The sequence below is a fragment of the Perca flavescens genome, chromosome 23 (assembly GCF_004354835.1).
Source record: "Perca flavescens isolate YP-PL-M2 chromosome 23, PFLA_1.0, whole genome shotgun sequence".
Taxonomy (NCBI): Eukaryota; Metazoa; Chordata; class Actinopteri; order Perciformes; family Percidae; genus Perca; species Perca flavescens.
In genome coordinates, this window is record NC_041353.1 from 22937343 (window position 1) to 23009431 (window position 72089).

The window sequence follows — 72089 nt, forward strand, 5'->3', positions numbered from 1 at the left end:
TTGACCCCAAGTGGCTCTGACATTTCCTTCTTAAATTGTCCCTTGGTCCTGACTTGGACCCCACTAAGCTGGTCTGGGAAACATAGTCTTGCCTGGAAAATCTGACATAATGAAGCTGAGAAAGGGGGGGGACCCATTCAGACAGCGTGTAAGGATTAGTTCTGCCTGCTGTGGGGTCCTCAGAGACATTATGTCCCCAGGTTTAATGGAGGATCTGTGGTCATCAGGGAGGAGAGCACATGGCTTCCCTGAATGGACATTAGCTCGCTTTGATGTAGGAGAGTGGAGCCGCCGTCTGGAAACTTATCATAGACTTAATCAGAAAGGGAGGTAGAGTAGAGAGGAAGGAGTGGAAGGATGAAGGCCGGTGGTGACGATGAAGACCACAGGTTTGAATCCCATAGAAATACCTCTCTGATCTTTATCCAGCTGATTCACTGTCTAATTCAGAACATTCTTTTCTGCTTTTTTTTTCCTGTGCTTTAAATAAGATACCTTTTAAAAACAATCTTCCAATAAACTTTAAATTGACAGTAATATGCCGGCAGCAGCTTGGCCAGTAAACTTCTGTTTATTTACAGTATGGATACTGTTTTTAAATTTTACGGTATTTTAATGGAAATAGACAGAATTGCAGTATTGCAGAAATATACTGGCTGCAGTGTTATTCCTGCCTTTTCCTTTATTTTCCCAAGATTTAACATTCGCAGATAGTGCTGTAATATTATTATTATTTTCTCCCAGAATGCATTGCTATTTACAGTGCGATCCTGTCTAACATTAAAACAGTGAGATACTGTGAGTTTCACATCAAAGGTTTACAGTATACTTTCTCTTCATTATTTTACAATTCCTCTTTTTTATACTTCATATTGTGAATATGTTTAACGCAATCTCATGAATGGGTTTCATACGATAATACATATATATATATATATATATATATATATATATATATATATATATATCTAATATATGTGCGTACATGGGAGTGGCACACGGTGAAAGCAGACAAAACGGTGGGTGGAGAGCAGAGCCACGTGGGATTACAGCACAACAATGTTCCCCTGGTTCACTGTTTTGTCTAAAAAGAATACTGTTATGCACTGAGGAGTGGGACGATGGGGAGGAGGAGAGACGGGGCCTCCAAAACATTTTCCATGTTGTTTTTCCCAGGCCTTTATCTGCTAATGGGATCTGTGAATGCTGACATGTTCTGTGTTGGTATAATGGATGAGAATGCCACTCTACCAGATTACTTTTTGGTCACAATTGGTGGTCTGAGCCCAATCATTTTTGAGAAGAAATCAGAATATATAGATAGCATAGATTCTCGTTGTTTGTTTTGACTGCACCGTGTGTCTACGGTTTCGTCGTTTTGGTGGGCGTGTCTCTCGTTTATTGGCTGTGTCCCAGGTGATATCCAATCAGCAGGGAGGTGTCTGTAAACCCGTGGTAATCAAAAAGGCACAGCGCTTGCGCACACAACAGGGTGGTCAGTGCACCCCCATTTTCAGTTTAAAAAAACATGTTGCCGCGTTTTGTCGGGGCTGAACGTGGCCCACACGTGTAAATAAGGACGTAGATTAGTTCTGCTAGTGGAGCTAAAACTCTTGTGTGGACAGAGATGGTTTTTGTGTCAAAATTTGTGCCGCTTGGAAATGACGTAGTAGTGTCGATGAGGCTTTGGAGACATTTTAGTACCTGCAAATGACATTTCCTGCCCTTTGACCTCCCAGCTCTGCTTGATTCCCCCTTGCAGTTATGAGGAAGAAAAGGATAAGAAACGGGAGGCGTCAAAGTCAAAAGAACAACATAAAAAGCTCCAGGGCAGGATTTCAGTTGACACGGATCTCTCCGGCTCAAGTCTATGCTCCCTGAACTTCTAACACCAGTTTGGACAACTGGCAAACACGGGGGGATATATCAGGCAGAGGGCTCAGTGTTGGACTTAGCTCGCAATTATGATAATCAGCCCCTGTTTAGGTTATAGATCTCAGTATTTTGTGGGGGACCACACAGCTTGGGAGGAAATGCCTCTGTGGGGGTACAATGTTACAGATTTCCACCTGGGTCCAAGCGCTCAGATACGGATCTGTGTGGTCCCGACTCCCGAGGCTTGATATTCCCGTAAATTCAGCTCCAGGATTTCCACTTATATCTCTCAATGTTTTGTCTATGGGGTTATATTTTTAAAAGCATAACAGATGGTACACTTTAAACACCGGGTTCCCTTCCCTCCTTACCTCCTTAAGGTGGAATCAATTTCATGTCTTAATTTCTTCCTATTCCTACCCTTTTTACTTATATGTCTTTAACGTCTTTACTGGATTGCTGTGGATCCCTTGTTTTATGGCAATATGACTCTGAACTTTGCCCTATTTCATGTATTTTAGTGATGTAACAATTGAAACGCATTATATAGCTGCGTACAGAGTATGTTACGTCAGCTAAAAGCCTACAATCTAAATGTAAATCTTCCAAAGGCATGTTATGTTTGGACTCTGCACAAAGGAAGGAATATGAAGAAAGAAATTGGTACCATGAAAAGATTTACAAAGTGAAAGTCAATTTATTACAGTCATACAGTACTGTAAACTTTAGGAAAAATGAGAGTGAGAGTTTTATCAGATAAGCGCTTCTTGCCAAAACAATGTTTTAGCACTGAGATGCTGTGTACACAGATGGAACTGTCACTCACAACACAGATAAATCACTTTCCAAATCCCTCTTTTATGAGGTTCCTCACAGCCCTCATCTTTTACACACAACAGCTTGCTCAGATATGAACACACACGCACAAACGCACACACACATGCACATGCACAGTGTTCTCCGAGGCCTGGTCTATATCGACGAAAACAAAATTTGTGAGGACTATGGTTTACTGCTCCTCAGATCTCTGCAGGGTAAATCCAGACAGCTAGCTAGACTATCTGTCCAATCGGAGTTTTCTCTCGCACGACTAAAACTACTTTTGAACGTACACATGTTCCACCAAAACAAGTTCCTCCCCGAGGCTATTTTGCACACAGACAGTATATAAAGTGGACCAACAGATCCCGTGTCTCTGGACGGAGACCAGTGAAGGATATTAGAGGCACTTTTCCGGTGATGGCTGAGCGTTACTGAGCAGCCTCCAACTGGTCTGAAAGTTGGAAGTCTTCTGGTAGCTGTGCCAAGAGAAATCTCAATCATTCCCAATCTTACAGAGACGGAGAGCGTAGGTGTATGTAAGGAGATAACATAGGCACAGGCTAATTATTGCTAACTAAAATGCTAGTTAACATTAGTAATTGAACTTAAACAGTGAATGTAAGTCGAAACTGCCTGCGAGCTTCTCCTGTACTATACGGTAATTCCTCTACTATGCGACATTAATGCTGCGTTCCAGACACAGTTTTTAACCCGTAAGTTACGACTTCAAGTCACAACTCACGACTTGGTAGCGTTCCAGGCAAAGTCACCACAAACTCTTCTAGATAGCGTTAGAAAGTGGCTACCTAACGTTGACGTTAGCTATCTAGGTTACTTTATGTTGCCTTTATATGTCTATTTATTTCTACTTATCACTGTTAATAAACGGCGTCTTTACAGCATCAAATTGTTGTTTATGTGTGTGTGACGTCAAAAATTGTAACTGGGAGTACAATGATTTGGTACGAGTTCACGAGTAGTAAGTTACGGGTTTGACTGCCGTTCCAGGGTTCTATCACGAGTAGAAGGTGGTGAAAACACAAGTTACGGGTTGCCTGGAACGCAGCATAAGTCGCGTGGTTATGACACAATCGTTAGCCTATTTTTACAAAAACGTCTGCTACGGAGCCATAACGGGAGGTTCAAGGTAATGGAGCCTTTTATAAATTTTCGTGTTTCTTTAGAAATAAACAATGGAAAAATCTTTAAATGCTTCAGATATAAAGTTATTCGCTGTTAAAGTGGCGCCAAAATGAATGGCAGTCAATGGATTGTTAACGGGAGGTGATGGGTTGGTAGCATCAAAATGGCTCCATAGGAGCTACGCGTTCCGGGGAGAGGCTTACCCCACTTGCTTTTGCAGAGGCCCCGTGGCTCTGTCCGGAGCTTAGCACCGCCCAAGACAATTGTGACTGGTTTAAAGAAATGCCAATGAACCAGAGCACGTTTTTCTCCCATCTCGGAATGCTGTGTGGGCTAGCCAGACCCTCCTCGGCAGCGTTGTGGAGGAAGGTCTGGTAATGCGAGACTATCCGAAGCCTTACACAGTATCTTGATGCTGCGGTAAAAGGCGTTTTCTTACTTTGAGATGCAGCTCTTGCCAAGATGCTGTAAACTGCAACCTGCGGTTAGATTTAAAAGCAAGTGTGATTAGGCCATCTGATTATTCAATGCATTTATATAATGTCTGAAGGATAGGTCATGTAAGATGTGGATAGATGCTCAAATACATTTTTCCATAGAACAGTGGCTGTACAGTATGACATTTATCAGGCCGTATTGTAGTTTGCGTGCCGGTGTAAACACAAGATTTCCCCGGGGATCATGTGTCCGTGAGTGTTTTTAATCCAAGCCACAATCTATTCTCTAATCTTAACTAGTCATTTTGGGGCCTAAACTTAACTGTCAGCTCCGCATGACGCTCACTTTTTATCGGCTAAACTCTGAAACGACGGACTGCTCACGGTGCTCTGAAGACCCTCTCCCAGTAACCTTTTGTCGGCTAAATTTATCCTCGAGTTATAATAATCTAGACATGCAGGGGACATTTTTTCTGCATTGAGTTCTTTTACTTTTAATACTTCACGTAGATTTTCCTGATTACATTAAGTACCATGGGCTGAATGGCTCATTTGCTCTAAGCTATCAAACGGAAGACTTTCATAATCAGAACTATTACCTGGGGAATGTTGCTGCTTTAATTCCCACCAGAGTCATTAAGGAGAATATTTATGGAAATCATTCTGTAGCAGGTCCTGAGCCAGGATGTTGGAAAATGAACCGTGGCTCCTGATGCAGACATCGAAAAATTGCAGGACCATTTATGGGTTGCGGTGCAGAGAGAAAGGGGCTACAGGGTTACAAGCTCTCAATACAATCTGAGATAATCTAAAAAAATCTTCGGTTTCCTCTGGAACAGAGAGCACGGTTTTCTCAGCTAATCTCTTTTCGAACAGTTGGAGGCTAAACAATCTGGTGACAGATTTTAAAACAAAGCGCTCACCCTCGGAGCATTCATACCTGATAGAGTGAGTCAGTCTGGCGAGGCAAAGCAAGGACGATATGCCAGGCCGCTATTTTAGACTTTGTGTAATCTGTTAGTGAATGCGTGAGATGTGGAGCAGATTCTTGTTCGATAGCTCTCGTGACTGAGAGAAAAGCTAAATCAAAGTGAAGGCATTCCTCCCGAACGTAACCTGTGTGAGCTTCTCACTCGAAGCCATATGGGAAAAATGCATATTAAGATGCTGGATAACCATCACGTTTGTAAGTCATTAGAGCACTCTTGGCAGGTGGCCTCAACGCACTGCTGCTTTGCACAGCACTTTACCTCAGCCAATGTCAGCATATAAAGAGTGATTACTCACTGCCACACACTCACACACAACATTAAAAAACACACACAATGGGAAAGTTTGGCATAACTGACGTCCAAGCAAAAGTCCAGTTAGCTCGAGTCAGCAGTCACTGTTTCATTTCTCCAAAGCCCTGGGCCTCTTCGAGAGGAAATGAAAGAAAGCCCGAATCTCCCTCTAACACAGAAAGCAATATCTTGGGAGGATAAATGCATTTTCACTGAACATCGCACGCACTTGTAAAACATTTGTTTCACATTTTCGTTTCAACTGTGTGGAACACTGGCTCATTCTGCTGCGCACAAAGGCTAGCTTGTTAGCCTAAAGCCTTGGGGCTAGGTTAGCTAGCCAATGTTTGTTTTTGAACTTAAGTCATCGTGGCGAACATGAAGCCTTCTTTGGTCTGTTGTAAAGCTGTTTCCACTTATTGGTCTCAGGAGAAAACATCCCATTAGCGCAGTAGTAGAGAGTAGAGAGGAGTCATTGTAATGCAGTAATGTCAGTTACACGGCAATACTTGAGCTAGCTAACGTTAGCCAAAATAATCTACTGGTTATGTCAGACCAAGTAAGGCTGCCTGTCACAGCAAAAAATGTGCGTTTTATTGCATATGATTTTAACTTTTCAATTCTAAGAGGAAGAATGTGATATATAATCTTTCAAAAGTTATATTGTCACGCTTTAAACTAACACATTCTAAATAGTTTTGATTGAACTTTCTATAACACATGGTAGTTTAGTCCTGAAAGTATTCTAAGTATTGGAGCTGTGTGTTTCCAAACCCCTCTAAAGGATGGATTCTGTCCAAAAATAGTTCACATTTGTCTACAACAGGTAGGCTACATCTGTTGATATCTCAACCTTGAATTCTTAAGCTGTAGCTATCTATTTCTGAAAACTGCTTCTGAAGTTCAGTAAGAACCAGATAGGCTTAAATGGTAAGATATTTTTCATGCATGACATACTGACATTTTGAAAGCATGTCATAAACTGGGGTTAGCTCTTCAGATAACTTCCACCTGCTGTTTCAACGCAATTGAAAACAATTATCCTCCATGCCCATGTATGCCATAAATCTTGGTGTCATCTTCGATCCAGCTTTAAAATTTGACAAGCAAATTACCACTGTTGTGAAAGGATGCTTTTTCCAGTAAAGAAACATTGCCAAATTTAAACCATTTCCTCTCGACTAGATTATACCGCAATGCATTTTATCTGGGAATTAGTCATTCTTGTTTCGCTTGCATTTGGTGCAGAATGCTGCTGTTAGACTACTAGCTGGTAGAGGAAGAAAGACAGCACTGCATCTGTATTGGTGTCCCTCTCCAACCCCAGATCACTCAGATCCTTAGACCACGTGCTCCTGACTATCCCTTGATCAAGGCTAAAGGTTAGCCTAAGGGCGATCGTGCTTTCATAGTAGCCGCCTCTAAGCTTTGGAACCATGGATGTATAATAAGAACTGGATACAGCATTTGAGACAGAGCCCTCTTCATTCCTAACAAATTGATAAATTATGATGGTGAAGTTATTTTGCTGAGGTTGTGACACTCTAACAGATTTCAGTGATCCACTGATTTACCGATGTCTTTCACCATGTAGGTCTATGGGAATAAGTCTTTTTGGGCCAGAGGGCATCTGGCATGTTTTTGTTTGTTTTATTGTACCGAACTTTGGTTAACTGGTTGTTTTTAAATGCGCTTTATAAATTTACTTGATTTGATTTGGTGATCTCCAATTCTTCAGATATTATTTAACAACATTATAAACCAACTTTTGGCTTTTAAATGACTAGAAGTCTTATGAAAGGCTACATATGAAAACAGTTGAAAATTAAACATACACTGTACTAGGGCTGGGTACCGAATTCAAGACTTTTAAGTCACAGACCGAATTGCCTCAAGTATCGATTATCGAAAAATGCCTCGTCATTCAATACCCAATTTCAATACCTAAGGAGCAAATCTCATCAGCGTCAGTGAGCCAATAGGCATGCAGCATGCTACTACCAATATCTAATAATGCTGCTGATTGGCTGTCTAACGTTGCACGACACACAGACACGCAGGAAAAACTCCACGTTACGCGAGTGTGTGCTGTAAAGTGTAATGTTGTAATATCTTTTGTTTTATAAAATTGGAATTGAAAAAAGTATGGTTTAGGAATCGGTATCGAACTCACGGTATCGGTACCAGTACCGGTATTGCAAATTTCTTTAAACGATACCCAGGCCTACACTGTACCCGTGTTTTGTTCTCACCAGAGCTAGCGAAACATCTGTTAGCGATCTGTTACTAGGGATGCATAATGTAGCTACCTTCTTGATTGCCCGGCTTACGATTTTTATTAAAATTGTACAGTCCCGTTTCTTTTAATCCACTGACCCATTTCTTTAATGATGATTTACTGCTAACCAAGAAAGTTCCACGCCCATCCAAATACAGCCAATGATGTGAAAATGAATAGAACTTTCTCCTCTGGAACCCGAGAGCCTGAGAGCATAATAGCAAACATGATACTGTACATCACAAGACTGCAGTTGATGAGATAAAGACTTTTGGGTTATCTATGTGAAAGAAGCTCCTGTTGTAACGGACACAACTAACCACCCTTGCTTTCGTGTTGTGTTAAACCTCCCTGAGGGGAATTATTTCTACCATCTTTTTTAAGAATGCATGAATGTTTTAGCGAGCCATTAATTTGTTGTTCAAGGTTTTTTTGTCTTTCCCAACCCCTCACATGTCATCTCCTAAGGCGAAAGGAAATCCCCGAGACAAAGTGATATTTGTCTGAGAGAAAAGAACAAGGAGCTGACAGCTCCTTTCGGCAGCGCGTGAGTGATGACTGAACAAGTTCCCGGTCTGTCAGGACGAGCGCCACTGAGTGTATTTTGACATAAACATGGAGTCCAGGTTTTGATGCAGGGTTGCTGTGAACCTGTCTGATCCCCAGTGTTCTGAGGCTGCCCCCCCAAGCGCTACTTAGCTCCTCCGATTATGTCTTGAGTTCATTGTTTTATTGTCTGTGGGTGTGGATTTGGTAAACTGATCTTAAAGTTTCATATCCAGGGAGTTTCCAGTGCCTTCTAGCCAGTGGTGGGATGTAACTATAAGTACATTTACTCAAGTACTGTGCTTAAGTACAAATTTGGGGTGCTTGTAGTTAATTTGATTCTTTTCTTTTCATGCTACTTTCTACTTCTACTTTGCTACATTTCAGAGAGAAATATTGGACTTTTTACTCCACTACATTCATCTGACAGCTTAAAGGGGCGCTATGCAGTTTTGTTCATTTGTTCGCTGTTTTCTGGCTTTTTGCTGGCAGGTTTCTCTATAGAGCCCCCCCTACAACTTCAAAATAGATATTTATATAACTCTTGTTTTGCCTTCCCGTCCACCATGAACTTGTTATCTTTCCGGGTCATAACCGAAAAAGCAAGTTTTTGTTGTGCTTTTTCAGACGTTTTTGATGTTTTTTTTTGAATCTTTTTACATTTTTAAAACAATTTTGACGTATTTTTCAGCGCTATTTTCTTTAAATTTATGGTCAATAAACCTAATTTAAATGACCTTATACCTAATTTTTGAGTTTAAAAAAGGCAGAACTTATGAATTATTTTGACCAATAGTTACGGTCAGAGGATGTTGAGTGGATCACAAGTTCAGTCGGGAGATGGATTTCAAATTTTTTTTTTTCAAATGCTATAAAATGTAAGAAAACACCCAAAATTCAATGGAAGTAATCACTCATTTTACGTGTGAATAATGTTGTACGCATCCATTCAACATAAATCAATGTATCCAAGTTATTTTTGGGCAATTTGGTTTAAAGAAACCCATATGCCTGATATAACAAATTAAGATTTTTGCACACAAAACACAAGTAGTGTATAAAATCTGATCTTTTAAGTCCAGCTGAAATGATCAGACCATTGAACACACAACAGTTTGGATCGTTTACACTTTCTATAATGTGAGGATTTTTATGCATTGAGTACATTTTCCTGATGATACTTACATACTTTTATCTAAGTATCATTTTCAATGCAGGACTTTTACTTTTAACAGAGTGTTTTTTACAGTGGGGTATCAGTATTTTTTACCTAATACTTCCACCGCTGATTCTAGCCTCTAACCCAGCGCTGATAATAGAGATGCAGTTTGCATTTAAGTGAAACAGACACAGAGAAGCTACACAGCTTGTAAGCCTTGGCATGTGTGCATGCTAATCTCATAGACAATCCCTCTGTTATGTTGTCTGCACTCTGTGTGGGGCTGTGTGGCCTTTTCACCATGCATGAGCCCCAACTAAATGAATGTGTCGCCCACGTGGTCCACCAGCATCGACGCAGGCCCTTCAACGAGTCCTGTTGTTGTGCTCCATCAAATATGCTGCAGAGGGAGTTTTCCTCCAGCGGTTATACCCAACATTTTCGTCAAAACAGTCCTCGCACGTCGTCTGCTTTGTCTGTAATTTACTTCTTTGGGCAAAGGCGGCGATGTTGTGGCAGTTTAGCCTGCTCTTTGTCCCAGCTAAATGAGCCCTTATATACCTCTCCAAATAACAAGATTTCCATGACAACGCAGCAATCTCATGCTCCTTCCTAATCCTTGGTACTGGACAGAGCCAGGTAAATATTCATATGATTTTAGTGTCGCAGTTGACATTTTGGGAAGTGCGCTTATTCACTGAGAATTCGATGAGAAAATCGATCCACTCTCACGTCTGTAAGCTAAAGCGTGATTTATGCTTCTGCGTTTAATCTACGCCGTGGCTACGTACGTAGGTACGTGGAGACACAGACCCTATTCTTATTGTTATTCTTTATTTTATAAAAGGACAACACACGTTAATTAACATTTCTGTAAATGTGCCAGTGTTAGCCAGCCGACTAATTCTCAACTGTAGTCCTTTAGCCAGATGATTTTAGACCAGAGCAACAGGAAACAGCAAGACATTAGTACAGGTTAAACTATAGAGACAGAAGTCAATAAAACACCATACACACAGCTAGAGCAACAAATAAGCTTTCTCAGTAAGCCATGCAGAGCTACAGGAAGCAGCAAGACATTAGCACAGTTACACATCAACAGTATCCCCATTCAGTATAAGAAGCCATGCAAGCATCAAAACACAGCCAAGCAACACAGACAAGCCGTAATAAAAAGATGAAATAGGAGGCGTTAATACGGCACTCTCACTCGCTCTACCACACACTCCCCATGATCCCCAGATCGACGCGCACACACCAACGCACAGGTATAAACATCAGGCCACTTACGTAGGCTACGGCGAAAGCTCTGCGTGGAGCCTTCGCACATCCATGAATCACGTTTAAGGCGCCGTCCCCACTACTACGTTTTGGTTTAAAAACCAATATCTTTTGCTTCGTTTTTAACCTCACGTCTGCACTACTCCGGCGTTTCCAAGCCCCTAAAACTGAGACATTTGGAAACACTGCTGCCCCCCGTTTTGGTTTGAAAACTCAGAGGTTACTGTTGTCTGTACGGGCACAAACGGAGACCTTTGGTCTTATCTGTCAGGTAGCTTACTGTAGTGGAACGGCTTGGAATGACGAACAAAAACGCTTGTCTTTTACTGTTGACATTTACTGCTCAATATGCTGCAGTTTTTACACACGAGAAAGTGACCAACTTCGGCGTGGCGGACATTTTGCATCTAGCGTCTCATTTTCTTCTCAGTACTTGCTAGCGTGAGTACCCAACCGACAACTTCCGTCTAGCCTACTTCAAAATAAAAGCACTTCCTGTGATGGTTTGCAGTAAAACTAAATTACTGTTAAACAAATAAGGTTGTGTACCTTTTCACATATTAGCTGTAAATCAAGTACTGTAAATAATGTAAATAGAGAGTTTTAACCACACTCTAATTTACCATTTCCTTTAGACTGTTTTAAACTAAACAACATGAATTTCTTATTAAAATGCTTTAAACAAACATTTCACACTTACAGACCTTTCAGTAACAGTTCCACCTCGTCGTCAGTCCAAGCAAATTAATCTCTGGTTTTACTTTTCACCATTGTTGTTCTTTCTCCTATATACTATATAGTATTTCCTGTATTTTCAACTTACACATCCATGATGCCCAACCGCAGAGTAACGTCAGACAATCTGCTTCCTGTTTACATGCACATGCCCAGTGTATGCCAATGGTCATGTGATATGTAAATATGGACGAAGATTAGTTCTGGAGCTAAAAACTCTTGTGGAAGCAGATCGATTTTGTCTCAAAACGAAAATGAAAACGTAGTAGTGTAGATGTAGCCTAAATATGAAGCTGACCAGCAGCCAATTAGCTTAGCTTAGCATAATGTCAAAACGACCCATTTCACATGTACCCATGTAGTCATTTGACCCATTGCAGATGAAAAGAAACATGTATTAGTGCATCAGTAAACACTAAAATGGTTGAAAATACACAGAATTAGCCAGCCTGGAGCCAACACTGCTAGATAGTGATGATGACATTACAAGAGACCAAGCTCAAATATTCTGAAAAAAATGGTAAATTCCTTTGTAAATCCGCAAAGGATATATATAGATATTGTTCCCAATTTAGGTGAGTCAAGCAATGCATCACACTTTTGTGATGAAGTGAAATGCTGACTTCATTTCAGTGTCGATGTGTCATCTAAACGAATGAGCACAGTTCCTCTTATTCTGAACAGCAACTAAAGTCTAAAACCAAAACGGATGTGGCTTTCTATTCCTGAAAAGTGAACTGTTCAGCTCCCTTCCCCCTTTTCATTTGCACTTTGCAACATTTAAAATGAGCTACTTTTTACTTTTACTGCTAAAGTCTGTTAAAGTCTATAAAAATAAGTCAAACCTGACCTAGCCCAATGAGGACGTGCAAGCTGTTGTGTATATTTTAAAGTCTATAAAAAGAATAGTTAGACATTTTGGGAAACACTTATTTGCTTTCTGGCTGATAGTTAGATAAGAAGATCCACTTGTCACCTTACTCTTTCTACTCCAATGTTTGTCCATTGACTACGAAGTTAGAGTCAGTAAGTTTAGTTTAGCACAAAAACTGGCAGTCGGTTAGCTTAGTTTAGCACAAAAACTGAGTCTTTCCAAAGGTCAAAAAAGGAAACAAAAACGTTGTCAGATGGTTGCTCCCACACCCTTTATAAGTAAAAGTTCATCAAAGTAATACTACTTTTACTTAAGTAGAATATTTTTGCAGTCTTTCCACCTCTGCGTTGGCTAACGTCCAGAATGAGGTGTCACCTACACATTGTAGTTCTGGTAAAACAGAAGCAGGAGACTGAGTCAGACCAGTCAGGGAAGTTTGGGCCTCCCCCAGTTCATCTGAGCCCTGGAGGTGAGTCTCTTCAGCTCAGATCCTGAAGCGACTGACTGAAGGGTGTGTTTGCTGGAGGGAGATAAGTGTCAAAGGATGTGGCGGTGACGGATCACTGACACGAGGCTCAGCTGCCCGTGTCCGTCAATAATCCGTCCCACAGATCTGTCGTTAGCACCCATGAGCTGCTGATAGGGGGACTTTCTGCTACACTGGAGAGGGCGTCCTGCTGTGTTTGTGTCTGCACTGATTCTCAGCTGGGTCATTTTGCTTAAATCAGGGGTCTTCAACGTTTTTTAAACCAATGACCCCTTAACTGAGAGAGAGAGAGAGAGAGACGGATCAGGGACCCCCTACTACATATATTGTATAAAATTAAGTTGTATATTAAACTGGGCCTACAATAACATGTAGGGCGCCCTAAAGCCTTTATAAATACCTTTTTAGTCCATACTAAGCTATTCAAATAATAATTGTTGGCATGATTTTATAAATCATGTTTTAGTGTTAAACATAAATGAGGCACAGGGAATCCTCAGGGTGAACAGGATCGGTGGACCTTACCTATAGGCCAGAAAGCCTATTATTAATGTGTTTTTCACACAAATAGGCGGATTTATATTGCTAATAATATGTAGGATTCATGTTAAGACGTTTACATTTTTGAAAACACTTTCAAAAGTTGCAGAGAAACTCCCTTCATTCACGTTGCCTGATGACGGCCTAGTACCGAAACGTTGCACATTATTACATTTACTTTTTTGCAAGTTAGACAGCGTGCGGGAGTTCCTCTGCAACTTTTGACTTCCATATCCCCCTCCGACGCACCTGTCTCACGTTATATTTTTCTGTAATGAAAAACTTTCAAAAAATTAACTAATAATTTGAAGGCCCCCCTGCAGTAACTCTGAGGACCCATCAAGATCTGACAGCAGCTGACATTTCTAGAGTGTGGCATCCTAAAATCAGCCTCAGCCACTTCATTGGCTTGTTCATCAGGGATATTTAAACCCATCAACATTTTGGTTCGGCCTCCAACAATGAAATAAACAACCTCTTTGTGTTTCTGCATGGATGAAGGGCAAACAAAATTACATCTAGGTTTAATTCGGGGGTATCAACTATAATACTTGTTGTCTTTTACCTTTAAACCACAATCTAATAAGCAAACTGATTTGAATTTCCAGTTTTCAGGAAAGTTCTTCTAGAGTTACGGCACGTCTGAAAGCTGAGAATTGTCCATACGAGGTTTTCACAGTACAAGCAAGAACTTCTTTAAAGGGAGGTACAACGTCAAAGATTCAACCACCAAAACATTTTTTCTCATACTTTGCCTTTCATACCTCTATTGGTGACTGCTTCCTATGTCTTCCTGCGTCAATATTTCTTCATCTATTAGAATATCTCTCCTTCTCAAATTCTTCCATCATCATATCTGGCCGATCATCTTTCTACCTGCGTACCTTGAACCAATCAAGGGTTAGATGCTCCTTTTTAAATATCTTTTTTTGGTCCTGCCATTCTGTCTTTCGGACCTAGTATATAGCAACAAGCTTATATTTTTTTTATGTAGCATTTTAGTCCTTACTGACAGCAGACGGTCAAGACAGACAGGAAACATCCATCCTTCTGCAGTTTACTTCCTGATTAAGCTTTGAGCTGTTAGTTACCGTAGTCGTGTGGTTGTTACTTCGATGAATGCAACATTACCATAATTGATCACAAATGATGGCAAAACCTAAGAAAAGAAAGCCCAAGTCGAAATATAAACTGAAGTGATCATCTAATAGTCAGACTTCAAAGAGAGATGAGACTAAACGTTCCATGAAGGATGTTAAAAGAGGTAATGTCTAAATGGTAACCCAAGTCTCGCGGGATGGTTGACGTTAGCCATTTCGCTCCAGTGGTTAAGGTTAGGATAGATCGTTGGGCCGCCAGTCTTGCAAGAGTTTTCGCAAATCTAGGTTTACCATGTAGACAGGTCCGTAAAAAAAAAGCTCTGGTACTGTATAAGGTCAAAGGTATTAATATATGGTTTTAGTATTATCAAATCTGATATCCATAAATACCGGTAAATGGACAGTACAAAAAATAGGACAGGAGAGTGTTTCATTTTCCCAGCTTGCTGTTTGACTTTCATCACAGGCCGAGTTAGGGTTCTAACCCAGGAACTCAGCAGCACCCATTTCACCAACTATAATGCTGGTACATGTCCAACTTCCATTAAAGTAAATAGACGACTGTGTGGAGAGCATGAGCGAATGTTTGGAGAATGCTCTCAGTTACTCCGAGGCAGACACGAGGCCTTCAGCCAAGCAGACATATTAAAAGGGAAGAAAATCTGCCTTGCTCCAGCGCAGACCTGGTTCACAGTCACAAAGCTCGCTGATGGCTGAAATGAAGCCGTCTCTCCTCATTTTCTTTCAAGTGATCACCCAACTGGACAACAGTATATGGACTGAGCTTCCAGTTTGAAATCCTTTAAACCCGATCTGTTTATTAAAACATTTCAGAGGCTCTTGTGGCCCATTTGACAAGTCTTCCAAATGGAAAGCACAGACCTGACAAAGGGAGGCTTTTCTTTCAATAAAAACTCACTAACTACTAATACGTTTGTTCAAACAGGGACCAGGCAGAGATGTCGCAGTTTGAAAAGAAAAAAAACACCCTGACTGATTCCTACGCTGCAAATGTTTCTCTTGGCACCTACATGGAACTGACTGTTTGGTTAAGAGTTAAGCACGGTCATAAATTAATGGGTATCTCCTTGTTCTGCCTTTATTTAAAGACACTCTACAAGTGTTACTGTATGTGAGTCAAACCTGACCTAGCCCAATGAGGACGTGCAAGCTGTTGTGTATATTTTAAAGTCTATAAAAAGAATAGTTAGACATTTTGGGAAACAACTGCAATGTCTGTCCATTCACTACGAAGCTAGAGTCAGTAAGCTTAGTTTAGCACAAAAACTGGCAGTCGGTTAGCTTAGTTCAGCACAAAAACTGGCAGTCGGTTAGCTTAGTTTAGCACAAAAACTGGCAGTCGGTTAGCTTAGTTTAGCACAAAAACTGGCAGTCGGTTAGCTTAGTTTAGCACAAAAACTGGCAGCCGGTTAGCTTAGTTTAGCACAAAAACTGGCAGCCGATTAACAAAGTTTAGCATGAAAACTGGCAGCCGATTAGCTTAAGTTTAGCACGAAAACTGCCAGCTGGTAAGCCTAGTTTAACATGAAAACTGGCAGCCAGTTAGCTTAAGTTTAGCACAAAAACTGCCAGCTGTTAGCTTACGTTTAGCACAAAAGCTGGCAAACGGTTAGCTAAGTTTAGCACGAAAACTGGAAACCTGTTAGCTTACGTTTAGCACAAAATCTGGCAAACTGTTACCTAAGTTTAGCACAAAACATGGCAGCCAGTTAGCTTAAGTTTAACACGAAAACTGGCAGGTGGTAAGCCAAGTGTAGAGTGCTGAAGAATGGTCTGACTACACTGCCTAGATATTCTGGGATAGGGGGAAAACATTCTGGCTTGTTTATTTCTTTGAACCAATCAAAACTGCCCTAGGCAGCGCTAAGCCCCGGATGCTGCAAAAGCGCCTTGGTAAAATAGACCGTGGAAGGGGAAGAAAATCAAGCACGTGTTGTCAGGCTTTATCCCAGCAATGTACATCCGTTGAGCCAGACTAATGTTGATGTGAATAATTGCAATTCTTCAGAGAGAGAAAAAAAAAAACACCATAAAGACATGAAACCAAAAGTTCAGTTGCAAATCTTACACAGATCTTTATTGTTCTTTAATTACATACAGTTCGTAGCAAGCAAGTTGCCCTTTTCTCTTTCTTCTCTTGTTCTCATCTTGTGCACATACAAAAACCTTCTTTTTGTCTCCCTTCCCCTACATACTTTTTTCCATCGATTTCACTCACTTGATGTTTACCATCTATCATCCATCTACGAGCAAGATATCACATCAACTTACACAGGAAGTTAATGGAGTTAAACATCTTGCATTGACGATCTATTTCAGTTCCAAAACACAGCTTTATCCATCTTTTCTCTTTTCCCTTCTGCCTTCAACAACATTCTCTTATTTCCATCTTGTACATGTTTTACTGTCTGTGTAAATACATCCTGCTGCCTCTACTGTTACACGCAGTGTCCACAACTAAAGCTCCATGCAAGATGCAACACTGAAAAGTGATCCGTTTCATCCTGAAAAGTCCGCTTTTTCAAAAACCAACATGGCTCAGTTCAAAATTTTGTTTCAAAACAAAATTCCTCATCTCTCGTCATGATTCGACATGGGATGATTTACGACCACTATACTTAATAGTGATGTTTGCTCAAAACAGAGCGACTGAAGTCTCATATGTCACTGGATTTAAATTAATGCCTCTGACTGCAGTAAATGCAGAAAAAAAAAAAAGTGTCCAGGTCCTAACATCTGTCTTTAAAGGAATGTATAAAAATAAGACGTGAAATTTGTAGCTTTGTGTAGTATATCATCATCTTTTATAGGGGCGGGGGATTCTCCTCCTTTCTTGCCTGCTAAACATGCTCACAATTTCAAATAACTTCACCTAAAAGCTAAAACAGTGCTGCTTTATGATACCTACAAAATACTACAATACATTTTAGAATATAAAAGTGTAAAACTTTCATTAGGCCCCCCCCAAAAAGGTCTAAAATAATGCTTAAATATCAAATTAATAGTAAACAGGACTGAATGCACCACCTCTATGCTTGTCAACACGACACACACACATATGTATGTGTGAATTGTGCGTTTGCTTCTCATTGGGCTTCCCTTTTCGGAGCTGGTGGAAGCCGTGCACGTCTCTCCAGAATACTGTGTCTCTGTGGGATGCACGTGGATGGAGGGGTCAGGTAAATAGCTGCCGAAGAGGACAGTAACACAGAACACTGTTTTAATAATACGCACGCACGCAGACACGCATAAATACAAGTCCCACGCTTCTCCACGTTGCCTTTCCTTTTTACAAAAATGTCCACCCAGGAGTCCATTTATCTCCTTTTCACCTCACTTCACACCATTGTCTCTTTTCTCTTCCCTAAAGAGCACAGAGACTTCTTGTCCTTTTTGGTTTTGTGCGATGTGAGCGAGGAGAGCGGCGACGTCGAAGAGGACGACGAAGCTGACGAGGAGGAGCGGGACAGGGAGGACTTGGTGGTGGGGCTCGGCGCCGCGCTGTTGCACGGTGTGCTGGGGGCGGACTGAGAGGTCGGCCGCAGGCAGTTCTCGTCCGCCTCCTCCATGTGGACGATGGCGGAGAAGGAGGATGGGCGGCGCTTGGAGCGGGCGTCGCTCGCCGGCGGGGGGGGCGGCGCCGCCACCGAGGGCTCGCCGAGCGGCTGGTGGACGGAAATGGCGCTGCGGAGGCAGTTCAGCCACTGCTGCTTGTGGAAGACGTCGTTGACCTGCAGGGTGTGGGACTGCGCCTGGCTCGGGTCTTGGGAACGCACGCGGAAAATGTTCTTGGCTGTGGAGAGAGTGGAGAAAAAGTAGCATTAGCAATCTGCTATGTTTAACGGAAAACTATTTATAGTCCTACATTAACTGCTATAAACTTAAATCTTTTGTATTTATTCGACTCAGGCTGTACCTTTGTCTGCGTTGCTGAAAGCGCCTCTGAAGGATCCGCCCATTCGGACGTCTCCGTCCTGCAGGTCGTCCAACAGGAGATCGTGCACTGGGATTGGCTGCCGGTACACCTGGAAACACTGGCGCTCGTTCCTGGTGACGGGGCGGGTCAGAACCAGCAGCTCGGTGAACAGGAACACATGCAGCTTCTGCAAGGAAACGACAAAAAAAAAACAAGCACAAACATTAAAAAACAGATATTGTTTTCTAAACCGATGTTTTGGTTATCAAAGTTCATACTAGCATGGGTAAATCGCGGCTATTTCGGCGGGTCAGTTGTAGCCTGATGGCCTTCTACGTGTCGGTGTGCGGTTTTGCTCACCGTGCCGCTCTTGTTCCGCAGCTCGCCGTGACACAGCAGGCTCTTGCACTGCTCGATCAGGGGGTCTCTCTGCTTGTCGTCCAGGTACTCCAGCTTGTCGATGTAGTACTGGCACTCGGACTCTCCCTTCTTCATGTTGATGTCAGACAGCACACCCTGCATGATGGTGATCTGCGCACACACACACACACGAGGAATCAAAGCGTGAACTTCTGCGGCGTTATGATAACGGATCTGAAAGAGGACGTGAACCGTCCTGTGGTAAAACCCGAATCCGGTTCCCTCGACTTACCGCTTCCTCCAGGCTGGCGGCGTCCGGGTGCTCTGCCGCCGTGTGTCTCAGGATCTCTTTGAGCAGGAGCGGGTACTTGACCAGGCGCGAGCGCGGGATGTCCAGGAAGCTCCACAGGTCCAGCTTCCTGCTGAAGGGCGACTCGAGGCAGCGCTGCAGGAAGTCCTGCACGCGCGGGTCCTGCTTCTTCTGGTCCAGCAGCGCCTTGGCTGCCAGCTGGTTGCTGCAGTAGTTCTTGTAGGCGTTGAGCCTTGGCAGCTGGAGGGGGAGAGACGAGACCCTTACTAACGCTGCCCGTCTGAACTTTGACAGAATTAAAGACAGGACTGGGACGCAAATTCACTACTTTTTTAGGCACCGACCAAATTGCCTCCTTAGTATCAATAAAATACCCAAGACCCAATTTCAATCCCTAAAGATTAAATCTCATCTGCGTCTAGGAGCCTATAAACTCATTCAGCATGCTTTTACCAAAATCTAATAATGCTGGTGATTGGCTGTCATAACTGTACACGTCGTAGAGACACGCTGGGGCTCACGTAGTAGGAGCTCAAAAATAAATAAAAAGATGCATGCCGTAATGTGTAATGTAATTTCTTTTTAAAATGGACTTCATTAAATTGGTATAAAAAAAAAAAAAAAAAAAAAAAAAAAAAAAAAGAGGATGATTTAGGGATCGGCATCTAAGTCACAGTATTGGTATACATTTTCTTTTAAGGATATCCAGCCCTAGCGAAGAGGACACTTACCCAGTCTACGACAATCTGTCCGATCCGGCCCACGGTCCCGTCTGGCGCCGTGGCTTTGGTGAGCTGCGCCAGGAGGTCCTCGTGCAGAGGGATGTAGGCGTCCAGGTTGCCGAAGATGTGCGTGAGCTCCTCCTCTGACATAATGGAGAGCTTCAGCATCGGGTCGTGGTACGCCTGTGAACAGGAAAGGAGCCAAAAAAAAAAAAAAATAGTCAAATAACAACATCCCATCAGGCCAAAAAAGGGGGATGAATTGCTATGAATAGCTTGTAAAGAGCAGTAAGGGTACGAGAGAAAAAGGATGAGGAATAATTCCTGTCTTTTTATAGTTCCTGGCTTGGCTGTGTGGGAGGCCTGCCATACTTTGATTTAATCGGTTTGCTTAATATATACTCCCTCTGCCTCGGAGATTTAAAAAGCACAAACCTTGCGTGCGAGCTGGAGGTCCTCAATCAGGTCCTGTTCTCCACGATACAGCTCAAATATGGCCTGAGGAAGGGGAGGAGGAGGCACAGAAAGATGCTTTTTTAGCCAACCACATGAATCAGGATGTCATTACATTATTGCAATATTGCGATAGCCATTAGACTAAATGTAAAACTGCACTGGTGCCAAACGACTGACGAGCGCCAACTTTGAATTCTCTCTGGCTGCGCTCTCCCTCTTCCTTGCTCTCCGTGTGTAAAAGTGTACACAGTTTATGACTGTTCTGACAGTTGGCTAAGATGGCTGACATATGCAGGACAAGTGGGTATGACGGGCAGGAGAGCGCTAGTTTGTTGGCATGTCAGGTATATGTGAGCTTACACAGACTGGGAAATGAGCCCGGGGAGGCTTTTAGCCCCATTTAGAGCGTTTGACACAAATACTACAGGGATATGTGGAACTAGTCTGGTAGACGGGAAGAATTCACCGCTGTCTGGCTCCTTGGCGTCCTAACCGTGACCTACAATTTGCTTGCCGTTTCTCCTGTACGTTCACGTCTCAGTGCCCATTCTCACCTCCTGCCGCTTGATTTCTTTGGTAGAGAAAGTTCCCTTCTGGTGGACGTCTAGCATCTCTGACCACAGCATGCTGTTCCTCCTTTTGGGCGGTGTGGGGGCCGCTGCCTTGCTGCAAGGCTTATGGGGCACACCCGGCGACTTGCCATCGCCCCGGAAAGAGGCCTGCACATGGGAAAAGAGGAAGCCCCAGATGTCAGACATGTTGCAATTGGAAGCCAAGTTGTTTGGTGCAACATGCAGAATAGCAACAAAAAAAAGGTGCCCTTTGCCCTGAGGAGTTCCCTTTTTTTTGGGGGGTGGGGAGTTTAACGTCATGGGAGCTTACCTGGATGGTTTGGCCGAAGCGCCGGACGGCCCCATTCTTCACCGGAGAGATGAGGTTGGCTAGCGACGTCACCCTGCCGAGAGGACGGACCCGCTTTGTGCTGGGTTCCTGAGGAAGCAAAATGGAAGCAGTTTAGTCACGTTAGTTTTATCACAGCTCGTGTCAAAGAAATGTCAGAACATTCATTCTGCGTAAAGCGACACGGAACGAATCGCTGAGCAATGCCAGCTATGACATGGTCAGACCTCAGCAGTAAGTCCAGTCTACGCTTCCTTTGGGACTTCCTTGATTAAAACACATCAAGTCATAAATCCTCGTTATTGACTTGACTCCCTGCTTTGGGGGCGAGGAAATAGGAGTAGCTGGAGCCGGGGGTCGAGCTGCAGACAGAGATACTGAGGAGGAGGAAGCAGCCCCAGCAGCTGTTGGCTCTATCATGTGAAGAGTCTTGCAGCCAGGCCTGTCCACTGAGCTCAAAGACCCTTTCTGACTGCTGATCTGGAAGGGGAAGGGGGTCTGGAGGAATGCCAGGAATGCACAAGAACCTGCTCTCAGCTGTTCAACACCCCTCCCTGCACACACTCTGCTACTATCTGGCCCGACAACAGCTATAACTCCACTTGAGAGAGTGGAGCTGTTCCATCACTAAAAACAGCGGGAGATAAATGCATCCTGATTGCTCCGGCACTTTAACTGCCTTTCCCAGGGAAACCGAGCAGTACGGGCAGCGTGTCAGGACTGTTCAGTAAAAGCAGACCACCGCTGCGAGTCGGTCGTAAACAGACAGCGAATCGGTCCCCCTCTCGAGGGGGGTGCACGGCGGTGTTTGCGGCTGCGAGTCGAGACAGGCTCTCGAACAGGCCTCGCGTGAGAACAGCACTACACCTGGGCCAGGTGACCCCTCCCCTCACCCAGCCCTCGAGGCTGAGAGAAAGGAGAGAGAGCTGCTTGGACTCGTGCCAACAACAGCAGGCTGCGGGACTCAAAGAGCTGCAGACCTGAAGTAATGATTTCAGCCCACAGAGCCTCTTCGAAAAAACATGACAGGATGAGACCAGCCCCGGCCATAATTAGCGTTCCCAAACGTTTGCGCTGCCCACAAAACTTTTTGCATTTTTAAGAACTTCACACTAATGAGGGCCTTGCTCTCTGAAAAAAGCCGTATGAGTTTTCTCCTGACTCAGGCCAAATGGGATTTTGCCTTGGCTCAGCGAATCTGGGAAACAGAGCAGCCATTGAGGCTCCGGGCTCTGCGGACACAGCTGTGGAACAGATCCGCTCGGTCTGGCGGGGCCTAAGGGCTGCGGTCGGGTCGCGCTCTCCTCTGGGTCTCCACATCAGACAGACAGCCTTGAGAACTTAGCAAGCCCTCTAGTGGCAGGGCCCAGCAAACGGATGCCACATGCTTTGACTGTGGTCTACATGCAGAGACAGACTTCCTTTGACTGGTCTGTGGGGACTAGGATTGCCTAAATCTAATTTGTGACATTTTAATGCCAGTCTTTCAGTTGGGTGGGGTGTGGTGGTGGTGGTGGTGGTGGTGGTGGGGGGTTCCAAAGTAAATACTGGAAACGCGTGCTGGCCATTTAGCCCTTCCTGTCCTTTGGGAACTGGCCCCAGAATAACAAAAGACCACTGGTCCCACTCTTTGTTTATCAGCAGTGCAGACAGACAGAGAAAGTAGCTATTCCCGGAACTCTGGAGTTACACCGAGTCAGGCTCACTTCAGGAAACCAGACGGATCTGGGGTTGGGGTGGGCTGCTGCTTCAGATAACTATTATCAGGGGAACATAGTGCGGTGCGCTGCTTAAACTCCTGACCTAAGGTTACAAACTTTATACACATGTTTCAGGGAGTTCTTTCAGGGATAGCAAAAGTGCTTCCTGTGCTTTCCCTTTGATGTAACCTTGTGTGTGCTGGGAGCCAATACCCCAGATGTGTCCCTGGGATTACAGCACAGCTTGAGCTGATAGCAGCGCGGAGCAGAACGCCAATGAAAAGAGTCGAGGCCGTCAATAAGTCAGCGCAGAGTGTCTCATGTGTGCAGTTGTGCGAGAACGGGACTCGCTTCATGAATTGTTCTTAGACTTCTGCTTTATCGAGTGGTTTACGGTCAATGAAACCACATCTTCCCTGAAATCGCTTTCCAAAAGAGAACCATGCAAGCCTCGAAAAGGGGAAGGAAGAAGCTAAAGTAGTGATTTTTTTTTTTTTTTAAGTACAGAGAGTACAGCTGTGTTTCTACTTCTGTGTTCCCTTTAATTGTGTCTGCAGCTATAGGAATGCTCTCAGGCTGCTGTGCTGAATTGGCGTCAAAGATAACCTGCACTCTCTTTTGAAATGTCAGCGGTCAAACGCAAAGTTATTCTAGACAGAATAGTTGTTGACTGAGATTGGACCCCCTGCCGCTTCGCTGTTTGTGGTACCTTTGAGGCTACAGACTCTCCACATCCCACCAAGGATGAGCTGTCTGCTGGGATGCATTATTTAAAAAGAGCCGGGGAATACACAACACTGAGGGGGGTCAGCGCACTGTTACCAACTTCATAGGTGCAGTGTATTCCAATGATTAACTTTTTCCAGGTTAGGCGCTATCTCAGGCTCAAAGTCTCATATTACAGGAACAAGGCATTTGAGAGCACACACGCACCAACACTGTGTGCCCAATTGAGATAAAAAAATCAACAGGGTAAGGTGATGATTCACTCACAATCTGACCCAAAGATATGACCTCATCTAGAGGAGTTCCTGACAAACATTGACTGAAAGAAAGGCACAGGTAACAGCTAGCGGTAGTAGAAACTTCCCCACGACATTGTGTTATTTCTGCATCTCACCTCTGACTCCTTGTTGGCTTGGTTCTGGTAGTCTATGACTTGCAGAGTCCGTTTGATAGGCACCAAGCTACCCAGTTCATCGTAAGCCACCATAGCTTTCAATAAAAACGCAATATCCTTCTTTTTTTTTCTTTAATCCTGGCGTGTCGGCTTCAAGTAATCCACATCAGAGAAAAATAAGTCGATGAAAAATCAAAAAGGTTGCGTTAGCAATAAAAACTTAAATAAATAAATCCTCCTTCCCCTCATGGGCCAGAGCTCTCTGAAAAGCTCCTCTCACACACACTTTCTAAACTTTGTTCTGAGGTCGGCTGAGGGAGGGAGGTCTTTATACCGGGAGGACAGACAGGGAGGAGCAAAGCCTGTGCTCAGCCCTCATGGCTGCAAATCAGGTTTACTTACTTGGAAGTGGGCAGAAGCTGCCTACAAGCTCGGTGGAACCCTCCACGGAGAGTGAAAACATTAGTGAGAAATCCTAAGATCGTGGGTACAGCTTACAGTTAAACAAAGTTGACAAAAAACAACTCTGATGAGGGCAAATGAATGTTGGGAAAGAGACGGAACCTTAGCGAGGTCCTCTCACAGGACTGGGGGAAAGTTTGCAGTAAAGCCTGAGGAATGATCACGTTTGGACTTCTGCACACATTTTTGATGATTGAGAGTCAAAAAGCTGAAAGTGTAAGAACTTTTCAGCAGATGTTTGGGCTTGACGTAAACACACAGCAGAAACATTAACGGCAATGGTTCCTCCCATTTGTTGGCTTATAAAAGAGCTGGAAAAAGATAAGCTGCTGATGCTGCAGTTTAAAAGCGTTACTATCAAAGACGATGGTACGTGCAAATATAAAAGTGATTTTTTTTAAACAGTACACTTAGCTGAAAATCATTGTGGACGGTAACGATTAGAGCTGAAACTGTTAAATGATAATTAAAAAATGTTGCCTGCTATTTTTTGTAAGTCTTTTATTACACTTAAAAGGAAATTATCTTTTGGTTCCAGCTTCTCTGATGTGAGGGTCCACTGCTTTTCTTTGTTCCACTGTTTTCTGTCATTTTATAGACTAAAAGGTTCATTGATAAATCAATGATGAATTCAGTTTCTACCTACTGTATATGTTTACACCAATACAGATTATCTGGATCAATCAGCCTCTTGATCTACCTTATCTTTGACAACAGCTGATTTATCTTTCAGAAATAGGAGACGGTGTTTGTCACAAGAAAACTGTACTTGTGAGTTGATTCCGCTTCCATTCAAGCTATCTTTTACCACATTACTGTGATCGTTAACGACAGTTACGGTCATGATGAGATAAAAGTCTTATCAAAGTCACGGGTGATTTGACAAACATGAAAGAGGGAGTATTCTGTCTCAACTTCAACCAAGGCTTTTTATCAGGTACTAAAAAAATGTTTGAAACTTGATGGCTAATTCTGTTCAATATACTAATTAACTCACTACAAAAGTTATTATTACTGGGCCATTTCTAGCTAGCTAATTATCCAAGCAGTTTGTGCTCTTGACGGCCAGTGCTTTAAAGGGAGCCCTTATCAGACTCATCAGCTGAACTGGGGGAGGTGATCAATTAGAATATCAATAGCAGGGGGCACTGTGACACACTCAGGCCAGATGTTTAAACTGAAACCTATTTATTGAATACTACTTGGTAAGGGAGGGTGGGGGGCTGCAACTGCCACCCATATGTTGATTGGACTAATACTGGGGGAAAAGGTAACATGTCGGCCAGTTTCAGCAAAGACAAAGAAAAGAAGCCTAAATCTAACTTGTGGCTCTGTTTTATGCATGTGTGTGCATCCATGGGGGGCGTGGGGGGGATGCACATGGCTGAAGGACAACCACACCTGAAGCCACAGACTCTACACACCCATGCAGCTGGTGCACAAATGCACAGCAAAAATGTAGAGCTGTTAGGTCTGAAGGAGCAAAGAGGAGTAGGGTGTCACAATGTGAGTGTGTGTGTGTGTGTGTGTGTGTGTGTGTTGTGCAAAACGACAAGCCAGTTGACGGCTCTGCTCCATCCTCCTGGGTCAACACAGAGGTGTGAAACAGGACAGGGGCTTCATGCTGTTGCAGGGTGTATGTATATGTGTGTGTGTGTGTGTGTGTGTGTGTGTGCTGGGTGACAAAACACAGATGCCGATCTGGAGGTGTGTAGATGTTGACGCCTTTGTTCTTTGGGTTTGTTGACTGAGTGGTCAGGAAGGGCTCATCTGCTGCAGACCAACAGGACGCTGGTTTACATCACCCATAAAACCACCAAAACAAAAGTGTGGTTGATGGATGAAGGGATGAGAACAAATTCATATTTGGGGTTCAAGTGAGAAAAAAAAAAAAAAAAAAAAAAAAAAAAAGACAGCAGAGCGAAAAAGTATGCAGACAGAGGAGTCAGAGAGGATCTAGTACAAAAAAAATGGATGTGTCTGTCTGTGTGTAGTCTATGCGTGCCTTCAGAAAGACAAGTGTGTGCAGCCCTGCTGTTACTCACTGGGGACGGTCGGGGAGACCTGGGGGCTGAATCAGCTGTACGTCTGGCCCAGGCGCTATAAAACAAATAAATACTAAACACAACATGGCTCGGCCTGCCTGGCCTCATAGCCTCTAGTCACACCGAGCTGCAGCTGGAGCACAGACACACATGGCAGTCTGCGCTCAGAGTGGTGGAGTGGGATGAGTAATGCAGCTTCACCGCTGCCTAACCTATGCCGTGCCAGGGATGGACTGAGCCCCGCGGCCCCACGGGGGCTGAGCTCAACTTCACCTCGCCGCGAGCAGCAGAGTGCAGGACTCGCAGGGCTTAATTACAGCTTTTGGGGGAAGACATTAAGCAGACAGCTCTGGGCAAAGCAACACGGCTGAGTGCTGACTGACTTAAAACAACAAGAGGGCGGTGGAGGTGCTGCTGCCCTCTGCTGATGGAGGTCAGCAACAGGAAGGTGGGACCCAGTGCTTTTCCTGGCTCAGAACGGGCCTTTGGTGTGTGTGTGTGTGTGTGTGTGGTGTGGGGGGAACAACTATGCTCAGCAGTAAGCATGATCGGTTGGCGTACAGTAAAGACAATTCATTTTTTGTTCCCTTTGGGGTTTCCCCAGTGTATTGCAAGCCCGGTGGCCCACCAGGACTAAGCCATTTGGGGGTGGGGGTGGGGGAGGTTTTTTAAACTACAGTTGCAGTGGGGAGGCTAGGTTGGAAACTTAGACGTAGTCATATTTTCAAATCTCCAGTTAGCTTTAAGCACTGACTTAATGTACGGCCCTATGGAATCTGTCTTATAGCTTTTTTAAATTCTCAATTTCACGATTCCATTATCATCACAGAAACTTATTGGGCTCTACATGAATGCTGCCATCAGTCTGGGACCTCGTCCCCCACCCCCCCAAAAAAAAAAAAACACTTGCCACTGGGCTAAACAACTGTTCTGGGGGAAACCCTGTATATGGTGGTGCAACCTTTTATCTGCACCGCAATGCTTTTAATTTTACTTTATATTTTTAGAGTGGAAGCATCTCCATTGGTTATGTTTCTCTGACTTGATTAATAAAATAATATATTGATACTAATGTTATGAAAAGGGAAATTCTGTTTGCCCGTGAAGTTGAAAAGCACCACCCCCAGAGGGATTAGCAGTACAGTAAGTTTCTAAATCAGACGCCCAAGTTCAGGTGTGATGGAGAGATTCTAACTGCTATTAATGCAGTGTTGTGGAACTATAAATACCTCCACTCCTCTCTGGCTACAGTAAAGAAAGACCAAGAGACAGAAGACATAGACAGTGATCTAATCACACGACTGCCTGTAGAAACAATGACAACCACAGTTATCGAACCAGACTAACATGCTAAGTTTACTCAACACACTGTTTTTCTTTGTCCGTGGTCACACACCCTGAGCAGCGGCTGGTTGCTACCAAACACAGAGAGGTAACAAAGACGCTATGCAATACTGATAACACACACACACACACACACACACACACACACACACACACACACACACACACACACACACACACACACACGTTTGTGGCACCATCTTTGTGGGGACCCGTCATTGACATAATGCATTCCCTAGCCCCTTACCCTAACCTTAACCATCATAACTAAATGCCTAACCTTAACCCTCACCCTAACCATAACCTAATTCTATCCCTAATCCTAAAACCAAGTCTTAACCATCAAACAGCCCTTTAAACCTGTGGGTCCAGCATTTTGGCCTCCACAAAGCTGTCGGGACCCCACAAGTATACTAGACTCCCGGTTTTTGGACCCCACGAATAGTGTTTCAGTGGAAACATGCAGGGTTTCCATTAATATGGAAGTTGAGAAAGTCTCTTTTTCAAGCTCTGAGATTTTCAGGGAATTCTGCTCAGGTGTCTCAACCTGATCATTTACACTAAAATCGTGAATCATGTCGAAATTGGGAGTTGAGTACATCGTTACATCCCTAATAAGTGCGGTTTCGAAATTGACTCATTTATCTGCTTTCAGTTGCTTACTACCTGCTGCGTCTTATGCGTCGTGTTGGTTTAGTCTTCTTTGTTTCTATGCAAAAAGGGAAATGGTCTGCATGTATAATTCTGAAAGTAATTGCCTAACGTACAGTATGTCCCTGAAAAACGAATAAACAAAGGGAAAAAAAACTAAAAACAAAAAACTATACTACAGTGGAAACATGAGTTTCCATCAAAATGAAAGTGAAGGTTTCTTTTCCCAGCTCTGAGATAAGTGTTCTTTCAAAATTGACACATTTATCAGCGTACCGTTTGGTAATACCTGCAGCGTCTTATGCGTCACATACTGTAGTGGAAACACGCAGCGTTAACATCAAAATGAGTGGAGAAGGTTTCTCATTCTAGCCCGGAGATTTCCAGGTGTCTCAACATGTGGATCACTTACAGTGAAATGGTTATTGTGCCAACATTCATATTTGAGCTTTAAGCCCCTCAGGTTTCCACAGTAGAGTGGGGTGATATGAGGAAATATACCCTAAGGAGTCAGAGATCTTCCCATTCTTTTTATTCCGTTGTAGCAATTACTGTAATACCTGTGATGCAACAATCCCATATTGCCTTAATGCAGGCTCAGATTTTCTGCAGTTTCACGAAGTCAAATTTAAAAAGATTTTTTAAGGCCTTTTTAAGACCATTATAAATGGAATTTTATATTTCGCGACATCAAAAAAAACAAAAAAAACCCAGAAAAGAATCAGATGTCAGAGTGAGGAAACAATGTCTGAAACAATTCGTAGAATTCCTCATTGGCATTATAGAACTGGTGTCTAGACTGGCTGCAATATAAGTTGCATATTGTTCTACTTTGTAGTCATAATACAGCAAATTATAATTGGACTAGCGACAGAAGACTTTTTAAGGCCTAAAATTTGCATTTCGTCTTCTTTAGATCATGTTCTTCAGAGTGAATTTTCTCTGTTGCCATCAAGACATCGATATATTTTACCCGCTTTCAAAACTAATCGCCACTAATTCTTTTAGGTTATGTAACTCCAGTGGATTTGTGAGGACTATGGTTAACTGCTCCTCAGATCTCTGCAGGGTGAATCCAGACAGCTAGCTAGACTATCTGTCCAATCTGAGTTTCCTGTTGCACAAGTAAAACAACTTTTGAACGTACACATGTTCCACAAAAACAAGTTCCTTCCAGAGGCTATTTTGCAGAGGCACTGTGATTAGCGCTGCCCAAGACAATTAGGATTGGTTTAAAGGTCTGTCAATACGAGACTACACAAAACAATACACAACAAAAGTAAGATAGAAAGAAACGGCTTTCTAAGGTTATTCCTTGCAACTCTGACTTTTACCTAACAACTGCATTTGGAGCAGCATTACACCAGCAGCCATATGGTTAACAGGAGATTGTGGACTAGAACTGCCTCTGTACGTGGAACAGAGTGTGCGGGGATTAGACTGTGATGCAAGCGGCTCAGTTCGAAAAGAAAAGAAAGTCAGGGCAAAACACTGAGCGCTGCTCTGATATGAATCAAGGAGTGGCCCCCGGGAACTCTCTACAGCACTGTTCCAGCGTTGTTTAGTTTAAATCAGAACAACTGATCCAACTGGTTACAGAAGGCCTGGCCGTATGTCTCTGCTGATCCCTCTAACGGGGGCGCAGGACAAAAACAGCCCTCAGCACCAGAGGAGTTTTATACCAAAAATATTTTAAAGGAGTGAGAGAGCAAGCAAAAATAAAGCTTTGGAATTAAGTTAAGTAAACTTTGAGACACTAATGTACAGTAGACTTTCATTCAGACAACATGCATGGCTGGTAGAAAAGTGAAACGTGCCTGAAGCTAAAGGGTATTCAGTTTATGACATGATCATCCTACATTTGAGAAAAAAAAAAAATAAAATTACTAATGATTCATGTGCACATAGAGTAAGTGCTCTGTGTACACCCACACACCAAATGAGGTGTATTTTTCCAACAAAGCCACTCCCGCCTTTCAGCTACACCAGAGCAGGTTCTTCAATTTAGATTAACAGAACACTTTAAAAGGCTCTTCACCAAACAAACACCGGCTTTATCTATAGATGTCTTTCGCTGACAAGCTTAGTCATTTGGATGATATGTTTCTGAATAAACAAAGAAAAGCACTGACTTCAGATACAGAAAGAGATCAGATATGGCAACGTGGGGTTTCGGTTAGCATCAGATGTGTCTTAATGTCACGGTAGGAACATTTTGGAGCAAACGCCATATCTCTTCCTCTTTCAGTCAGCAAATGACGACATTGTGTATTACAGTTGATAATGGAATACAGAAGATAACTGGCCCTGGATCTGCCATAAACGATCCAATCTCCGATCTGCGAGATCGTGTCAGACTGTCGCCCAAACAGCCTCTCATGAACTCTTTGTGACGGCGTATTCATTTGTGAAAGTGTCAAACCAGTTGGTTCGGTAAGCCGTCCGTTTGGTTTGGTTTATGGCGCACTTAATGCTAAACCTGTTTGCTTACACGATACTATGCTTACTGTGTAGGCAAACAGGCAGCGTTCTATAGCCTGCAGGAAAAAAAAAAAACACTCGGGCCTGCAGCTGGAGCCCATTTCTGTCAATTTGGTGAACCGCGGCACATATTTCTATGTGTTGCAAACTGCTCTGGCTGTGCCGCAGTCTGGATTGGAATGCACACAACGCTGCTCTGAAACCCAATAGCCCTGGCGTCTTTGTACCATTGTTTTGGTGTTCGACACCGCCCTCTATTCTCCACGGTCTCTCACACTGTGGTTTAATAAAGCAACGCCGACTACCCAAAAGGTACACACAGATCTTAAGGACAAAGTGATCGGTTTTGATCAAACATCATTTGTTGACTAATGAAATATGCCATCTATTGGTTGACAATAAAATATGTTATGAGTTTGTTTGTACTTTAGTTACTTTTTATCGTTAATTGAAATTGTGAATGAGTAAATTCATTTTAACGGTAGAAATGGGTTTATTCACTCATAAACAGTTCACCATAATCAAACTCCGATAAGAAGTAACTATTACTTGTTAGAAATCCAAAACATACTTAAAAGGTCCCATGACAAGGTGCTCTTTGGATGCTTTTATTTAGACCTTAGTGGTCCCCTAATACTGTATCCGAAGTCTTTTATATAGACCTTAGTGGTCCCCCAATACTGTATCTGAAGTCTCTTTTATATAGGCCTTAGTGGTCCCCTAATACTGTATCTGAAGTCTCTTTTATATAGACCTTAGTGGTTCCCTAATACTGTATCTGAAGTCTCTTTTATATAGATCTTAGTGGTCCCCTAATACTGTATCTGAAGTCTCTTTTATATAGACCTTAGTGGTCCCCTAATACTGTATCCGAAGTCTCTTTTATATAGACCTTAGTGGTCCCCTAATACTGTATCTGAAGTCTCTTTTATATAGACCTTAGTGGTCCCCTAATACTGTATCTGAAGTCTCTTTTATATAGACCTTAGTGGTCCCCTAATACTGTATCTGAAGTCTCTTTTATATAGACCTTAGTGGTCCCCTAATACTGTATCTGAAGTCTCTTTTATATAGACCTTAGTGGTCCCCTAATACTGTATCTGAAGTCTCTTTTATATAGACCTCATAAGGAGAAGATTCCAGATCGGCCCATCTGAGCTTTCATTTTCTCAAAGGCAGAGCAGGATACCCAGGGCTCGGTTTACACCTATCACCATTTCTAGCCACTGGGGGACCATAGGCAGGCTGGGGGAACGCATATTAATGTTAAAAAACCTCATAAAGTGAAATTTTCATGGTATGGGACCTTTAAAATGGACAACTGGCCTGTCACTGGGCCTATTAAAGTGGCCATAAATAAGCCGTGAATTGACTTTAATTTCTGTTGGAAGGCCTGTATAGCATTCAATTGTTCGCACCAATTTTGTTTATTGCTGATTTCTTATTGGTCATTTTGTGAATGGTTTATGACTGAATCTATAAATGGACTGTGACTAGGGATGTCCCAATCAGTGTTTTTGGCCCCAGATCCCGATCTGATGTTTAAAATATTGAATATTTGCCGATACCGAGTCGCGATTCGATACTTTAATTTGCTCAGATAAAAGATAAAGATAAAACAGTTTTTTTGTTTCCAAAAATAAAATCAAAAGGAAACAAAGTCACTAAAAGAGTTCTTCAGCTTAATACATTTCACTTAGTGCAGCTAGCATTTTGTAAAACTCACTTAAAATAGTGTAGAATTTACGGACACAAAAGATACGAGTAAAGGCTCAGACACACCAACCCAATGGCCGACCCTCGGCAGAAAAGGCAGTCGGACTGATCATGTGTCTCCCGTCTCCCCGGGGTCAAAAAAGTGCCTCGGAACACACCGAAGCAACGCCGACTTGAGTGTACGTTCTGCGTGTGCGCGAGACGTAATACACAAATGACGAAACATCTCTCTAGACCTAGTATACACAGAGCATGCTGTCGACAGTTATTGTTTTCATCGGAGAGTAGTCATTGATAGTAGTCAAGAAGGATCCTTGTTGTCATTACTCGCTGAACGGAAGAAAAATACCATGGCTAGTAACAAGAAGATACTGGCGTTGTCAGCTCTCGGGCTTCTTCTTGTGGAAGAAGCACTGATTCTCTAGTCAAGGGCTAGCACTCCATGGTCATTGAGTCCGACTGCCCACTGGCCGATTCAACAAGTCAAATCAAAATCGATTCAAAAGCTGATTGTCTGGTGATGTGCTTTGCCCACACACTGTAGGTCTTACCTTAAAGTCGAAGCTGCAGAGGCTGACTGCGTCGCTGTCATCCTTCTCTCTGCGTTTCCGTTTCTGCGGAGAGACAAAAACAGGCAGGATGTTAGCCAGAATATTCAACATGCATCACTGGAACGTGTTCATGTCTCATTAAACATCCGTATGAGGCAGAGTGTGAAGAAGAGCCCTGTCGACCGTGGACGCTTACGCAAGGAGCATGAGTCTCTCCCATCTGTCTCCCCCACCCTCACTATAGAAATACAGCAGGGTTTTCCCTGCCATCATAAGGTTTAGGCGCAGCACCCAAGCCGCTTTGGGCCCCACCTATACCTAATGAATGTAAAATCATTGGGAGCATTAACACACTAAATTACTTTTGTCAAATCTAATCATTGTAGTTGGTCCCCAGTGGACTTCTTAAGCAAGTTTTGTCTTTAAGCTTTTTGAGTGTTTTTTTTAATCTTATTATTATTATTATTATTATTATTATTATTATTATTATTATTATTGTCTGCTTTAGCTTGTCCAATGTTTGAAACACAGATATGGTAATAAGTAGGGCAGGAAAAAAAAATGTATAATCGATACAGCATAGTATCCCGATATTTTCCGTGGCAATACTGATACTGGTCGATACAGACGCCAAGTATCGATCCATTATTAATCCATAAACAGATGTTGACAAAGTTTCCATTTGGGGACATCATTTGAAATTGGAAAAAAATTGAAGTTGGAAAAAAGGTAATAAATTGCAATATATATAGAGTGCAGAATATGGCAATATGTTTAAAATCGCAATAATATCATATCGTGACCTGAAGTGTTGTGGTGATATCGTATCGTGAGTCCTCTGGTGATTCCCACCCCTTGTTATAATTATGGTCCATTATGATGGTTTTTTATTATTATTATTATTGAAAAACACAACATTTTCTTGAGGGATGACCCATATATCTCCTGCCAAATATGTGCACCTAGGTTTTCCACAAGTACAGGGTAAACGCTGTACAGATTGTGGAGCTCTCTCCCAAAACTTCAACTAAATGGAAAATGATCTCAGATGGGGATTGTGGGCAAACACTTTTGAAATACTAAGTGTTTCACGCAATAACATGAGCATATTATCTCTTTGCTTTGTGCTGTAATACACATCCTGGGTGCCACAGTCTGGGTGTTAAAATGAGCGTAACAACTAGAGCAGATTTACAGCCCCCCCCCCCATTCCACGCCTGTACTTCAGGCCAATTATGCTCATTGCCCCTGTAGCTCTATTGTAAAGCCACAAAAGACTCTGCTGGAGGTCCTCCTGGGAACAGGAAAGGGTTAATTAGGCTGCGGGACACTTTAACACCTGCATGTGGACTGTCAGTCAGTCAGTCAGTCAGTCAGTCAGCCAGCCAGCCAGGGAGAGTCCGCTAGGCAGGTGAAAACAGTTGTCTGGCCTGTTGAGGCTGAGGGTTGTTAAAGCCCCGAGGAGCACTGGTGGCCTCTGGGACCCCTGGGGGTCAGTTACTGCGCTCCATTAAGCGCGGAGGCAGGACTGCTTCTGGCTGGACACACAGGACACCAAAACCTGATTGACCAGCGAGGTGAGGAGGGCCAAAAATGGACCCATAATGGTCAGGGATGGCTGCTGATGAATGACTGTGCTGTGTGTTCATTTGTCTTGGTGTAGGGCATTTCCTCACTGGCGGTGGTAACTCGCTGGTTTTCCCACATCCGTAAAAAAAATAAAAATGTGACAGCTATCGGCTCAACAATTTCTACTGCAGGGTTTTTCCTGCATAGAGGAATTGTTGGCGCCCCCTCCCCTCAAAAGAGGTTTGAGTCAGCACCAAAGGAAAATCACCAGCACCAAAATGACAAGAATTGAGAATAAAAACAGTGATTAAAATTCTCTCCGAATGTGTTTTAGAGCAATTTGCCAAACAACCGTTAAACAAGCAGAACATAAACTTCAATATAAGAGCTAATCTCAGTCATCTCCAGAGTCAGGCTGTGTGAGACTCTTCTGGGGATTTATTTAAAAATTAATATTATTTTTTTAACCAGTTTTATTCATTGGGGTTCAACTTACTCGAGCATAATATACATTTTTGTTCAAATTGTCAGAAATAACAGGAAAATGCAAAGACTTCTGTCAAATAAGGTAACACAGACTCATTGCCTTTACTGTACGCAGACAAATCATGCTTACTGCTGTGCGTAGTACCCCCCCACAAGCCCAATCTGAGCCAGGAAAAACCCTGTACTCAACAGCTTTAAATATTCCCCCCCTGCGTGCATTACTGTTCACTGTTGGCAATGAATGGCATGGTTTGTTCAAAGTTAAAGCTAATGAATGAACTGACAAGCTAACATGACATTATATAAAGATACTGAAACAGCAAGTTATTAACTGGCAGGGAGGGACTCATCAATTATTGACACCGTTTAGTGTTTCTGTTGTGATGCTTTTCAAAGACGCCTCAAACTGAAGTGAGAACACTGATGACAACTAGGATTACACATTTTCAGTCAGCTAATGATACTGTAATCTCTCAGCAAATGTAATAAAAAAAAAAAAATGGAAAGGATTCCTTTGAATTCACTCCCCATTCTAATGGATGTAAAGATTTTGTTTAAATGCATTTCTTTCCTCCAACAAAAGGGATAGGATTGGTCTGAACATCAATTTGATAATGTCATTTTTAATACATTAGCTCTAAAGGTTAGTTGACATGGTTAAATTGTATGTCGTTTTCATATCACAATACAAGGTTTCCCCAAGGAAACTCGATGCAGACTATTTGTAAAGTGTTCTTTTCCAAAACTGTAAAAATCCTGAAGATTGATTAAGCACGGTCGGGAATGAAAACAATCACCCGCTAAACCCGATCAGATAGATCCTGACACATCTCATCAATGTACTTACTAGATTGTGCTTTAAACAATAGTCAGATAAAAAAAAAAGTTTGATTCATTTGCGATAAATCACATTTAATACTTTAATCGATTGACAGCCCTAATAAGTAATTAGTTCTTCTGATGTTAGCAATGGCATGGTGAGTTGTTAATGGATACAAATGACCAGCAAATGTCTTACATTACTGTAACCAGATTACAAATACCAGACAGTCATAAAAATGTTAACCTAAAAAAAGGTATTTGATAAAACATGTGACTTAGTTAAAAACCAACACTAAGTATGGTCATGAATTATTTCATTTAGGATTAAAAAGGACAGTGACAGACTAAACTGGGTATAGGTGGGCTGCATTACAAAGAAGACATTTTATTACACTTAAAACCATATAAAAAACCCAAATGGCTCAGTAATTTGAAACCGAGCCAAATGCTAACCACTTTCTAAAACACCATGAGATATTAATCCAGTCGATGAAGCTCAGTGAGCGGACCTACTCGAGGTAAGCTTTTTGTTTTATACCAGCTCTTTGCAGAACATACATTTTCAGACACTGCTGATTGGGCAGTATTAGAGTGTGTGTGTGAGTTATAAATGTGAGAAGAAAAAAACCTTCAAGCCAGGTTATTACAACATCAACTAAGACTAAGAAAAGCCTGAAAAGTGGCGGTAGGTTCATGTCAGCTAAAGTCTGCAGCTCATCGCCCATGAATTGTGCGTGCTAAGTGTGAAAGCTCCCTCCAAGTTAAATATTGCCTTTAGTTGGGTCTTACACATAATATGAAGAAAAATAACGACACTGGAGTAATCTCTGTGCAATAACAGACACAGCAGGGAAAAAAAGAGAAGAAAATTAGCCATCCTGTTCCGGCCACCTTTGGAAATCCCTCTGTCAGCAGCTAGCAGATGGAATAACACACTCCAAGCAGTGACTTGTTCAAATGGTGGGCTGGGTTCAACGTAAATAGTCTGACTCAACAAACATGACCCCCCCTTATCTGCTCATTACACACACACACACACACACACACACACACACACACACACACACACACTTTAGAAACTGTTGCGACCTGGACACTGTTACTTTGTTACTCATCTGGGGACAGACTGACAGATTTGTGCGTTACGTAAAAGCCCGATGATGTACACAGACAACATATAAAACACAGCAGCCACAATGAACAGCCACAAATACTACTAACACGTTTCAACACAATGAGGGGCTTTTGCTTTTCTGTCTTTAGATAACATGCCTGTTGATAGAATCTGGCAGGCAGAAGAACAAAAATCGGTATCATATTACTATGACATCATGGGCTGGATGTTCAAAGAGGAATCCATCCTTTGACATGAGAACTGCGCTTTCTGACCCAAGCCCGGATTGGATGGGAGCCAAACTAGCCAAGACATGTTAATCTCATACAGTTTGGTAAAAAAGGAAGATACATATTTACTGTATGGACAGGGAGAGGGAGAGAGATAGAGTTAAAAAAAAAAAAAGACAAAACAATGAAAGAGAGAGTCATGTGAGTCTGTAAATCAAATTTCAACATTCAAAAGGCTTTGGCAGTGCTGTCTGTTTAACCGTTTTTAAGTGTATTGGGGTCGACCAAGAGAGTGAAAGATATGTTTAGCGAGGGGGGTGGGGGCCATAGCTGGCTGGGTGAAGAAGCCTCCCCACAGGCCATTGTTCTGCCCCATCTCAGTCACATGTAAATGACAGACAGGTCTTCTCACAGAGTACACATACACCCAGACCAAAAAAAAGAAAGAAAATGCAGCCACTTTTTAGGGTTAGGCTCGGTTTTTGATTTTAACAATTCTGATTCCAATCCCGATTCTTCCTTTCAATTCCAGTTCTTATCGATTCTCTATTCCAATTCTTCCAGGGGTGGAGTTGAAACAGGTCACATGCTTATTTCACAGATAAGACATTTTATTTTTGATTCAATAGGGGTTTGCAGTTTTATCCATTGGAATAGTAATGTTTGAAATGCCCAATCCTAGCCACTTTATTCAACCTAAAGCTATAGTGCGCAACTATTTTATATTAATGGACATCCGTTACATTCCAGCCATTGCAATATGAGTTGATAACAAAGCTAATTAAGTCCAGCTCCACAAAACTCTCTGGATTTCTCACAGCGTTCAGCTTTGGAGACGAAGAGGTGTTTGTCCATGTTCTGCAGAAGGGTCCAAAGAAGAAAGTGGTAGACTGCATTGCTGTTGCATAAAAATTACAAGACAAATACCCCTTCTGAAGAGACCATCATGCTTTTTTTTTTTTTTTTTTTTTTAAATCCTCCGTCTCCTCCTTGACTGGATGGTTAAACGCTACTAGCAACAGGGGGTGGTGCGCGACCACTGAAGGTTTGCGTCATAACTTAAAATTCCTTGTGAAGGGCGACAAAAACTATGCACTGTAGCTTTAATGAGCGTTGATGCAGCAATTCAGACGCAGAGGACCCCCACAAAGTAAATGTAAATCTGCCCATAAAAAAAAAACCTGTTGAAGGTGGCTTAAGTTTAGCTGTAACGTCATCCACAATTGGCAGCATTGACTGATCTGTGTGCAGATGTGCACGACTAATTAGCAAATTAATTAATTCCTTCCAGAGAGCTGCTTTAAACAAAAGGGGAAATGGAGGACTGCAGGTTTCTAAAAGGTCATACTTAATACATGATGCATTTGTGCAAGCATGTTTGTTGTGCAACGAGTGCACGTTTGAAACAAGCGGATCTTGTGTCCATTAGAAATGAGATCAAACTGATCGGATATGGTCATTACAACATACATGTATGACCACCTGTCAAAAGCCTGTAAACCATCACAAAGAGCTAGTAAAAACAGGCAAAATCTTTATTTTACTTCACATGTGTTGTCAACTATTTAGAGGCATGAATCCAAGGCCCTGAACAGCTGCAATGCAACATCAAAGTGGGATGTATCTGCAGAGGGATGATACAGCTGTACCAGGATCTCTAATTGAAATGGATGAGCCACTGGGGCGCACCACGTTGGTTATCAAGGGTTCATTTATTTAAATCCTGGTCTCTGTGGAATGCCGAGGAATCTTCAGACAGCCGGTGGCTGAAGAAGTCGGTCTTGGTTTGAATGTAAATTGCTGTTGATACTGGCAAGGCCTTCCCACAATAATTATGAATGTTTGCGTGAAAAGCCTGACGCGACTCTGCAAATGGCAGCCACATTAAATCACATTGTCTGATTAAAGCTGGAATGCCGCTTATCAGACAGGCCACTCTTGAGGCTGACATCTATGGCCGCCTGAACTTGTTGCTTGAAGAGACAGAATCTGACTCCCGCTCTTGTTAATTACCCTTCACATTACACCAACCAGCAGTCTGGTTTGATCTGTTCCACCTTGGCATTGTGTTGGAAACCTGACTCACATTCTCACCGTGACAAAAAGCCCCCCAGAGGCCGCGCACCTGATGTAGTCTGAGAGAATGCATCAAGCGCCTGGGGAATGCTCGCCTCGCCTGCTTCCAAGGTTCACCTTGGGGCTAATGCACCCCCACCTATACCGAGACCTGCCCCAGACAGAGATGGAAAAAAAACAAACCTTACCACTTCAAAGCCCAAAGACTTGGCTAAACTTTATTCAAAGCTTTGGCAAAACCTTCAATCTTAAAGTGGCAGGGTTGAGATAAGAAGGGCAATGAGACAAAGACATTTCCAGGATTCTTTTATTGCTTGCCGTTTGGTAGATTTATAAATCACAGATAATATAGGGGGAGTAAATTGAAAGGGTGAGCTAACGAGGTCCACGTGGCTTTGGGTGGATGAGCTAAGTGTGCCATGTTTGCGAATCAAAGGCAGCAGGCTGGCACATGATAAAGAGCAGTTGGCCTTCTTACTCTCCAACCCTGCTTTTATTTCTCCCCCTCGGCCTTCAAACGAGCGATGGATTGCATTTCAGGCATCTGTAAACCCTGGAATGCCTCCACGCTCGTCATGCTGCTCGCCGTCTAATCTGCTCGCTCTTTTCTGTTTCTAATCAGCTCGTCTCATTGAAAGTTGACTGTAAACCACAAGCAGGCTAGTCTATTACAGACAGCAGCGGTTTGGAGTCCATTATGTTCCTCTGGTAAGGTGGGGTAAGAAATCTGAGCAGGCTGGATTTCCTTTATCCAGCATTTGGTCTCTGGCTACATGAACAAGCCTTGTTCAGCCATGAGGGAGCCACATAACAGCAGCCATCAGAGTCCCTTAGTAAGGTATTAGATGAAGATATAAGCTCAGTGATGGGAGCTCCCAAGGGGAAAGCTGCCCTGGAATGTAGAGCCAAGTTTACAGATTTCATTCCACTGATGGCACTCTAAAACCAAGGCACAAGGATTAAGGTCGGTGATTGCTGTGAAGGTTGAGTATAGAGGCCAGGTTCAGGTCGTAAACAGCCCTTAGTGAAATAAAGCCAAGAGTTTTGGAGTGCTCTCCCGACGACAATAACTTTCAAAATTAGTGCTGCACTTGCAACAATCCGGTTGTAGATCACAGACATGTGTTAAGAAGTCTATAAATCTCAAATAGTGCTGCAGGTGCTCTTCGGTGCCAACGACCACAGTTAAATACAACCCTTCTGTCGGTGCAATGACTCTGTTGTTGACTATTTTTTCCTTAACCATACTCACATGTGGACTATTGTTTATCAGGCTGGATAAAGTGGCAGTATAATGTCAGAGTTGTTTTTGTTTGGATGTATTTTTCTCCTTTTCTGTACCCTTCATTACACATTACCAACACATCTGTGCATTTGCACAAAGGCATGCACACAAACAAAGAACTACTGACCCTCACCTTTTGTTCTAAGATAGTCTGGTTTAACGGATGTTCATTGCTGGGATAAAGCCTGACATCCGGCGCGGGAAGTCCCTCCCCTCTTGCTATCTCGCTACCGTGGCTTAGCGCCGCCTGGGACGGTTGTGGCCAGTTTAATAAAATACAAACAATAGATAGATAGGCGGTGTAGCCAGACCCTTCTCCAGCGCTGACACAGCGCTTTGGAGATAGACATGTGTTCATGTAGGACCCCCATCGCTTAGAATAAGACATTAAGAAAATACAGGGCCTTTACAAATCTTTATAAATGCCAGCTCTGGGTTAGGGTTAGCACAAAAATATATAGATAATGCCTAGGGGTTGACATTATGAATAATTCTTGTATTTTGCATAATGCTTAATATGCTCAGTGTAAAGAAGTAAAATAAGACATTTGTCGTCTAGTCTGGATGTTTTGTTTTCGGGGTTACAGTGGCTGTGGGCCAACAAGACCTGCCTTTCATCGCTGTGACAATGAACAGTGCTACCGTTTCCGAGACTTTGTTGAAAACTCAGAGGCGAGATTTAAAGCATTATGATGGGAAGCGGTGCTCAAGTGCAGTCCCAGTTTGCACAACAGGACAGAAGTCAGCCAAAAGCCAGCTTGGAGAAATGTGCAGACAGTAAATGTGTATAAAAAAAAATGCATACATCAAGCAAGTACTGTATATTGGATATAAAGTAAATGAAGCAGGTAGGTAGTTTTCTTGCTGCTCGGCACTTTGTGTCTTGGCTATAGACCACCTCTCAAATTTCCTTTCCTCTTTTCATGTAGTGCTGGCGCCACTCTGCTGTAGGTTATTTAGAATTATAATAAACTCGCCAAAACTGTATGCTTGTTAGAGCTGCAAAGTTTAGTTGTCAACTATTAAATGATTCGGCAACTACTTTGATAATCGATAAATCCGTTTGAGTCATTCTTTATGGAAAAAAAAAAGGAAACATTTATCTGATTCCAGCTTGTTAAAGGTGAATATTGTTCTAGTATCTTCTCTCCTCTGTGACAGTAAACTGAATAGCTTTGAGTTGTGGACAAAACAAGACATTTGAGGACGTCATCTCTGGCTTTGGGAACCACTGATCAACATTTCTTCACCATTTTCTGACATTTTATAGACCAAACAACTAATCGAGTAATCAACAGATTAATCGACAATGAAAATAATCGTTAGTTGCAGCTCTAATGCTTGCGTCTTGCAGGTGGCCTAATAAGATCTGCTAACTGGAATATATATGGCCTGTACTCACCAGACTGAAGTCCCATTGTGGCCCGGGGGTGAGGAAGCTGAAGGAGCTTCCTCTTCGCAGTGACCTGAATAACAACCAGAGAGGAGGGTCACAATTAGAAGAGAACTACAATGCACCCACAGCTCCAAAAACCAACATCTACTACAAGGCCGGTTGAAGCTTGACGCACCACTGACTGTGCAACCTTGCCCTCAAATGTTATCACAGAAGGTAATCCCTCAAAGCCCACCACTGGGAACAAACGTGACTCAGGAGTAGAGCTGGGCGATATGGAGAAAATCAGATATCACGATATTATTGACCAAATACCTCAAGGTCTATATTGTGACAATATTGTAGAGTGGACAATTTGGTGCTTTAAAGAATAGATTCACAATTAGATGTTCGATAAATCATTATCAATACTGTGGATATAATGACTAAGTGGTTAGAAGCAAATAACAGAACAGCTAGAACAGTCTGGTATGTTCCAAAAAAATGACATGACTTTACTGTAATGCAGCCTTCAAAACACTTTCAACACGATTATGGTTGGGTATCGTTTGGATTTTTTCCGACACTGGTTCTAAAACGATACTTTTAAAAAAACGGTGACGGTGCTTAATCCGATACTTTTAAAAAGGATTTCCTTTTTCCTGTCGGTGACAATTAAGAACGGCTAGTTTATTGCTAAGGACATGTGGTCAAAATTAGATGATTTATTAAAAATGTATTAACATTAACTTATAACAATAACTTATTTCACCAGTGAATTGCTGGTAAAGGACAAAAACAACCACTAGATGGGAAAAGGGTGCATTCAAGGGTATTTTACAATATCTTTGAATGCACCTCAAGGCTGGCGAGGCGAGTTTCAAGTAAACATACCACCAAAATCGGCGTTGCTAATCGGTCCGGTAGATACCGGTTGTTAGGGTCCCGGGAACCCAACCCTACTTACGATATTACATTATCCAAAATCTAAGACCGTATCTAGTCTCGCATGACGATATAATATCCATGTATTGCCCAGCCCTACTCAGAAACAACCATGAGAATATTTAAGAAGCATGAGATCAATTTAGTTGGAGTCCACTCTGACCTAACGTTCCAGCCAAAGAGTGAATAAAGCTGGTGACTTAGTGAGCCCAAAGCATTCAGAAGGTGATAAGAGGGGGAGCGGTGACTCATGGAACCGTGGTTTCCTGAGAAAACATTCACCCCGTTACCTACCACAGCCTCAGCATGATGCAGCGCTGACCTCACAACTCAGACCAGGACTGACAGATAGGGATCCTCCCTGTCAGGGTGGGAAGGGGAACATGACACACGGTCCACTTACTCAACAAAAAAAAAAGCTTCATGAACCACCAAGTTCTCCTTAGACCCTAAGACCCCTGGGAGATTCGAAGGAGGAGTCCTTCCTCCCTCCCAAAGATTTTGGACACCGCCCAAATGTCTTTTTTGTTGTCAGGGGACAGCTTTACTTTTTTTGGGACTCCATAGTGGCATTGCCCGGACTGAACACCCCCCTCTCGCAAGCAGCCATGCAAAATGTAAATCCTTCTCATGTCAAACAACTTATCTTCAACCTGTGCGATTATTAAAAGTATTACAACAAAGTAGAGCCGGATAAGGCCACGCTGAGGACAATTACACAACACATCATGCTGAGTGCATGGGTGGTTGCACATCGAGATGAAAAACATCAAAGCAGTGCTTAAGATCGGTCTTTCATCAACAATAGTTTGGATCTTTATTGAAGCACTATTTCATACTGATGAAAAACGTTCAATGAGAACTGTGTCTCATGACTGCCGTACAAGGCTAAGTAACTGTGCAGCGTTATGAAACCCAGTAATCCTTGACACAGATTGTAGAAAGAGGAGACTGTATCCTGTTACAAAGCATTTATCTTTATCGTTTTTTTGATAAAAAAAAAAAAAAAAAGCCGTGAATTTTGAAAAAATGGACACCCCGTGGTAGGCAGAATGTTCATGCCACTAGAAGAGCTGCAAAGATTAATTGATTGTCAACTATTAAATTAATCGGCAACTACTTTGATTAAGTTTTTTTTATGAAAAAAAAAAAAAAATACAAATTCTCTGATTGCATCTCCTTAATTGTGAATATTTTTTGAGTTTCTTCACTTCTGAGTTGTGGACCAAACAAGACATTTGAGGACGTCAGCTTGGGCTTTGGAAAACACGGATTGACATTTGTATACTTTGACATTTTATAGACCCAACTTAGTCCATTAATCGAGAAAATAAATCGACAGATTATTCAACAATGAAAATAATCTTGAGTTGCAGCCCTAGCCACTAGTTTAAAAAAAAAAGAAAAAAAAAAGAAAAACTACATTTCTAATAGATGTAGACACAATTGAACTCCTATGAAAACACAAGCAAAAGATTAAATGTTAAGACAGTGTGGAGTGTGTTTAAGGGAACGATCACGCAACAACAGTGCATCACACTCGGCACGTATGACAGCACAGGGAATCAAAACCTCCTACGTTGCTTAGTTCATTTTTCCAATCTTACACATGATCATAACTGGCGTCGGAATAGTTGATACTATTGATGATATAGTAGGTCTTAGGGCCTTCAGCATCCGGAGAATGCGGAGCTGCTCAGAAACACTTGTTGTCTGTGTGTGTGTGTGTCCGGCAAGTGCTGTTTGTAAAGGCTGAGTCATTCCAGTCATACTGCTGCGCTAATACTGCAGTCATTTATCCAGTGACGTGGCCAACTGTCCATCTATAGTCAGCACTACAGGCAGCTGCAGCCTTTCTCTCTGCTCCGATACCGGACATAACACTGGGTTGATGATTAGTTGGTGCATTTATTAGTGGATTGACAGAAAACTTACCGGCAACTGATTCATTGTTTAAATGACATTGTTACACAAATGTCAAACAATCTTTGGTTCCAGCTTTTCAAATATGAGAAATTTGCTGCCATTTCTCTGTTTTCTGTCATTACACTGAATATCCTTTGGTCTTGGACTATTGGTCAGATAAAATGAGACATTTGAAGAAATCACATTGAGTTTACAAACATAATAAATCGAGAAAATGAATGGTTAGATTAACTGACAATGAAACAATTGCTTGTTCTAGTCTTAGTTAAAGCTACACATGTACATTTGTACATCAGACACATTGTACTTTATTGACCATGTCCACTAATGTTCATATAAGCTAAGGTGTTGATCCAAGTTGCCAAAAAGGCTGGTCATTACAAATAAGATTATGATTTTTGGATCATCCAAGTAATAATGTGCGAGTGTGCCATTGTCATGTCTATATATGTTTTACAGAAAAGGTTGACAGAAAAGTAATTGACTATTTTGACAATGAATTAATAATTTCAATGATTTTCTTTTGGCAAACAGATGAACAATAACAACTAGTACCTACACTTTGCACTTGCTATTGGAAAAACCCAATGCTGCACAGCAGTTTGTGTGGCTAAAACAAAACAGAACTGTGTAACTGTCTGACATTAACTGTGAATATGGCTGAAGACAGAGAAAAACAAAGACAACCCACTACCACTCTGTGGTTAAAGTGATGGTTCGGAGTAATTTCACCCTAGGGTCCTTTGCACCATGACCTCGAGCCAAACACCCCCCCAGAAGCTTTTTTCACCTGGGTCGAACATTGGGAGAGTTAGCGTTATCAGCTGAATAGCTATATGTACTACTGTAGACGTTTGGTATTATTTCTGGCATTATTAGTGGGGTCATTTACCAGATACAAATGTGGGTCCATTAGCCCCTGTGCTAAGCTATTCAGCTGATAACGCTACGCTACGCTACGCTAACTCTCCCAATGTTAGACCCAGGTGAAAAAAGCTTCTCGGGGGGTGTTTGGCTCGAGGTCATGGTGCAAAGGTCCCTAGGGTGAAATTACTCCGAACCATCACTTTAACAAGAGATCTTTGGGACGCTTGGTGCAGAAACACAGTAAAAATCCTCATATATGACCACAAACCAAAGTGTTTTACACCACTGTAGCCTATTAAATTAAACAATGTCACTCACGTGTTTGACTGATGAGACATTAAAATGAAAAGGGGAGAAAATTGTCCTGTGGAGCTCAGTGGGTTAAACTAGGGCTGCTCGATTATGGGGAAACAAGAACAAGACAAAATAAGAGTTTACATAAACTAATTTCCATTAATTGCACAGCCCTACAGAGGACCAACACAAACTTATTAACCAAGTCAGGTTTCCTGTTGGGACCACCCATGTTGGAAATGTCTGCACTGATGCTCCTGTAAGGTGTTTTGGGTAAACGGCATGTGTTGTAGAAAAAAAACAATAAAAACTAAAATAGAGAGGGAAAATGAGAAGCTCCTTGGGTGTCCTGGAGGCAAGCCAGAGCTCAGGGGTCACTGCAGGTGTCGTTTAGACCTAGCTGTCAAAGTGAGCTGAATTAACAGGACACTCCTGTACAGGATTCTCAAGGAGTGCCATTTGGAAACTCAAAATGTCAATCTTTAAAACATCTAGAGGAGGCGATGGACTACTTGATGGTTAAAGGATGACCAATGTTATCACAAAATCAGATTCAAACAGAGTGATCAGCTGTCTCAATTGTAGTTTGTTTTTTCTCTATCTCTTATCATATAGGCTACTTCATTACTAGGGATACACCGATCTGATAGTGATGTTGGCTAAAGCGGGTATCAGTGACAATGTAGTCCGGCTTTACCCGACCTTCCTCCACAGCGCTGCGGAGGAGGGTCTGGCTAGTCCACATAACATTCCGGGTTGGGATAAAAACTTGCTCTCGTTTATTGGCATTTCTTTAAACCAATCACAATCGTTATGTGCGGCGCTAAGCTCTGGATGGTGCCGCTGAAAACTAGCCTCGGGAAGGAACTTGTTTTGGTGGAACGTGTACGTTCAAAAGTTGTTTTAGTCGTGCAACAGAAAACTCAGATTGGACAGATAGTCTAGCTAGCTGTCTGGATTTACCCTGCAGAGACCTGAGGAGCAGTTAACCATAGTCCTCAGAAATCCACCGAAGGTTAGAACGCCAACACCGAGAAAGAGGAAGGTGAGGGACATTGGCGAAGAGAAACGCATCCGGCGTAATTTCCTGCAGCACCGGAGCAATCCCGGAAGTGGAACTTTGTGGATATAGACCAGTGACGACGGTTCAACAATTCAATTCTATGTGTATATACTTTATACATCATACTGTATACTGCAATTTTATAGTTCCTGCTCATTTTGAGGACGTTTTACCAAGTAATGTAAATGTATATCTATGTATTTATTTGTTACATTTTGTTTTACAAAGTCAGAAAAGTCATAATTAATGTTTATTTAATTATTTATAATTTAATGTCATGTCTGATGTTTTCTTACACATAAAAGATGATCGCAGCCACTTCCACACGGTGAGGCATACAGCTTATTGTTAAACCCTGGTATCGGATCGGTATTCGGTATCGGCCGATACCCAAAGCCCAGGTACTGGTATAGAGAGGCAAAGTCCCCACCCTTCCGGTGGACCGCCATGGGACCTTAATTCGGGAAAAAATATGAATGTGAATGGGTAGAGACAAATTATTTTTTTAGCCCGTTTGAAACAAGCCATGAATTACACATGATGTTCGTCAGTTTAAAAGATAATTTTGCAAGTCAAGAGAGTCTCAGTTTATTGTCAAACTGTTGAAGTTTAAGACAAAAAATACGTAATTAGAAAGACCACGCACTTCAAAGTCGCATTGGATGACGTCTCACTAAAGCTACGATGTCTGTGTGTATTGTACCGGGGATGCAATGTTTCGCCACACGACCAGAGGATCTCGCTCGTTCTTTCGCTTCTCTGCTGACAAAACTTCACTGGATAAAACACATCAGGTAAGACAACGTTACATGTGCTGGGGAACAGAGCTAAGCTAGCTAGTGAGCGAGCAAGCTAGGTGACGTAAATTGTGGGAGACGAGAGATGTAGTTCACGGAGCAGTTTCACACTAAACTAAGTGGTCACATGACAAACCTAAACTTTCTTCAGTTGAAAAAAAAATATATTTTATATCTTTTGAATTGACGAACATCGTGTTTGTAATCCATCGCTCAATTCAAATGGGGATCAAAAAAGAATTTGTCTCTCCCCGTTCACTACCATGTATAGGTTTTCCAAATTAAGGTCCCATGAGGTCCACCGGAAGGGAAGGGACTTTGCCTCTCTATCTCTATACTTTTACACATTCTGTGACTACATGACTACTACATATCCACTGATTTACAGTAGCATTTTAAGGAGTTTTCACCCAGATGACGTCTCCATCAGGGCTGACGGACGCCTTATGACATAAATACGGTTACGGCCCGGTGGTTTTGACGCACCTTAATAGTGATCATTTGCACTTTCAATGACCTGTGCAACTGATGTTGACTCTGCTGTTGTAACACCCCTAGTCTCCCTAGAAGCGTGTGAAATGACTAACTAAAATATTTTATGAATTCATTGTGAAACATTGGCTGATATATCAGCCTAGCTTGAGTCTTTATAGTGCTTATGTGTGAAATATGTAGCACATTTAATTTGTCTAACGGCATGCACAGTAAATGGTAAGAAGCAATGACCTGGGTTTCTGTTAAATTGCCAGCAGTGCTGGTATGACACAAAATGAAAAAGATATTTAATTTCTGTGAGTATTGCAATCACCATTAACTAAACATAAACCTAGCTCCAAATATCACTTCAGTCATTATTGTCCATGTAATGACTAGAGGATTATGTCACTGTAAATAATAGGGGTGAAAAAAATAAATTGAAAATCGTATGTATTGTGATTTATTTTGCGACTGCATCCTATCGGTTTCCAGCAAACAGACCAGAAGCAGAAAATGCAGAAAATCCATGTTATGTTCTTCTTTACAAATGAAATAAATGTCAGACTGACATGTGATGTGTATTCTTCTTAGAAAACTATTAGTTTTTGGAATTTCTCATGATATATTGTCTCTAGTAGTGCGTTATTCAACTTTTGTTTTTGTTAAAGAAGAAAAAAATAAAATAGCAATACTAAATACTATCGAATCGCAATCCTTCCAGAATTGCAATAAAAATCAAATCGGCACCCATGTATCGGGAATGAATCGAACTGGGACAAAAGCATATCATAAAAGCATAAAAGAGACTAATGGTACCAGGGTTTGGGACATCTGGATTTAGTATGCTGCCGGGACGCTTTGGTCCCATCATTTCTTTTGGCACAAAGGCTTCCGGTGAAATCATCTATTTAGCGTATTTCAGTACAGGGGTGTGTTCTGGCTAACCGTAAGGCAGAGGCTTCTGTGGAATTTGCAGAGCCAATGACAGGTTGCTGAAAAATGGCAAGCATTGGCCCAGGAGCAAGGCTGGGCCACACGCACTGTCTGACGATTGTTCTATAAACCAGGCTCTCTGCCAAGGCCAATTTTCTTACATTGGTTTAGAAAGACATGCTGGGAATTTTTCCCAGCATGTCTTTCTTCCGCTCATTGACTTGATGTCTTACTAATCTAAGCTAACAACTGCTCTAGAGAGGTGGGGGCAGAGCAAACAGGATATTAGTAATAAGGTGTAATAAGTGTGAGGGAAAAAAGCTCATCTACAGGTAACCAGTCTGAAAAAGTAAAAAAAAAAAAGAAGTCCCTACAATCTATATCTAATAATTATTAATTTCTTACACTGCACATCCGAGTGTAAATGTGTGTGAATGTTTATCTGATGAGTAGGTGACACCTTGTACGGCAGCCTTGGCCAGTGTACGAATGGTTCATGTACTATGTAAAAGCGGCGTTAAGACTAGAAAAGCACTATATAAATATAAATACAGTCCATTTACTTGTTCTATTTTAGCCGGTTTTTATTTTCCATCTCTTTTATAAACTGCTCTTTCATGTTGTACTTTTAGCATTTTGAATTGCTTTGCTGCTGAAATGTACTACAGAAATAAAGTTGCCCTACAACCTCAGCCTGTCAGTCAATAGGGCATAGTGAACACTGTGGTGCCTGCCTGTCACAGAGGAAGTCTAATGATTACCCATACTGGCCATTACAAACGCTGTCTGCGTGGAGTCACTCACTGTGACTTTAACAACCTGCAGAGGCAATGTTGCGCTCCGTCCGCACCACAGCTTTGCCTGTGTGTGTGTGTGTGTGTGTGTGTGTGTGTGTGTGTGTGTGTGTGTGTGTGTGTGTGTGTGTGTGTGTGTGTGTGTGTGTGTGTGTGTGTGTGTGTGCGCGCGCATAGAGGACAGATATGCTCACGCTTATGCACTCTTGCATGGGTACCGAAATGTGGCACCGTTTGATTTAATGTGAATCGATCCTCTGTAGTGCCGACGTAACTCTGACCTATTGGTCCTGGAAGTCAACATCCCATTCATTTTCTCCATAAGGATTTTTGATTATCAGCCATAATGTCTTAAACCATCCAGAGTAGAGTTACCATGAGCTACGAGATTGTGAAACAAAGGTTTATGCCTCTGTAGAACCCAAGAGTACGTCTGAAATCTTTCTTGTTCTAAGAACACAATTGGCAATGTCACAAAGAAGTACTACTACCCACAATCCTACAGTAAGTGTACAAGGGACATCTGATTGGTGGCGTCTATGATCGTTAACGTACACAGTCTTGTACCTTTGCCATTTTTACATTTTCAAAATGCTTTTTTTTGCCCCCCAATTAAAATGTTTTATGGTCACGATTCATCTCGTAGCTGGTTGGCCTGGTTGCAGCCTTAAAACTCTTTATATTAGGCATTTTTTTAAATGTCAATGGAGCAACTGAATGGGGAAAATCACTTCCGGCAGCCGTTCAAAAAGTGGGCGGTCACGGTTATAAAATCAATAAAGAAAAAAAAAAAAATATTAACATTACACATTAAGTTAGTTTTTCCAGCCCATTTACACCTATGTGATGCACACTGTAGTCAAGCCTCTCAAAACACAACACAAATGGACACGTGAGGCCCGTCTTTGTGCGTAACGTAGAGGTTTCCCTGCTTGCCTCTATGACGTAACGTTAGAGAGCCAATCAAACATTATCTGATCTTGGTAGAAGCATGCTGCATGCGTAATGGCTCACTGACGAGGATGAGATTTACTCCTTTACGGTATTGAAATTTGGTATTGAATAACAAGGCATTTTTTCAATACAATGGCGTCAATTCGGAATGTCGGTTGTAAAAAAAAAAAAAAAAAAAGACCAATGACCACTAGGGGAAATAATCGATTTGATGTGGCTAATGTAGAAACAGGTTCAAGATTTAACATGGTAATTTCCTTTTATCCTCAGTAATTGCATTTAAAATTAAAAAAAAAATCAAGACTTAATGACCGATAAGATGTACTTTGTGACAAGTTAAAATGCTTTTATTTTGTAACTAATTTTCAGGCATCTTGGCTGATTTTGAACGATGTCACACACGTTTGTGTTACAGTGTGTTAGGTGTGCAGGGCTTCTGTCGGCCCGTTATCTGCGTTGGTATGAAACTAAAAGCACTTCATAATGCAGTGAACACATTATTCTCGCACCTGCTGTAACTAATTTACTTGTGAGTGAGGTAAAAGACTAAAAAGGTCCAACATTGGCCTTGTTGTTGTTGCTGAGATCATCCCATGAGCCCGCAGGTTCAAGCCTTGAAAACAACCAAACGTGTGCATCAACGGTTTTGTATCCTTGTGTCTTTGAGAGAGAGAAACCAAGTCCCTGCTTACTCTTTGGCGGTAACCTGTGGACGCATGAGCAACAACTTGACATCTGAAACATAAATTCTCCAAAAAGAAATCAGAGCACTTACTGACGGCCAAGAATATTTGGTTGGTTGTTTTACTTATTTTGTTTGCAACATACAGCACAGGTTCTTGTACTGAAGATATCTTTGCAAAATTATCTGGTCATAAAAACCCATTTCTAAATAAAATGATTCAGTGTCTAAGTACATAATATTCCGGTCTTATGCCCCAATTCTGGAAAAGACGATATTCCGACTAAGCTTTACACGGCTAACGAAAGTGAATATCCCACTAATATTCCCGTTTACATGTAGCCGTGCAAAAAGATTGATGATTGACTTTTTTCTAAGTTGACCAGCGATGCGGGAATTGTTGGACCGTGTGAACACAGCGGCCCTCTTTTCATTCCTTCAAGGTCGCTGTAGCGATGTCTGCGCATATCCAAAAACCTGCTGATATCTAAGTCTTAGATAATGTTTAAAAGTAGCTGTGTTTCTCCTTCTTATTGGGTCTGCAGCCCTGCAAACTTTTGCTGGTTGGTTTGTGTACAGCAACCATAGCAATGCACAGAGCTGACCGTAAGCCATGAACAGGCAAGAGGCCATAAACTGAGGTAAAAACCCAGATTGAGACACATATCCGAATGTGCTGTATGTACATGTCCAAAGAATGCCTCTAAAACCCAAATAACACCAGAATACCACACGTCTTAATCAGGAAATGATATATATATATATATATATATATATATATATATATATATATATATATATATATATATATATATATATATATATATATATATATATATTATATTTGGAAAAAGGCCTTATTTGGAATATCCAACCAGAATATGCTGTTTACATGACCTGTATCAATCTCGGAATATTGTCATATTCGGAATAACAGTGGAATATTGGTGGGCATGTAAATATACTCAATGATGTGTAGCCTATCCACTTTCATGTTTCCCCATGTGATGAGCTATTCTGAACACGCATAGCCTCTCTCTGCACGTGTAACTTTTGTCACAAATACGTGATCGATCATCTACATAATCGCCACTGTCCCCAGTCAGGGGACAAAGGTCTTTTCTACGCTCGTACCTGCCCCTGTGAGTCGAGTGAAGTGTGGCTCATGAGTCAGTGGATGAGCATTCCCTGTTAGCCCTGCCCTTGTTTGTTAAGGCTGGCTACCCCCTCAAACTGAAGCCCTGCAGCGCCGAACCCACCTGCACCCACCGACGTCTTTCCAAAATCTTTTCTACTTACGCTATCAAAGACAAGGCACACAACAACACTTGCACACAGCATTTCCATGATGGTCGGATCATCTAACCGGGTGCATGTGCATACTTACTGTTGTATGAAGTGTTATATGATGTGAACTTTATTGAACAACATTTTTACGAGGCACAAACCCCCGCCCAAAGAACAGTTACACAACTCAGCCCCCGCCCATTCCACGTGCTGTTCTAACCATAATGCTTTACATGGACAATGAACCTACAATGCTCCGTTCACAAGCGTTGAACCAATTTTCTTTATTTCTGTTGGTTGAATTCTTGCACATGCCTGGCAACAAGACCACTCACATTTTTTCTATTTTAAAATAGAAAAACAAAATTCCCCTGCCAGTCTAGTATTCAATGCCAATCGCATATGGGAAAATCAAGCCTTATTTTTTTCCATAAACCTTGTTATGGGAGGTCAAATATTGGGTGACGTTTTTCCATGTTAGTCTGCAGAGCCAGTTGGGCACTGGGCAAGGGCTGGGCCACACTGGCACACAACATGGAAAGCCTTTGAAAAGAGTCCAATATAAACTTTTGAAGGGGTTAGTTCTACCAAAACATACTCATTTTGAGTCTGAGAACTTAGATAAATGCCATGGCAGTGATACAAATGAGATATGGATCACTAGTTTTAAGAAAGGTCACATTTATGGCCAATAAATTAAAGAGAAGACCTGAAGAGACAATGATAAGTGCTTGAGTTGCCTGGATGATAGCACCTCTAAAGTTATACACGGAGATAGCATTGGAAAAACACTGCTTTGACCGTTTACTATTATGAATACTACAAGTTAACAATGATAATAACAGCTTGGATTTTTTTATACCAACTTTAAAAAAAAAAAAAAAAAAAGGGACCCAAGTTCTATGGCATTAATTTTCTGTATGCATTTGTTCATGTTATACAAAGGGTTTAGCCTGAGCCAGGCTATACAACAATGACCGCAATCCTATATAGTATACAGCTGTTCAAACACTAAACTAAACACACAGGTACATTGGTACTCGGTATTGGCCAATACGCAAGTTTAGGTATGGGCGTATTGTTTTTGTATTGCCATCGCAATATCAACTGCCGCAATAACACACATCACAAAAGGCTGCGACATATCGCGACAGACACTTTCTTGGGTTAGTTGAAAGAAAATATCAGCAGAAAATGGCACTTTAAAATGTAACTCACTTTTTTTTAGTGGTGCCTTTTATCTTCAATTCAATGTTCAATTTGTTAAAAAAAAAAAAAAAAAAAAATGTTGAAAATGATTTCCTTTCGTTCATTTGCTGTATTTTATCAAAATAATGAAAAGCAGCAGAAATGCAGAACTGAGAACATTTTAATATCTGTTTATTTATCGCAAGTAATACCGTTATCTTGATATTCAACAACGTTATCACATCGCATATTTTCCTCATATCTTGAAGCCCAATCAGGAAGGAAAAAAAAAAAAAAAAAAAAATATATATATATATATATATATATATATATATATATATATATATATATATATATATATATATATATATATATATATATATATATATATATATATAGGAACATCCATACAAAGTTTGCCAGGAATAACAGATCTAACTGCATTCGTAGGCTGTGGTGAACAGGTGAGTTTTGAGATGTTTTTTCAAACATGTCCATGGATGTGGCATTACAGAATTTCTGCAGGGAGAGAGTTCCAGAGGGTGGGGTCTGCCACACTGAAGGCTCTGTCCCCAGAAGACCGCAGATGCTAGGTGACAATGTTCAGCCCAAAGTTCACCCCCACCAACACGTATTTATTACGTGGTTAGTGTATCTGAACCCGTTTTGCACAAAGCCTACATTTGTGTTAAGACTTTAAAAGGCCCTCTTACCAGTTTGTATACAGAATAAAAACATATCAGTCTTGGTTATTGTAACCTTTTTTTGCTTTTAGACTGTGGAGCACTTTGGCTCAACTCTTTTATTTTTAAATGTGCTTGATAAATAAAGTTGGATGGGTTGGATCTAAATACAAAAATAAAATAGGCCTGATCACAATCACAAGGTCAAACCTGCTGTCACAATACAAAAGTAACAATACGGATCATTCTGCAGAGGTTGCCCCCAAAACTGAAACAAGGACTAATGTAGAAACACCTGGAGAGAAGGTCACTTAACAAACTGTTATCTATCATGGATAACCCCGACCACCCTCTCCACCCCCCCACACTGGTCCAACAGAGGAGCACCTTCTCTAAGAGGCTCCGACAGCTTCGATGTCGCACGGACCGCTACAGGAAATCATTCCTACCACAGGCAATTAAACTTTTTAACAGTTCATCACGAGTGTGAGATAAGACTCATATACAACTGCACTGAATGCACCTTGCACAATAGGTTTATCTACATCCTATCATTACTAGTGAAACAGTTGTACATTTTTGCTCCCCAACTTGCACATTAAGTTTATCTATATCTATTGAAACAGTTGTACATTTTATTTCCAAATTGTATATATTTTAAATATTGCTTGTGCAGTATTCAATTATTATTTCATGTATATTGTTTCCTATTATTTAAGGTATGTGTGCCTGATATTTTGCTGCCCATTTTTTGGGATCAATAAAAATCCATCCATCCATCCATCCATCTACGTAGCTACCTACCTACCTACCTACCTATGGCAAATAACTTCAGTAGTTCTGTGCACCATTAACTAGAACACTTAATATTTGAAATATAGATGTTCTATGGCTAACAGAAACATAGACACGAAAGCAGATTAAGCCACAGGAAATTAAATACAATGGATAGGAACCATGATAGAAGAGGGTACAACAAGTGGCAGGCCCCACAGTGGCACTTTGCTGACATCTTGTGGCGTATCAACGCAACCAAACATATCTGCAAAACAGTTTAAAACTCTGTAAAACGCATTCTATGTATTTGGAGGATATTTGGTAGCTTGTTTGAAATGACTACTCGCGCTCGTTTGGCTATTTCTGAGTTTTAAACCCTTCGTTTAAAGACAATACGCCGCTAAGACCCTTTGCAAACACGCTAGCTAGCCTGGCACCTAGCTGCCAGGCTAAAGCATGCTAGCCGCCGTTAGCTCAACTGTGAGTGTTGTCCTAGACTAATAGCCAAGACATGTTTGCCCCTGGGGTTTTTAGTTGTCACTGCGGCTTTAGCGAGTTTCGTTCAGTCTGAAGAGAACATGTGGACTCACCGTCCCAGACTGCTGCTGTTGTTGTTCTCGGGGGTAGAGTGTTCTTCATCAGCTGAAATCTTCCTCTTCAAGTTCCTGGAGCTCGCTTGTCTTTTCGGTTTCTCTGAAGTCGAAACGGGAGCTGGGACTTCAGCGGTTTCACCCATTTGAAATGTCATATACCAGGGGTATTTTAACTATGTGCTACTAAATGGGCTAAACTGAATAATAACAATACATCAACATTATTCTACTCATCTACTACAACAGCAGAGTCTCGTGACTGTTTTTGAATATGGCGGAAATCCAAAAACCAACCAATGAGAATAGATCAGAGGAACTCGTTGCTAGGATATTACGCTTAAGTGGGCGGGGCCAGAGTAGCTCAACTGGGACGGTGGTGACTGATTGATAACACAACGGACTAAAATGTAATATAATCAGAAGTTTATGAATGATGTAGGCCTAATTTAGTTAAGGATTCCCACTATTGATACGTTTTTTTTATTAACTCCATGAAAGATTAATTTAATCAGCGAGACAGTTTCTTAATGAACTCATTTCTTCTCCTGTTTATATTCACAGAGAAGCAAAGAAAAGAAAAACACGTTGATTGATAATCAGACCATGAGCCAAAGTAGCACAGTTGATTAAAAAATAATCTACATTTTTATGGAATTCTTTTGTTTGCACAATCATTTAAATTATATGTACATATGATGCACATTGACTATGTACAGATATACATTATCATTATTACAGTATCTAGTCCTAGACATATAGGCTATATATATATATATATATACCCATGCTAAAGTTGACTAAAAAGAGGAATAAAAAAATCATCTTTTGGAAATTTATCTTAATGCCTTAATTAAAAAAATTAGGAAAAATCCGACCTTTTAAGGACACCAATTTATTTTGTGAACGAATAATGTATTGTAAATAAATAAATGTTCTTCCTTAAAATACAGGGGCCATAATTATCCATCTTTGTCCGCTTATCCGGTGTCGGGTCACGGGGGGAGCAGCTCCAGCAGGGGCCATAATTATACCTATGATAAATTCCCATAGAGGCAGGCAGTTTTTTATTTTTAAAGGCCAGATATTTCATGGATCCAGGATACTATGCATCCTGATAAAGTTCCCTTGGCCTTTGGAATTGGTGTTCTAAAACTTTTGATATATATATATATATATATATATATATATATATATATATATATATATATATATATATATATATATATATATATATATATATTTTGTGTGCGTGTGTGTGTGTAATGCCACAACACAAAAACATGGGATTATTAAGGTGGTTTTATATAGCATGTATATATATATATATATATATATGTATGTATATATATATGTATGTATGTATATATGTAGTTGGATTTAGCAGTAGCCTATATACAGTGTGCTTATATTCACATCAGGGATAATATTTACAGAATGACATGGTGAATAAACAATACAGTACATAGTACATAGGGCTACTATGTACTATTGTTTATACACCATGCGGTGTGGAAGAAGGTCTGGGAATACAGGCATATTTTGTGATACATGTATATAACAAAGAAATCACATTTATATGTTATATCTCCCAAAAGTTCACTTAGACACTTAGAATATTAATCTGAGTCTGTCAGCGGCAAAACAAGGACTTTTTTGAAGGTAAATACAAGCTGGACAGTTGCCCTATTAACTTACATTGTAACTTGATTCACCCCTGCTGACTGCAGCGATCTCGCTTAATATTGGACTAATTTCAAAGATTGTTGTTCCCATCAGTCACTTAAGACACAAAAATATAGGAAAATAGGTTGAAAAAAAACGGTAGTTACCCTTTAAGATCAGAGGATGTTGAGTGAATCACAGACTGGTTTATGTCAAAGTTTAGTCAGGAGACTGTTTGAAACCATTTAACCACGTTTTTCAAATTCTATGAAATTGAATAAAACACCCAAAATTCAATGGAAGTAATCATTCATTTAAGGATCCATGCATCCATGTTATGTTTGGGCACTGTGGTTGAAAGAAACCCATATTTCTAACATAAATAACTTCAAAAATGGGTCAAATGTAACTTGAGGTAAACACAAGGGTTAAGCTTGCTGACTCTGGATTTGGCTTTGCAGCTTTAGTGGAGCTCCACTGCATAGAACAGCCTTCAGAATACAGTATAATCTCCTGCACTCCTACACTGTTTATGAGTGTATCATTGTAGCCATAGTCAGAGCAAACAATATTTATAATTTAAGATTATTGCTATAGTGATTCATAGATCAACAGCAGAGAAGACATAGATACTTAATAACTGCTCCCTGGCCTGGCCTCTCTTCACTGGGAGTCCATGAAAAGTCTTTGTGATCACGATCAAACCATAAATAAAACACATTTCTCCTTCCTGTCTGCGAGACAGGATCTCTACTGGCACTCCATCATCTTATTTCGTGTAAAACATGTCAGGAAATGAAAACACATGCAAACAATGTCCTGTGAAATCTGCTTTATTGTTCATTTTAAAATAAAAAGGCTGTTTGATTCACTTCCAACAGCTCAATAGACTTATTTTAGTGCGTAACTTTTTGATATTAATGAACGTCATCACGTTACATTCCAGCCGTTGCCAAATGAGTAGCTCCAAAGCTAATTAAGACTATCAGCTCCACACAACTCTCTCTGGATTTCTCAGTAGGACTATGTTCAGAAGATTGTGGCGTCCGGCGACTTTCTCCCCCATGAGGAATTCTAAGTAATGACAACAAAACTCTCGGCGCGTCCACATGATACAAGCCTTCCGTGATCGCGCAACACCCCTCACACTCCTCCACGCAGTTACTAGTAGCCAAGGAGGACACGGAGGATTAAAAAAAACATGGACTCTTCAGAAGAGGTCATTATCTTTGCTCGATTTTCTGCAAACGAAAGTCGCCGGACGTTTTGTAAACGCTGTGCTAAGTGTGCATTTTAACATCATTTTGGACCATCGTGGTATGGAACACACTGAATTATGTAACTAGAAAGATACCGACATTTCTGAGAAAACGTCACTGAAAACGGCACTTTAAAAGTGCCCATATTATGAAAAAAACACTTTTTCTGGGATTTGGGGTGTTCTTTTGTGTCTCTGGTGTTTCCACACACATACAAACTTTGAAAAAAATCCATCCATGCTGTTTTGAGTGAGATCTGGTTTCTGAATGTGTCCTGCCTTCAGTCTCCTAGTGAGCTGTTCAAAATCGGCTCGGACTGTGACGTCACAGTCCGAAATGAGCTGGCTAACCGCAACCGTTAGCTCGTAGCGTTAGCGTTAGCATGCTAATGCTAATGCTAGCATGCTACGTCGTTCTCAATAGCAAAGCACTGCTACAACACACACAAGTTCACCATAATCTATAAAAGAACTACTTACATGTGCGCCCTCATTTAGAAGTCTCCCAGCTAATCCTGCCTTTTAACTGACCGAAGTTGGAGAAACAGGCTTTCTTTTACTGTCTCTAGAGTAAGCTAGCTGACATGATCTACATCTGAGCTACTGAGCATGTGCGAGTTGCTATCAAAGATAGAACAGAAGAAGAAGAAGAAACGAGGTCTCACTCTGTAGCTAAAACAGAAACCAGGTGAAAAGAGGATCTGCAGCAGTGAGAGAGAGCTGTGCAGTACAACAAAAATATGTTGTTTTTTGAAAATTAAACCATGTAAACCTATTCTGGTACAACCTTAAAATACAATTATGAACCTGAAAATGAGCATAATATGGGCGCTTTAATACTGAGCCACAGGGCCATTGCTACAAAGGTGAGGTGGTATTACAAATGAAATCAGACATTTATTCATGGAAAAGCAGACATTCCCAATAAGCAGTATCACCAACTTTTGAAAATTAGATTACATTTTACTAAATGCTGACTAGCACTATTTTCTGGACATGTTCCAGAATTTTTTTTCTGAACGATCTCGACATCTAGATTCTGCGTATAGTTTCACGATGCTGGGATATTCCCAGAGCGGAACTCCTCAGCCCACAACAGATTAACACTGACTTTTGTAACAATTCTTTTTGAGGGGTGCTGGGATCAAGTTAAGGGGTGCTTCAAAAAAGGGGCTACAATCACCCCTGCTCTTGACGGATTTCTTCCAGCTTGAGGCGAGAAAACAAAAAAGGCAGTAGTTACTTTCTTCTGCTTGTGCTGCTTTTTTGGCTGAAGTCTCTCCGACGTATTGATCCACAGTTCTATAACCGATTTCAAATGGTGCTAGAAGGCTGCAGAGGGGCTCTAAGCACCAGAGGAAATCAGTTATCTTTTAGAGGAGAAAGAAGAGAGAGGTCAGTTGTGTGCTTCAGTCCTCCTGAGGGCTCACTCACTGCCGGAGCTGTCCTCCTGTCCCCAAGAACACTGATTTCAAATGGTGCTAGACAATGGGAACACACATCTAAACCACCATGGGAAACCAGCTTCTGGGGGAAGATGTTTTGTGGTGCCACAGCTGCAGCGGTGAGAGTCACTACTTCCACACTTTAACACTGAGGGCCCTTTTTTAACGATCTGCGTTCATTGCGAATCCACTTTTGCTAGTTTAACGGCAAAAAAAAAAGGGTCTGTGTGCCAGGCGCATGGTTCAAAAGGGTTGTACTTAGTATCTTAAAAGGTGCAGTACGTAATACTTATAAAACTAACTTTCTGTCATATTTGCTGAAACTGACCCTATGTCAGTAGAACTACATGAAGCAGGTAATAAAAAAAAATAATCCAGCTCCTCTGGCACCACCTACAGCCTGTAGTGCGATTAAATCCACAGCTCCCTGTTCAGATGCACCAATCAGGGCCAGGGGGGGGGGTGTCTAACTGCGTGTCAATCACTGCTCATGCACACGCATTCATTCTCCCTTGTGGGGGGAGGGGGCTTAGGAGACCGTTTTGGGCTTTAGCAGAAGGGGGAGAGGGGGGGACTGAGAAGTTGTCGATGTTCAATTTTTTTAGCTAAGTCCTGGATCTTCGCAATCACACCTACAGCACCTTTAATTAATCGTAGGTGTGTTTTGGGCGTAAAATGCAATAAACCAATCAGAGTGTCATCTCCCATTCCCTTTAAAAGCCAGGTGCGTTTGGACCTTGGAGCATTGCAATAGCATTGCTATTATGGCGGCGGATTTGCCCAGTAATATTTTTACTTTTAATCTTCTGCATGTTTGTGTGCTGCTGCGCGTCCCTGTGTGTGTAACAAGCATACAGTAGTGTGCGGGTGCTTTGCGCGAGCCTAGGCGCATTTTACTAATGCGCTGTTAAAATAACAATGAAATGCTGCCTTATTGACTTTAGACCAGGTTTTTGTTGGTCAATGGTGCGATCACTTCGCAGAATGCACCTGAACACACCTCCCTGTAAGACCAGCACGCCCATGGGCGCAAAGATCGGCTAGCAAAGACACTTGTGTCGGGCTTTGAGCTGCGCCGGGTGCAAGATAGGGCCCACTAGTGTTAGATAAGACTCGTGTACATCAAAATACTGCACTAACCGGCACAAACATATAGGTTTACTTACATCTTTTAAAATACTATTTAAGTAGGTTATACATTTCCATTCGCCACTTGTATATACGTATTGGACATTCTTTCCTGTGTATATTTTTTTGAACAATTGTTCTTGCATTCTATCCCATTTATTATTCTTGTAAATTACATGTATGTGTGTGCTGTGTGTCTTATATTTGCTGCTGTAGCACAAAACTGTCGGCACTTCCACATGATACAAGCATTGCGTAATTGCGCACCACCCCCCACCCCTCCTCCACTCAGTTACTAGTAGCCAAGGAGGACACGGAGGATTAAAAAAACATGACGGACACATCAGAAGAGGTCATTATCTTCACTCGAGTTTCTGCGCACGAAAGTTGCCGGAAGACACAATCTTCTGAACATAGTCCTACTGAGAAATCCAGAGAGAGTTGTTTGGAGCTGATAGTCTTAATTAGCTTTGGAGCAACTCATTTGGCAACGGCTGGAATGTAACGGACGTTTATTAATATCAAAAAGTTATGCACTAAAGCTTTAATAAAATCTTCCTGATGATACTTACATAACAAGTAACATTTTCAATGCCGGACTTTTACGTACAGTGTGGTATTAGTACTTTTACCTAAGCAAAGGATCTGGATAATGGGTGGCTGGGTAGCTCACCTGGTAGAGCACGCGCCCATAGACGGAGGCTCAGATACGAAGCTCAGTCCTCAACTCAGCGGCCGCAGGTTTGATTCCGACCTGTGGCCCTTTGCTGCAGGTCATTCCTGCTCTCTCCCCCCTTTTATGTCTAAGCTGTTCTGTCACAAATAAAGGCCTAAAATGCCCCAAAAAATAAATCTCAATACTCCTTCCACCACTGAATCTAATCTCATCTGTATTTACAAATGTATTTTATTGATATATTGTATTTTATTAGTTTCTTAAGGAGAATAAAGAGATAAAACAGGTTTGTTACCTTATTTGGGATGGCATGCAGTCCGATCCTTACTCAACCATGACAAAGTACGTATCATTTGACAGCACAGAGCCACACAATTCCTTTTGTGTAAACCATTGTAAGATTCCAATATCACAGCGATAACAGTTGCTTATTTCTGACGGTAGTGCATGCAATAACAGAAAAGTAGCCAATAAAAAAGGATGTCCTTTAATGTTTTTATTTTTTAAGCCTTAGGTGCAGCACCGAGCCGTTTTGGGGCACCACCTTAGCCGAATGAATGTAACTAAATGACTTTCCTCAGATCTAGGGATTGTAGTTGGACTTCATTAGCAAGTTTTGTCTTTAAGCTTTTTGAGTGTTATTTATTGATTATCTGCTCTAGCTTTTTACAATGTTTTAGACACACGTGGTGATAGTGATGGTCCAAAATGATGCGAGACTGCATATTTTCTCCTTTTAAAAAACCTAACATTTTCTTGAGGGTGGACCACTAGACACCCCCGCAATAAACATGGACCTAAGTCTTGCACAAACCATTTATCTTTTTAGTTGAGTTCAATTTTCAACACACACTCTCCTCCCCATAACCTATTTGGTGGAACATGTGCACATGTTCCACCAAAACAGGTTCCTTCCTGAGGCTATTTTGCAGCGTAACTGTGGCGTAATTGTGATTGGTTTAAAGAAATGCCAATAAACCAGAGCACATTTTTCTCCCAATCCCGCAATGCTGTGTGGACTAGCCAGACCCTCCTCCGCAGCGCTGTGGAGGAAGGTCTGGCAATACCAAACTTAACTCTGTCAGAGGAAGGAGAAACGTGACGGCGCTTCTCATTGCGAGGAAGTCTGTCTCACACGTGGATGTGGTTGCCGTGGCAGCAGCAGCGGCACAGACAGCTGGGACGGGGAACATTTGCCTCCAGCAGCGGAGAGGAATTCAAACAGAACGCACATCACGAGAAACGGGGCTGACAGCACATGACAGCTACACCTGCATTAGGCGGAATACATAGCGAGTGTTGTCAACCACATACTGAAGCTTGGTGTTATTTCAGACATCACAAACATCATATATAATGTTGTGAGTGCATAATGATGTGTACCGACTTTGTTCTGAACCATGCTTGGGCACTCACAGCCTCCTCCTCGCTGCCATTTGATCCTGCAGGGAAGAAGACAGAAGAATTGCATGACAAGCCTTGAGAACGTATGTATATGTATACACTCATTAGTGTTAATGTGTACTGCAAACATGAATACATATATATATATATATATATATAAATTGCACAATGACTGTCCTGCTTAAGAAAGTCAGCATCACTGAGATTAGGAAATTTCAGTGACAAAATGGCAAAATAAGTCAGATTGTTCCAGTAGAATTAAGAAAAAGTTGAGTCTATTCACACTGAGGGCAAATTGTGCCACCCAGCTGGCAAATTCTCCTCCCTCGCTTGAAGACAAAATGGGACTTAAACCTCCATGCTAGATTAAATGGCTTGTTACACAGCTGTTTCCTCTGTGACATACGAGCAGAGGAGCACATCCAGCCTGAGGAATGTACAAATAGTGACAGTGTGTGTGTGTGTGTGTGTGTGTGTGTGTGTATATGTGCGTGTGTGTGCGTGCATGCATGTAAGTGTTTGTGTGTATATGTGTGTGCATGCGTGTGTGCATGCGTGTATGTATGTTTGTGTGTGCGTGTGTGCATGTGTGTGTGTGTTTGGTGTCTCGTGTCACAGCACAAAGACCTCTGTACACGTCGTTTGTGGGAACCGGCGCCCAGCACTTATGTAACCGGCCGGGTCGTCATGACAACAAGGCTACAGTAAATTCTGCATTGCCCCCGTGGCCCACAGGTGTTTGAAGATGGCTGTAAGATGATCCACAACGGCCCATGTGTTAGAGGGTGAGACAATTGGCAAGTCCAGGTTGGAAAATCTCTATTTGGGGTTTGATGACAGCCATAGGCAGGGGGGGAGGAGGGGGTTGTATAGAGATACAGTTTCTTTTTAGCGTATATTTGAATTTACAGTAATATACTGGCTGCAGTGTAATTCCTGCCTTTCCCTTTTTTTCCCCAAGATGCATCAGCATTAACAGTAAAGCCCTTGGAATCTGTAACATTCGCAGATTGCTATAATATTATTACTTGCTCCCAGAATGCATTGCCATTTGCAGTATGATCCTGTACATGACATTAAAGCAGTAAGATACTGTGACTTTTTAGCTGTGAATTAAATCAAAGGTTTACAGTGTAAAACGGTATAATGACAACAACAACAACAACAACATCAACAACAAAATCGCAAAAACATTTTGAGTCCACATGATACAAGCCTTCCGTGATCGCACACCACCCCCACCCCTCCTCCATGCAGTTACTAGTGTTTATCAGTGTTTTAAGCCCCCAACATCTCCTTCCAGGCAGCACTGGGTTTAGGCAATGGTTAGGGTTAGGGTTAGGTGCCTTGTTTAAGTTTAGCCGACAAAAGGTTGCTGTCCTGTGGTGACGACATTTAAGTTTAGGCACCAAAACGACAAGTTAAGATTTGAAAAAAAGACTGTATATTGGGTTAAAACACCGGCCCCCTATAGTAGTACATGCTACTCTAATAATAGAAGTAGGGTTGGGCATCGTTTCAAAAATTACGATTCCATCGTTTTGGAATCATTTGGAGGATTTGGTTTCAAATCCGATCATCACTTCCCAATTTAACATGCGCAAGTTTGGGTTTCTGTAGCAGCCAGGCGCTTGTTGTGTTGCAGCCATGTAGCACAGTAAGCGGCGCTCTAGTGTGGCTTTATTTTACGTTGAAAAAGCTGTTAAACTGCACACCACCGTTGAATCAAAATAAAACTTTCCTCTTATTTGTGAAAGTAGGCATGTGACCCGTTTCACCTCAAAGAATCGGAATCGAGAATCGATAAGAACCGGAATCGAAAGGAAGAATAGGAATTGGAATCAGAATCGTTAAAATCCAAACGATGCCCAACCCTAAATAGAAGTATGGCTTTCTGTGTACACATATCCTATACAAGTACAATTCTGGTTGGATTATTTGTGTCCCCTTTAAAAGTGCTTTTTAGAAATGTTATGTGTCAACCCCCCAACATGATTACGCCCATGATGGTAGGTTAGGAGGGTGGAGGCAGTGGGAGGAGAGGAAACTGGACAGCATCTCATAGCTAACTTAATCAACCAGATCCGACTTCACACTGAGATGCACGTAAATCCATGACCCTGACATTTTGTCATGCCATTCTGCTTATCGGCACAAGAGGGCGACATGACATCTAGAAGCTCCCTTGCTACCCTGTGAAACAGTTACTATGGCGACACAGGAGAAGCTCTCCTCGCTGCGGCCCTTAGTTCAGGGAGGTCAAAGGTCAGGGTCAGTTGCATTACTGGTTCCTTGCAATCCAAAAAACAACATCGCCATAAACTACAGCCTCGCCAGAGTTGAACACCTCTCACACACATTGGATTATGGGACTTTTAATACATTATAGAAGCTGGAAATCCAAACAACTCAGTGTTTAATGGTCTAATCATTTCAGCTGGACTTGTAGGCCGTTATATAGTTGGGTAGTTCAATTTATAATAAAACAACTAGCTACGTGTGTTTTGTGTGCAGTAATCTTGATGTCTAAAGCTGTAACAGATGAATGTAGTGGAGTAAAAAGTCCAATATTTCTCTCTGAAATGTAGCGGAGTAGAAGTAGAAAGTGGAATGAAAAGAAAAGACTCAAGCAAAGTACCTCAACATTTGTACAGAACTTGATTCAATTTGATACTAAAGTTACATTCCAACGCTGCAAACGAGGGCATAGGAGAAGATTTTAAACACTGAGAAACAAGGCTGCAGTGTAGTTCGATACAGCTGAAATGAAAAGCCGTTTTAATCGTTTCCAGTTTCTAAAACGTGAGGAATTTCTGCATTGGGTGCTTTTATTTTGAAAAATTCTATTTCATTTTCCTGATGATGCTAACATACTTTTAATTAAAGGGGTAACTACTGTTTTTTTTTCCAACCTGGACCCTATTTCACTATGTTTCTGTATCTAAGTGACTGATGGGAACAACAATCTTTGACATTGGTGCAGTATTAAGAGAGATCGCTGTGAAACAAGCTACAATGTAAGTTAACAGGGCAATTTTTACGGCGTGGTATTAGAACTTTTACTTAAAGTAAAGGATCTGAATCGGATCCACTTCTCCCACCTCTGATTGAATGGCCCTATAGTTGCCGCAAATGTCCGTTTGCCAAAGTGCCCGTGTCCCTAAAGAGTCAGTGCACACGACTGGCTCACAGACAGAGAGATCCCAATTTGTTGGTAAGGTTTTTAAAGAATTAGACTTGAGCTAAAAGAAAATGGAAACAGAAGAGGCCTACGAAAAACCAAGTTCCAAAAACCCAAGTAATACCAGCCCCCTGCAGTATGAAGTGCAATGAAGTGAGTCAAGGACACACACACAACACAAACACATACATGCATGCGCGCGCGCACACACACACACACACACACACACACACACACACACACACACACACACACACACACAAAGGCTTCCTTGTGGAGGTGAGGCGAGCGCTTGTTGTCGGCTCTCACTCCGGCTTCTTGTTCTATTCTCTCCCAGGAAGTGACACACAGAGACAGAGTCTCTCACAGATACATGCGCACACACACACACACACACACACGCACACGCACACACGCACGCACGCACGCACGCACGCACGCACGCACGCACGCACGCACCCCGCTGGCATGAATGGCAGGCCCCGGCTCCCACGGGTGACAGTGATGTCATCCTCCCCGCCGCCCCGTCCGTCTGTCCGCGCTGCCTCTGTGCCTGCAAGGAGAGAGGGTGAAAAATGACGTTACGTAAACGATGACGACTGCGAGTTTATGTAACCTTTGTTTTTTCGTCGCCTTGCTTTGCTGACTCATGGTGTGATACTCCAGCGCGCTGGTGATTGGGCTCCTCTCACAGGAGGTCTATTTTTCTGGGTTTTTTGAGGTCAAAGATTTGTCTTTAATGAATCACAGTGTTATCTTCGAGGATAAGTGAATGGATAAATAGATGGAGGGATGGAGGGGAGGGGAGGGGAGTGTAGAAGGGGGAGCTGCAGCACTAATCAAATAGATCCACAGGATGTTTAGCAACAGCTATAAGTCACACACTGCGGAACCACTGTATGTAATACCAGCCACAGGCCGCATCATCACACACCTTCAGGTGAGAAACGGAGGGTGTGTGTGTGTGTGTGTGTTGGGGGGGGGGGATGAACAGACAAACATTCAATTCAGTTGTTTGACCAATCCACTACCCCAACCAACCTCCATACACGGATTTCTGTCGCGCCGCGCCCAGCTTGATTCCTATGGGTGACGTCAAGCGACTTTAAAAGGTGCCGTAGGTAGGATTGTGAAGATCCTGGACTTAGCCAAAACTTTTGAATATCGACAACTTCTCAGTCCCTCCCCCATTTCCAATAAAGCCCAAAACGCTCTCCTAAGCCCCTCCCACCCACAAGGGAGAACGAATGTGTGTGCATGAGCAGTGATTGACACGCAGTTAGACACCCCCGGCCCTGATTGGTGCATCTGAACCGGGAGCGGTGGATTTTTGCAAATCGCATAACAGGCTGTATGTGGTGCCAGAGGAGCTGGATTTTTTTTTTTAATGACCTGCTTCATGTAGTTCTACTGGAACATAGGGTCAGTTTCAGCAAATACAGAAAGCTAGTTTTAGAAGTCTTACCTACTGCACCTTTAACACGCCCGCAAAGCATCCCGGGTAGGCGGCACTGCATTTGAAAAGATGCTGCGCGTCAAAAAAAGCTGCCCGATGCCCATCTCCATGCAAATTAATTAACGGGTTGATCTATAAGCATATAATGATTTTTTTTTTTAAAGGCTCCGCTAAGCACGCCTTTTGGTGAGCATTAGGAACTTTGCATAGGAGAAATTGACTGTCGTACCGCCCGTCAGTGTGAGATTCTACAGATCGACACATGAGACATCGGAGACAATAAAGCCCAAGTTGATAAGATTGCGTCGCAAGGAAATCCACTTGGAGACATTGTTGTAGTAAATGAATGTTGTAATGTAATCAGATTTTGGGGGGAAATTGCAGGGACAGCGCGACCATGTAATCTCATGGCATCATTTGGGGCTTGATCATTTGATTTCCACTGAGTAAAACGAGAGATTTTCCATTCTATTTAAACTCGTTTTGAATGCTCAAACTGACGGATTTGGCGAGATTCAATTTTTAATTTCAATGGAATTGTACCTTATATGAAGACATGTGACTAATAACATTGATGTATTGATTGATTTGATTTGTAAGAGATAAGACAGACTTGGTTGCACGTGCAGTATTAACCCTCCTGTTGTCCTAAGGGTCACATCTGACCCATTTTCATAATGTTTTTATATCAGAAATGTGGGTTTCTTTCAGCCAAATAAAAAAAACAAAAACGTGTATGGTTCCCTAGAGCGCTCTTGACAAGTAAAATAAATGCTCAGTTCACTACTTTCATTGAATTTGGGTGTTTTATTCAATTTTATAGCATTTGAAAAAATAATTGAGAGAAGAATGTTGGAAAAAGTGACAAAAGTGTCAAAAAATAACAACAAAATGTCAAAAAAAGGGAGAAGAAAACAACAAAAACATCTTAAAAAGGGCCATAAAAAATGGAATACGTGTCAAAACGTGACAAAAACGTTGAGCAAAAGCAAAAAAAAAAAAAAAAGGTTTCATGGTCCACGTGAAGACAACACAAGGGTTTAAAAACCATTCATCACCCGACTGCCAGTGGAGCGCTCCTCCAGCAGACGTATCCGGCACCTCAGGGCCACAGACCTGATACTGATCCTCCCTTCCCGTCAAGAACCCCCCCATCCCCCCTGATGGTGAGCCAGCTGATTGCTCATATGTGGCTGTTCCAGGAAAAAGTCAAGCGACCTGACATTGACACGTGCGAGTCAAGATGCTTAGTAAACTCACCGGCGGGGCGTTAGGGTTAGGGTTAGGGTTAGGGTTATCACAGAGCAGTCACCGCTCAACTGTCGTTACCGATTAAACCAACGGTACCTTCCTCTAGCAATTAGCTGAAGAACACCGATATATTACTGCAGTCTAGGATGAGTTGATCTCATTTCCTGGGAAGGGAAGGGAAAGCTGGCACAAACCCAACCATTCATTATTCGGAAAGCACACAGCATACAGGTGTTTGCAATGTGGGGGAGAAAGTGTGCCTGCTCAAGTTATCACGTGTGTGTGTGTGTGTGTGTGTGTGTGTGTGTGTGTGTGTGTGTAAAACGTGCAAACTCAAATTGTTATGTGTGTGTGTAATGTGTAATGCCTGTTCTGCTCTTTGAATCAGTGAGCTCTTTTACTAATGGGCCAATCAGCGACAATAGCTACACTATAGCTGGCAACGCTGCCATTTGCATTCAACCCGATATAATAATAATAATAATATTAAGTCAATTTAAATATCAAATATTGAGCGTCAACAGTCAGCCATGGTCAGTAGACCTAAGTGACCTACTGGCAAGGGCGTAGCGGACACCCCCCCTACACTTACAACACGTCTGAGTTGATTTGAACGCACCATAAGAAGCAAGCGTGCACATTACTCAGGTTGCATCAGCTGATTGATGGACTGATGTCAATATAGCTGTATGATAAAAATATATACAAAAAATATAGGGAGGAAAACTCATTAAAATATGCAACCATTAAGATCAGTGTAAATGATGGAATAATGGCAGTAGAATGTGCCAGAGCAGAGGCCACCAAATTTGGGCTATTACAGCCAAACATTTCTCGGGGGGGCATGCCCTCGGACCCAACGACACTAACTCCCCCACACACACACACACACACACACACACACACACACACATGCTGTGCTGAAGCACCCCTAAATATCATCTCAGCACCCCTGAAAATAAAGTCCTTATTGTGATAATGTGAGATCGTTTAGTGCTCAAAGTAGTGGCGGTTTTTGGCACGGGCGAACCGGGCAGCCACTTAACTTAAAAAAAATATATAAATAATCCTCTGTGCTGCGAAGCGTTTTTCTGTTTTCTATCATTTCACTGTGTGGGGAATTGGCAGATCAGCGCCCCCAGCAGCTGCAGGCGCCCTGCTTGCTGAGAGAGGTCAGCACCCCCTACTTTCACAATGAAATGGACTAGTCCGTCCCACAGTGCGCCGCCAAAGATAAACAAACGGTGACAGGAGAAATGGGAAGTACACAGAGACGGAGAAAGACGAGTCTAAACAGTCTAAACCTTTCTGTTATGTCAATGGTCTAAACGCCAAAAAAAAAAAAAAAGTTACCCAAGCGGCTCAAATAAAAGAAAAAAGCGAAAAGACATGTTTTCGGGAGTAGCAGGACCTTCATCAGCTCTACTTTGGTAGCCTACACAATGCATTCTCTGTTGATTAGTTGATTACATTTGCCTTCTGGTTGACAGCACAAAGGAGCGAGGAGAATAGAGAGGGAGAAGGGCAGAGAGAGCAAGATGAACAAGGTGAGAAAATGGCTAGGTAGCCTATAAGACATGTATATAGTAGGACTACTGTGTTTTATTTTCTCTTTTATTTGAAGATTATTTTCTAGTTGATTACAAAATGTTTTGTATGTGATTGTCAGTGATAGGACGGAGGGAAGGAGATAGAGGGAGAGAGGAGGATGGGGAGAGAGAGAGAAGGATGGAGAGCGAGTGGACAAAGAGAGGGATCTGGAAGAACCAGGTGAGAAAGTGGACATATATTATACGGGCAAAAACACTTAAAACATTCCATTCACATTATATTTACATATGCATTTCATGGAGGACTAGGCTCTTAAGAAAAAGAGATGTTGTGTTTTCCCCATCTGGTTCAGAGGCATTATTAGATTAGATGAAAAAGTTGAAAATCAACAGCAGAAAAAAACATGAATAATCTTGTCTAAAAATATGTTAAGGCTTATTTTACCATTCAAGGTATGTGCAGGGGTGTAGCTCCAAATTCTGGGCCCTGTGAAAGGCATTTTCTATGGGCCACTCCCTGCAGCCAAAGCTATGAATTCTAGCATA

General features: G+C 41.9%; 1 protein-coding gene across 3 annotated transcripts; it reads right to left on the bottom strand.

The window, feature by feature from the left end:
* Positions 1-16631: 16631 nt before the first annotated feature.
* Positions 16632-56824, bottom strand: net1 (neuroepithelial cell transforming 1). 3 transcript variants are annotated; one of them, XM_028571004.1, is made up of 12 exons: positions 56530-56824; positions 43512-43578; positions 42300-42363; positions 33316-33378; positions 21228-21335; positions 20900-21064; positions 20325-20387; positions 19899-20072; positions 19150-19407; positions 18858-19028; positions 18498-18684; positions 16632-18374 (listed from the first exon to the last, which is right to left on the bottom strand). In XM_028571004.1, the coding sequence occupies exons 2-12, from the start codon at positions 43523-43525 to the stop codon at positions 17920-17922; spliced, it is 1722 nt and encodes a 573-aa protein (XP_028426805.1). In that variant the 5' UTR covers positions 43526-43578; positions 56530-56824; the 3' UTR covers positions 16632-17919. The 3 variants fall into 3 exon arrangements, with proteins under 3 accessions (XP_028426805.1, XP_028426804.1, XP_028426806.1); XM_028571003.1 differs by lacking the exon at positions 43512-43578; XM_028571005.1 differs by lacking the exons at positions 33316-33378; positions 42300-42363; positions 43512-43578; positions 56530-56824 and adding an exon at positions 24066-24349.
* Positions 56825-72089: the final 15265 nt, after the last annotated feature.

Coding starts and splice junctions, on each gene's coding strand:
- net1 (XM_028571003.1), bottom strand. CDS start 56,687: ATGACATTTCAAATGGGTGAAACCGCTGAAGTCCCAGCTCCCGTTTCG. Junction 20,388..20,899: donor AAGAAATCAAGCGGCAGGAG/GTGAGAATGGGC, acceptor CCCCTTCCTCAG/GCCATATTTGAGCTGTATCG. Junction 18,375..18,497: donor TTTCAGCAACGCAGACAAAG/GTACAGCCTGAG, acceptor CTCTCTCCACAG/CCAAGAACATTTTCCGCGTG.